We start from the raw sequence: 64,535 nt of genomic DNA, 5'->3' as shown, positions 1-64,535 counted from the left end.
CCGAGATGGGCCAGAGGGAGGCCGGCTGGCCTCCCCTAGGCCGGCCGGCCTACAACTGCGAGCGTTCGGACCACGCAACGAATACTGACCCCAGGAGGAAATCAAGAACGTCCATGCAAAGGCGGTGGCCAGATGGCCGCACCCCCAGGCCGGCCGGCCTAGGGGAGGCCGGCCGGCCTAGGGGAGGCCGGCCGGCCCCACTTTGCAGCCTCTCGTGCCCTGGCTTCGCGTGGAAGACAAGCACACTGACCTTACTTGCTTACAACTGACGCTACGGGATTTATGTGACACCCTAGGTGTCTGCATAGTAGAACTACATTTATTTTATGCATCATGTGCTTAATTTGCTTGAACAAGGTTCTTATTTTAAAAATATAAGGTTAATTGTGTAAATATGATTTGATGCAATGTCCTTTCTATAATTAATTTGAATAGAATGGGTGAATAATGATTTTGTGGAGGGTTTATTTGTAAAATTCAGTGTAATCATTACATGGCATGAAATTTTACTTTTCAGTCTGAAGTTAAGATGAATTTGCTTTGGAAAAGACAAAAGTCCATTAAATTAAAAATCCTTTCTATGTTTTCAAAATAACTCTTTAACCTTTGGTCAAATCAATTTTTGCACAACACCAAAGTTGTAGATCTTGAAAAATTGAACAACTTTCATGTTGGGCATTTTTTCATTTGAGCCCTAGTTTAGGAGTTATTTTTGTTTTACAGCAGGACCCCTAAACTTTTCTGAAATTGCAAATAGATCCAACTGTCATCTTCCTCCTCTCTCCCTCTCTGCTCAGGGAGGTCGCAGGCCACCTCCTGCTGCCCACCGCCACACGCGGCACCCCCGCAACCCCCTGGCCCCACTCCCACCCGCGCTGGAGCCCTCCTTCCCTCGCCACGCTGCCCTGGCCATCTCCGCGGCCGCCACCTCGCCGCCGCAGTGGCTAGCTCGGGGAAGAGCCTCGGTTCCCCTTCTAGCGCGTGCACGAGCACGACCTCATCCCTCTCCTTCCATTCCGCCCCTCACACCCCCGGTCTCGCGCTCCAAGCACCCAGAGCACCGCCGCCCCTCCTCCGCAACTCCGGCGAGCTCGACGCCGCCGCGGGTCCGCCCTTCCAGACCTCCTCCGCCCACGCCGACCCTGCCTTTAGCACCGCCCGAGCGTCGCGCAGCTCCCAGACCCCTCCACACCCCCATTCCACCGCCACAGCACGGCCGCCGGCGAGCTGTCCGAGCCGCCGCCGCACCTCGCCGTGGGAAACACCCCAGCCAACCGCCCCAACCCTCACCAAAACCACCAATCGACGCGCCTTGACCTCCTCATGCTCCCTAGCCACCTCTAGCTCGCCACCGGTGAGTCCCCAGGCCGGAACGCCGGCCGATTCCCCACCCTGTCTTCTTCTCAGGCGAGCCAGGGGCCACATTGCAAACCTTCTTTTTCTTCTAGGGACCTATCTGCTAGAATTCAAAAACTTCCAGGGGTTAAACTGAGAAATATACATGAACTCTAGAATTCAAATCAGTGAACTTTGAAAATACCTAGAAATTAATAAAAAAATCAGAAAAATATAAATCCTAATGTTTTGGAATCCTTGTTACAAGACCTACAAGTTTTGTCACACACATTTTCAGTTTTGGTCTGCATGTTAATCCAAGAAAAAGAATAGAATAAATAGGCTTTAATTGTTCTAGGAGTTGTACTTAGTAACTTCATGTGGTTTTTGGCTAGAATGTGTCTTGCAGTGTTACTAGTACCTGGTAAAAATTTGAACCCTTTTTGACATCATTAACTATGTCAAAGTTTCAAGATTCCTAGATTTACTAGTTATGTTAATGTATTTAAGCTGGTAGAAATATTAAAGTTATGAGTGTGAAACTTTTTTCCATGAATGCATGTCACTAAAACCTTGCTGTTGCACAAATTTGAGAAATTTTAGATCTGTTTAGCTATATTTTTGAGTTAATGCTTGTTAAGTAGGCTTTAATTATAATAAATAGTTTACTTGCTTAGAAAAATCTGATAATATTTGTGGAACTCTATTTTAGTCATATGTTCATGTCTGTAAAATTTAGGATCCGGAAACATTACAGAACTTTCTGTACTAATTAGTTTTATCAAATGTGGTTTAATTTTGTCAAAATTATTACTTCTGTTTTATGCCTAGATAAATTCTAAAAAATTTATAGGACGTTCATAAGAATATGAAGCCTGTTTTGAGAAATTTTGAGCTTCATAAGTGTTGTAGTGTGTTCTGTAGAATTCAATCTTGTTCTAGGTGCTGTCTGAGTACATGTTTTATTCTGAATAATTGGCTACATGAAATGGTATGAAATTTACAGGATAGATTGCTCTCTGTACTTCCTGTTTGAAGTAATTTTTCTGAATTTAAATACTGGTTGTGTACTGAGTTACTTAATTCTTAGCAAACCATGATTTACATGCTATGTGAATTAATTAAAACTTACTTTGTGAAGATAATCAAGATGTTTTGTGAGGTTAATCATGTTGTTTTGTGTAGTAAGACATGTTAAATAACTACTCTATAAATGATTGCCCATATGCTAAGTTATGTTTGCTAATTGCTAGGTTGCAACTTAATCGCGAAATGTGTATTTTGTAATACCGTTTCTTGCATCACATATAGATACGACTGTTCTAGCGGACGGGACGTACGAGCTGATCCCGGAGTCCGAAAGAGGTGATCAAGAAGCCCAGGTGAATGCCGCTACACTGACTGAAAACCCGGACCAAAGTCCGGAAGATCCCAAGGCTGATCTAGCTAGTGACTACCGCGAAGGCAAACCCCGGACATAAACCCAGTATTTCAAATTATGCACTTGATATACTATTTACTTGTGCATTTACAGTTCTTAGGATTTGAATTGAAACCCTACATGCATGATCCTAGGAACCTATGTACTGAACACTAGACTTGAGTTCGAGTAACTGCTATGCTTATAGGACCGGTAAAAGTCGAGTGATTGTCTGTCACTCGTGAGTTTAATAGGAGTTGCTTGTTTACTTTCTGCAATCACTATAAGGACGTCGGACGGGGTCATGTTCGATATCATGACCTTGGGTGAGACCCCATTTGTGTTGATGAATTCTGCTAAGGTCGCGGTGTGTGGTAGCGGTGGTTAAGTATTTGAACGTACTAGCCACATGCCGTAAATATGGTACGTGGTAAGCCTAGTAGCTGATCGGACCAGTGAGTGGATATACCTTTCACTCTCTCTTAGAGATAGGTTTTTATGTTTATGTTGCGCAACACCACGGGTGCAGGGAGAAAGTTGGTGCCATGTAGTCGGGGAGAGTGACCCTATCCACAAGCCGGAATGAAAGGTCAACGTTTGTTTGGGAACGACCCGACGGTGTTCCAAACGGGTGAGTTAGGTTTACTTTGCAAGGTTGAAAATCCGATTCGAATCGTCCGTCTCTCGCGGATATTGAGACTACTTGATCCCTTTGCCACACTGAGTAATAAGAGTAATATTATTATGATCAATCTTGATGTTTGACTAAAGTTCTACCATGGTTGATTAGAATTAGTTGCTTAAATAGAATGGTTAATCAACTAGAATATTGAAAGCTAAAATATGAAATTAAGGACCTACTCTTTATTGCTTTTCAGCAAAAAAGAAAACCAGAGCCTTACAGAACCCTGCATTGTCTAGCTAAGTGGACTAAGTATATCCGTTGATGGTTAAGTCTTGCTGAGTATTAGTATACTCGGCCTTGCTGTTGAATCCTATTTTAGGTATGAGTTTTGAGGACCAGACCGCTAGTCTGACTTGGCCCTGCTCTTTGCCCTATGGCTGGTCCGTAGAGTGGGATCCGTCTCCTACCGGCAATGACCCCGACGAGTGATACCTTGCTTGGGCTAGCTTGGTATCCTTTTGCGACGTGTTGTAGCCGTCGTGTTTTCTTTCCGCTGCTTAAACTCTAAACTTTAAACTCATGTCTTGTATAACGTTTTATTGAGTTTGGACCTGTAATAATATTTTGAACTTGTTGTAATAACTGTTATGCCTGTGTTGTAAAATATATGGTTGTAATATCTCTGGACTCGCCTTCGTGCGGGGTATGCTTGTTTGATCCGAGATCCGGTGGTTGTATCGGGACGTTACCCGATAGACCAAGAATTGTTCCGTTTGAAGTGCGTTCGAGTCGGTGTTGCCTTTATGGTGATGGACAGCGTACTTGAGCCGGGATAATTCAGGTGGTTCTGCCACAATTTAACTGCCAAGAACCGACCCTGGAAGGCTATAAATAGAGGCACCATCCATCACTTGAAACACACACCATTGGGGCTCTTCTCTCTTCACTTGTACTTTCTAGAGTAGGTTAGTAGCTTGGAAGTTAGAGTCGAGTCGAGCTTGCTCGGGATTCCGGAGTCGTTGGAAGTCTGGTATAGATCTTGTATCTTTCTTTTGACATTATTAATATAAGTTATCTTCTTTACTTCTCTGAGTCAGCATTACTTTCCGCTGTCTTTTATCTCCTCGAGTCTGAGTGTCCAGCTCGAGCGCGGAAGTTTTCCTTTAGTTTAGGCTAAGTTTTCTTTCTAGTAATCGGGATCTTATCTTACGGGTTTTCTCGCCCGGACTAGAGTATCTCAAGTTAGTGCTCTAGGTTGAGGGGGATTTCTCTCGAAGGCCTCGAGAGAAATCCTAACACTGAGTGCAGACGTGGTGTCTGACCTTAGTGTTAGCTAGAAAGTGTGTTCCACCCCACAGAACCGTTGTGGTAGTCGGTAGGTGGTGACAGCCCTATCCGTCCTTTGTAGTCCACCACGTTCGGGTGTTTTCATAGCAGTAATGCTGGTTGCCGTTGGACTCCCCTCTCATCCCTTTCTGAAGTCCTTCCTCTTCCAGCAGCCGAAGTAAGCTCTATTTTCCCGAGAACTAGTTATGTGTTTAGTCTGATCTAGAGAGGCTAGCTCGATAGTTCAGAAGTGTATCAGGTGTCTTATCTCGCTCGTTGTCCTTCCAGCTACTACCTCTCTAATGAGTTGAACCTCCGTGTGTCACTCGGTCATTGACTGGCCATTTATCTTACTTATCTATCTGGCTTACCCCCATTTAGTTAGTCAGTCGATTAAGCTAGTACAGTTATCATTCAATTTACGATACTCTTTACCGTAGTGCTTCCCTGAGGAAAAATATGATACCCTAGAATACTCCAAGGTGAAGTGCTACAGTGGTGATTCTGTGCGCTTGTAGAATATCTATTCTATTGGGCATAAGAAATGCCAACAGAGGCGAATCTTCTTCTTCTTCAATCAGATATGCATGACAATGTGCATGAGGTAGTGCAGTTTACGGATTGTTTTGGTGTTTAATTATGTAGTTAGGGGCGATGTATAGACAAGTTGAACCATACTTAATTGCAGACGACGTGCTTCATGTCCACCTCCTTGTCTAGAAGTCCCCGCACCCTAGTCACCTTGGGGTTGCGGGTACAATGTGTATCGGAGTGGAAAGTTGCTCGATGCTGCAGGAAGAGTGACAATTGTTAGAGGGAACACTATAATATTAATGGATCAATAGTCTTTTTGTCATTGGAGTTACCGTTCGAATTCGCGCCGGCCTGGATTGCCTGTGGGTCACCCGATGGAAGAACATCAGCACGAATCCAAAGTGGCCACATGCTCAAGTAGGAACCCCTTGCACCCGTGCATGAACTCTGCGGACGGCTATATGTACAACACTAGGTATAGCGTCCCTTGGAGCAAATGTGGACGCCCTGTCGGGTGCCACAATTAGGGACACCCTAATTGGAGTACTAAGACCGCTTTTTAAAACACAAACACCTGATAAGACGGCTAAGCCCACGAAGGCCCACAGCCTGCTTCTCATTCAGAGGAAAGGGAAGGACTCGAAGAAGCCCAGCATGCGGCCCATTTGCATCCCCCTCGAACCCGTGGAACGATCTCCGCCTCACTCGAGGGTACCTCTCAGGCCCGCTGGGCAATCTCCGCCTCGCTCGAGGGTAGCGGATTTACCCTCGAGCAGGTAACCAATCTCCGCCTCGCTCTAGGGTAGCGGATCTTCCCTCGAGCAGGCGACCGATCTCCGCCTCGCTCGAGGCCACCCCTCGGCACAAAAGACAAACAACCCCGCCGCCCAACCGCTCGCCGTACGAAGGCATTAAAAGCCAGTCGCTCCACCACGGCTCAAAGGACAGGCGGCATCAGGTCGCCACTCCCACAGTAGATGTGACCGGGGTCCCATCCGCTGACTCTGGTCACCACTCCGCCATCCTGAACGCTGTAGCAGCGCCTTGGGACCTGCGACGCGGGACAAGACAGGCTCGGTACTGCTCCCGCCGACCTTCCGGACCCGCCTCCCACTGAGGAAGGGGTCCGGCGATGTCACGTGTCCCCCGGACCTTCTAGTATGCCCACCCGCACTCCGACCAGGGGGTCCGGGGCCGACTCGCGCCATTACTACCGCCGGGGCACTGCAGGACGACCGGCGCCATCCCCGCGGGACCAAGGACGAAATCCAGGACAACAGCAACGCGCGCCGCCTTCCCACAGTGTACTTCCTACAGTGTCCGACCACTGTACCCCCGCGATTTAGGGGAGAACGACGACTTCCATGCCCCCACTCATGTGCGCCGCCCTTCCTTATGACTATAAAAGGAGGAGGTGGGCTGGCCGAACAGGGGATCTCGGTTCTTTGGGCTGGCTGGGCTCTCTGGTGGCTTTCTCGCTCTCTAGCTTCTCTCTTCAAAGAGGACGTTCAGGGACTACTGAGCACTGATCTCAACCGACTCCACTCCTAGCTGAGACTTGGGAGCTTTCCTCCTTCTCTCACCTCGCTTGTAACCCCTACTACAAGCACTTCGGGTGCAAGATAATACAGTGCCCTCGCACACCCCCTTTGTTGGACATACGGCCCCGTGGCCGGAACCAGGATAAACCGTGCGTTACTGTGATTGCCTCTTGCATCATCATCTGGGACAAGGAAACACGCAGCGTTTACTAGTTGGGATCTAGGCCCCCAGGTCGGGACACCGACAGTTGGTGCGCCAGGTAGGGGCAGCTGCGTGACATTTTCTCTCTCGTTCCCATTTTGATCTTTAGGGATGATGAGCAGATCCAACCCGCACCCTATGGGTGTTTCGGATCCGCTCCCAGCGGGACGCGTGATCTCGTTCGGGAGTCTCGAGTTCAGAGCAACCGGCAACGGTTACCTCATGCAGCTCCTCTCCCCCGGACACGACCCCGTCACTCCTACTTCACCAGCCCGACGCAACAGGCGCTCGGGCCAACGTTCGCGACAAGCGCGCGCGGAGCGGCGTCGCGCGGCACGCCACAACTCCCCCATGTGGGTCAAGGCTGGCATATCGCAACTCAGCATCACGGCCAACGAGGCCACCGCATCGTCATCACGTGCTCCGGCGTCGCATGCGTCGCCGCCGTCTTCTGCGGCGGCACCAGTGCTCCCTAGGGGGGGTTCGACCTCGCCATCACCCTTCCCTTTCGGGATGCGCAACACTGCCGCCCACGCCTCGTCAACCATCACTAACTTCATCGAGCATGAGGATCTGCCGGGTCATCATCTCCTGTCGGTCCACAGCCTCATCTCGTCGCCTCCTGACAAATCCTACCCCGATATGGCGAACTCGATCGCCGACGACGTCAACTCCTTCATGAACAACTTCGCGGCTGACGAGGCCGAGGACTACTCCAGGGTCTGCGACCCCGACGCTCTTCGCTCATTCCAACTGGCGACGGGTTACTGCCTCACCTGCTCCGAAGGCTCCAGCGAGGGGGATTTCGATCCTTCCCGGGAGTGCTTCATGGTGGACCTGGCGGACGAGCAGAATGACAACGCCCCAAGCAACGACGGGGACGGCGGGGCGGACGCGCGGGCAAAGCAACCGGTGGTCCCGCCTGCAGCCCCTTCCTCGTCAAGTTCAGCGGTGCGACAAGCTCAACTGGCGCAGCTCAACGAGCTTCAAGCCAAGCTCGACGAGCAGCGTCAACAAACTCAGGAGCTGAGCAGCGTCAACAAACTCAGGAGCTACGCGCCGCACTCGAGCAGCAGCGTACCACGCGTGGTACACACGCTCAGGCAGCAGGACGTGTTGCGCGGGAGCGCATCCTAGCCGACGACAACGTCGACAAAACTCTGGAACTGCAAATGGCCGGCGAGAAACTCGTCGCTGCGGCCTATCTACTTCAAGCTATGCCCGAGCCATCGACGCCTTCGGGCCGCAACCTGCGCCGTGAGGCACAGGAGCTCATCGAGCAAGCTGCCGTGCAGCAGGCCGAGAGTTCTGTGTCTCGTATGCGCTCGAAGGCCCCGGATCCGCCTGGCGGGACTGCGCATCAGGACCGCGAGGCTTCTGTGCACACGCCACCAGCATGGAGAGGCAAGGCAGCCGTAATACCCGGTGCGAGGGCACCATCGGTGCACGAGCGCATTGGAAGAGTTCCCATGAGGGAGCGAATCCGTGACACTCGCGGGCACGCTGGCGACGGCGACGCCCGCAACGTCATTGACGGCAGGAGGTACACCCCTCGATGGGGTGGACGCTTCGACCCCGAGCACGACAGGGGTGAGTCACCGGAGCCTCCGGGCACCCGGGTGTTCAGCCGGGAGATTCGAACCGCGCCTTTTCCCCCGCGCTTCCGACAACCCAACACCCTCGTCAAATACTCGGGCGAGACTGATCCTGCAGTCTGGCTCAATGACTACCGCCTAGCGTGCCAGCTAGGCGGCGCGACGGAGGACGCGGTCATCATCCGCAACCTTCCTCTTCATCTTGCTGACGCCACACGAACGTGGCTCGAGCACCTGCCTGCGGATCAGATCCACAACTGGGCCGACTTGGTCCACATCTTCGTGGGCAACTTCCAGGGCACGTACGTGCGCCCTGGGAATTCCTGGGACCTCAAGGGGTGTCGCCAAAAGCCCCGCGAGTCCCTGTGTGACTACGTGCGACGCTTCTCCAAGCAGTGCACCGAGCTCCCAAGCGTCACCCACGTCGAGGTCATTAACGCTTTCCTCGAAGGTACGACGTGCAAGAATCTGGTGCATGAGCTCACGAGAAGCCGACCCGTTAACACCAACGAGTTGTTCGACGCTGGCACCAACTTCGCCGCGGGCGAGGAAGCGGTTGGTGCCATCTTCGACGACAAGCCAAGCAAGCGCAAGGACGATGCGCCCGCGGAGGGCAGCAACATCAAGCCCAATGCCCCCGCCAAGAAACAGAAGCGGGGGAGGAAGGGAAAGAAACCAGTCCCACCGAACCAGCCCGGGTCGGGGCAGGCAGAGGACTCCGAAGAGGCCTTCGCAGCCACCCCGGACCGCAAGGGACCTCGAGGCCCCCCTCGAGGCGGTGGGGGCCAGTTCGACGACATGCTTAAGAAGCCGTGCCCTTACCACAAGGGCCCGGTCAATCATACCCTCGAGCAGTGCGAGATGCTCAAGAAATACTACAACCGCGTCGTGCATCGCGACGAAGACAAGAAGAAGGATGCGGGCGACAAAGGTGGAGATGACGAGTTCCCCCCCAGTGGAGAACGCCTTCTTCATCTTTGGAGGAGCGACGACGAATATGACTTCTCGGCAGCGCAAGCGTGAGCGCCGCAAAGTCTTTTCCGTCACCAAGGCCACGCCATCCTACCTCGACTGGTCGAAGGATACCATCGCCTTTGGCCGCGAGGACCACCCCGACTACGTCACACATCCGGGACGGTATCCGCTCGTTGTCGACCCCATCATCGGCAACACCCGCTTCTCCAAGGTGCTCATGGACGGAGGCAGCAGCCTCAACATCATGTACGCCCCCACCTTGGAGCTCATGGGGATCGGACTGGACAAGCTTCACCCCAGCAAGTCGCCATTCCATGGCGTCGCGCCGGGGAAGCGAGTCCAACCCCTCGGCCAGATCGATCTGCCTGTCTGCTTCGGCACAGCAGCTAACTTCCGCAAGGAGGTACTCACTTTTGAGGTGGTGGGGTTTCGATGATCCTACCATGCCGTCCTTGGTCGTCCTTGCTACGACAAGTTCATGGCCGTCCCCAACTACACCTACCTCAAGCTCAAGATGCCAGGTCCGAAAGGTGTCATTACCATCGGCTCTTCGTTCGAGCACGCCTACGAGTGCGACGTCGAGTGCGTTGAGCGCGCGGAAGCTCAAGCGGAAGATGAGGCCCTCGCAGCCACCCTCGACAAAATGGCAAGCGAGGCCTTGGATTCCATGCACCGACATGCTGGGAGCTTCGAACCCGCCGAGGGTATCAAGAAGGTGCCCCTCGACCCGAGCCGCTCCGACGATAAGGCGTTGCAGATCAGCGCCACCCTCGACGACAAATAAGAAGTGGTGCTCGTCGATTTCCTCCGCGCCAATGCAGATATCTTTGCGTGGAGCCCCTCGAACATGCCTAGCATACCGAGGGAGGTCGCCGAGCACTCTCTTGATGTCCGACCCAACTCCAAGCCGGTGAAGCAGCGCCTAAGACGCTTCGACGAACTCAAGCGCCGAGCGATCGGCGAGGAGTTGCAGAAACTTCTGGCGGCCGGATGCATCAAAGAGGTATTCCATCCCGAGTGGCTAGCTAATCCAGTATTAGTGAAGAAAAAGAGTGGAAGCTGGAGGATGTGTGTAGATTACACTAGTTTAAATAAGATATGTCTGAAGGTTCCCTTTCCTTTGCCATGAATCGATCAGATTGTAGACACTACCGCGGGATGCGAACTCTTATCCTTTCTTGATGCTTATTCTAGTTACCACCAAATCAAGATGAAAGAGTCCGACCAGCTCGCGACTTCTTTTATCACACCCTTCGGCATGTACTGCTACGTCACGATGCCCTTTGGCCTCAGAAACGCCGGAGCCACATACCAGAGATGTATGCTCCACGTTTTCGGAGACCATCTAGGGCGCAGCGTAGAGGCATACGTCGATGACATCGTTGTGAAATCCAGGAAGGCGGACGACCTGGTTGCTGATCTCAGGATCGCATTCGATTGCCTACGAACCAAAGGGGTAAAACTTAACCCCGAGAAGTGCGTGTTCGGGGTGCCTCGAGGCATGCTCTTGGGCTTCATTGTCTCCCAGCGGGGCATCGAACCCAACCCTGACAAAGTCTCGGCCATCACTCAGATGGGACCGATCCAAGACCTAAAGGGGGTACAGAGGGTCATGGGATGCCTAGCGTCCCTTAGCCGTTTCATTTTGCGTCTCGGCGAAAAGGGCCTACCCCTGTATCGACTCTTGAGGAAAACCGAGTGCTTCACGTGGACCCCCGAAGCTCAAGAAGCCCTCGAAAGGCTAAAGGCATCGCTCACCCGTGCTCCCATTCTTACACCACCTACGGACGGCGAGCCCCTCTATCTGTACATGGCTGCGACGACCCAAGTGGTCAGTGCGGTGATCGTGGTTGAAAGACAAGAGGAGGGTCAGGCTCTGCCCGTCCAGCGGCCGGTGTACTACATCAGCGAAGTGTTGTCTGAAACTAAGACACGCTATCCGCAGATTCAGAAGCTGCTTTACGCGGTGGTTCTGGCTCGGCGCAAGCTGCGCCACTACTTCGAAGCCCACCCCGTCACCGTGGTCTCGTCTTTCCCTTTGGGAGAGATAGCGCGCAACCGGGAAGCCGAGGGTAGAATTGCCAAATAGTCTGTGGAGCTGATGGGAGAGACTCTCACCTACGCCCCCCGCAGAGCGATCAAGTCCCAAATCTTGGCTGACTTCGTGGCTGAGTGGACGGACACTCAGCTACCCCCATCACAAATCCAGGGCGAATGCTGGACTATGTACTTCGACGGGTCGGTGATGAAAACTGGTGCCGGTGCCGGCCTCCTCTTCATCTCACCCCTCGGAGAACACATGCGGTACGTGATCCGCTTGCATTTCCCTGGTTCGAACAATATGGCGGAGTATGAGGCCCTCCTCGGTGGCCTCCGCATCACCATCGAGCTCGGCGTCAAATGCCTCGACGCGCGCGGTGACTCTCAGCTCGTCGTCGACCAAGTAATGAAGGAGTCTAGCTGTCACGATCCGAAGATGGAGGCATACTGCAACGCGGTACGCCGCCTCGAAGACAAATTCGACGGCCTCGAGCTCAATCATGTCCCGCACAAGTACAACGAGGACGCCGACGAACTGGCCAAAATAGCCTCGGGGCGGGCCACCGTCCCCCCGAATATCTTCGCCCGCGACATCACCAAGCCCTCCGCCGAATTCAAGGACCCATCGGAGCCGGGCCTCTCATCCACCGGGTCCCTCGACGGGAACCCCCCGGCGGACGGGGTCGAGCCCATGGACATTGACTTCGGGACCACCTCCGTGGACGAGGCCGAAGCAATGGAAGTCGACGAGGCCCCCACTTCGCGAGACTGGCGCATCCAGTACATTGACTGGATGATTCGAGGGATCTTACCCTCGAACCGTGCTCAGGCGCGGCGCCTCGCCAGGAGGGCCAAGTCCTTCGTTCTAATCGACAATGAGCTACACAAGCGTGCCCCTCGGGTGTCCTGCAACGATGCATCCCCATCCCCGAGGGCAAGGAGCAGATCCGCGACATCCATGCTGGCGTCTGCGGCCACCACGCCGCGCCACGCACCCTCGTGGGTAACGCGTTTCGGCAAGGCTTTTACTGGCCCACCGCGGTCGCCGACGCCACTGACGTCGTGCGGACTTGCGAGGGATGCCAGTTCTACGCTCGAAAAACACACCTCCCGGCCCATGCCCTGCAGACGATCCCCATCACGTGGCCGTTTGCCGTGTGGGGACTAGACCTCGTCGGTCCGCTGAAGAAGGCGCCCGGGGGCTTCACCCACTTGCTGGTGGCGGTCGAAAAATTCTCCAAGTGGATCGAGGATCGACCCATCGGCAAGATCAAATCCGAGCAAGCAGCTCTATTCTTCAATGACATCGTCTTCAGGTTCGGGGTCCCGAACTCGATCATCACCGACAACGGCACCCAGTTCACAGGCAAGAAGTTCTTGGCGTTCTGCGACAGCTTCCACATACGTGTGGACTGGTCAGCTGTGGCACACTCACAAACGAACGGGCAAGTGGAGCGTGCCAATGGCATGATCCTCCAAGGACTAAAGCCGAGGATCTTCAACAAGCTGAACAAGTTCGGCCGCTGGTGGCTCACAGAGCTACCCTCGGTCATCTGGAGCCTGAGGACGACCCCGAGCAGAGCCACGGGCTTTTCTCCGTTCTTCCTCGTCTACGGTGCCGAGGCTATCCTCCCCACTGACTTGGAGTACGGATCGCCAAGGCTTAAGGCATATCAAGAACAACGAAACCAGCGAGCTCGCGAAGACTCGCTGGACCAAGTGGACGAGGCTCGAGACATGGCGCTCCTCCACTCTGCGCGCTACCAGCAGTCCTTGCGAAGGTATCAAGCACAGAGGTCCGGCGCCGAGACCTCAACGAAGGGGGCTTGGTGCTAAGGCTTCGACAGGACAACAGGGGCTGCCACAAGCTCTCACCTCCATGGGAAGGACTGTACATAATCGCCGAGGTGCTCAAGCCCGGCACGTACAAGCTGGCCAACGAAAAAGGCGAAGTCCTCACGAACGCTTGGAATATACAACAGCTACGTCGTTTCTATCCTTAGAATTTCAAGTTTTTTGTGCATTTGCTCGTACTCGCATCTTCAATTTCCCGAAATAATAAAGTACGCTTTACTGATTTATTTTTGGGAACCATCTGGGCTCTCGAAGGCTAGGATGCGCGCTAACACTGAGGTACGCCCAGCTTTACCCTCGGCAAAGTCGAGCCTCCCTCGGGTGCTACTACGGGGGGAACCCCCGAACGTCCCCAAAAAGTCGCCAATGTTTTTCGAAATATTTCCGTCTCGACCTTAAGCTTCTCGTATCCTTGGAAAAAACGGACGCGAGGCGTAAGCAACTACGGTACGGGGCCAGCCGAGTCGTGGGGCCGCCTACGCCTCCGGGATACGGCACCCCCCTCACCACCCTACGCCTACGTTGCTTATGAACGCGAACCCCCTCGCAGACGTTCGTCCAAGTCGCATACAAGAACACAGAAATAAAGTAAAGAAACACAGGCTCGAGCACACAAGGCCTCGACAGGCCACACATTCAAATTGCGAAATAAGATCTTTTATATTCATAGGATGTGATTACAAAGCGCGACTATGATATAAACACTAATCTATTACATGGGCTTCGAGGCCCAACTTTCCTACCGGCTACCATCCCCCATTGCGGGTCTTCAGGGGCGTCGAATTCGGCGATGGAAGGGATGCCTGCCTCGAGCTTTTCGGCGAGGACGGTGGCGAACTCCTCCGCGGCTGCGTCGGCTTCATCCATGATGACCGATGCGGCGTCCGCGTCAGCATCATCGGGAACAACGTACCCCGACGACACCCTCTGGAGATCCATGAGGTAATGCGTCGAGGCCACGGCGAGAGCCCGCAGGACGCCAAGGCGGAAGGTGCTCCTGGCATGTTCGGCAATCCAACCGCCTAGCGCGCGCAGGCGGCTGATCACCGAACTGCCCGAGACGGCACCCTTCCCCTCGAGCTCTTGACACACGCTCACGGCGGTCTGCTCCAGCTCGGCAACCTCCATCTGTGCCGCCGTGAGCGCGGTGTGGACCGCTTCCTTCGCCGCGGTCTCGTCCGCCACCTTTTGCCTCAGCTCTGAGCAAGGGAAATCGACATTAGCCACAAAAGAAAACAAATCGACGAAAAACCAAAGGTACTCACCCGTGATGTTCTTCTGCGCTTCCTCCCTCTGGGTCCGGGCAGCCTCTTCGAGCGAGGACAGGGAGGCTTCCTTCTCTCTAAGGGCGGCCCCCATGTTCTGGAGGGCCACCTCCTTCCCCTCAAGGGCCTCGCCCTTTTCCCGGAGGGTCCCGGTGAGCGCAACCACGGCCACCTCTTTATGGAGGAGCTCGGCCTTCTGTTGCTCGAACGTCGCGCTGAGGCGCTGCAGCTCAGCGCTCTGCACCTTCGCCTCGCGAGCTCTATCCTCGAGCGCTGTCCGAAGGCGCTGCAGCTCGATAGCTTGTGCCTCGGTCTCCCGGGCCTTCTGCTCCGCTGCCGCCCTCTGGGCGTCCCGCTCGCCAGCAACCCGCGCCAGCTCCTCCTCCAGCGCCTGCTGACGCGCCCCCAGATCGGCCATTTTTGTGTTGGTGTCGATATTTTTGAGTACCAGCTCGGCGTTGTGTTGCCCGAGCTGGCTCATCTGGGAGTACAGCCGGTTCATCTCGGCGCTCTTTTCGCGTGAGATTTCCCTCAGCTGCTGCGAAAGGGGAGGACGTGGGTGAAGACACGTAAAAAACTAAAACCGAATCTGAGCAATTTTTTGGGGGGGTAGTATTTACCTGGCTGACCTGGTAATCCGCATTTTGGTGGAGCTGGAAGGCGCGGTCGAGGGCTTGCAAAATTTCCCGACCCACGCCCATCTGCTTGTTCCAGGCCTCCTCTTCCTCTTGCTCCTTGCGGAGGAACTCCGAGGGGACCCCAAACGGAACGATCGCCCCGAGATGGCCCCCCTCGGACGTCCCTGCCTCAAGCATGCCCGCGCCGGCCGACGCGAACTCGGCGATGTGCGTGGCGGCACTTGCCGCAGCAGCGGGGTCGATGTCCATCGAGTCCCCATACTCCTCGCTGCTGTCTGGCAGCTCCACCACCGCCGTCGCGCCCTCCTGCGCCGTTGGCACGGGTACTACCACAACGGTACCCCCGTCCCGGGCCTCGGCGGTCTCTGAGGTGGGAGCTCCTCCCACCCCTGGCGCCTCTTGCGCCGTCTCTTCCTCTGCGACACCCTCGCCCTCGGCCCTCGGGGGCTAGTGGACGAGGGTATCCTCCTCTGCTTGGCTGGCAGGGCGCTCCTGCGCGCCCCCGCCAACCTCTCCTTCCATATCCGGTCGGGCGGCGCTAGCCGCGTCGCCCTGACCGGCCTCAACTTCAATAGCCACCTGGGCGGCGTCACCGGCCCCGCCCCGGCCGGTCTCCTCGGCGCCGTCAGCTTGAGCGGCCGCTTCGGCACCGCTCTGGCCTGCGTCGCCCTCCTGTGCCCGAGCCTACTGCGCTGCCCGGGCCCCTCGTGCCAGGGCCTCCCGTAGCCTCGCGGCCGCCGCCTCAAGATCCACGGCAGGCTGGGGCTGCGGCGCTGTGTGCGGCGTGCTGCGTGCCCCGGTCTTGAGAGCCTTGGCCGGGGCAAGATGCACCACGTCTTTGGGAACAGCCCCGGGACTGGAAATCAAGAGACACGAGTTGAGGACAACGGGATCGAGATACCCACCAAACACGTAACAAAAACGAAATCCAAATTACTTACCCAGATCGAGCACTCATGCTCCGCTTCCTCGAGGCACTTCTTCGAGCCCGAGCCACCGTGCCGCCCCTCGAAGACTGCCCCGAGGGCGCGCCCCCCCCCCCCCCCCCGTGTCGGCCTGGCGGCTCGAAGCTGCCAGCACGGACGACTCCTCGCCCGCCGCAGCCTCGTCGCCGCAAATCAGCACCTGGGGCGTGGGCGTCTCCTCGCCGGCCGCAGGCGGGGATGACTCCCGCTCCGCCCCCTCGAGGGTCGGGCGCGCCAAGGCCGCGGCCCTCATCTCTTCCGCCACCGCCGGCTCCCCCTCATCCTCGTCCCACAGGTAGAACGGTGGGGGGCTCGCGCGCACACCTTCCCCGTCGCTCCTCAGAGCATGGTCCCCGGCATCCGAGCCTCCTCCTTGTCCTCCTCCGAGGACTCAGGTGTGGCGGGCTGCGGCTTCCCCTCCGCGCGAGCGAGCTTGCACGCCTTGTCGTGCCTCGCCTTCCTCTTCCTTTTCCTCTCGACTTTCGCCTCCGCCGCGTCCTTCCGCCTCTTCATCTTCTCCGCGTGGAGGCGATTGATCAGGCGCTGTTCCGGGGCCGGGGGCCTCGAGGTGCCGCACCTCAACCCCTATAAAACACACCCGAGATAGGGTCAGGAGAAGGGAACTACACGACGCATGACGAGTTCGAAGCCAAAACTTACCAGGGAAATATACCTCGGCTCGGGGCGCATCTTGATCCTCCAAAGATCCTCGGGATCTTGGGGAAACCCCGCCACCGCGTACTTCGCCCTCCGAGCGGCGTTGGTGTGGGAGAGAAGCTTGCTTGACGTCCTCGAGCCTTCAACCTTGCTCCCGGGGGTGAGCTCGAAAATTGGCAGGGCCCTTTCCACGAGAGGGATAAACCTCTGCCGATGGAAGTTCGCGATAACAGCCGCTGCCGTCAGCCCCTTCCTCGCCAAACGCGCCAGCGCGTCGGTGAGGCCCTCGAGCCTGGCTTGTTGCGCTGGGGGCAACACCCCCCAGTCCCACTTCGGCGGGCGCTCCCGAAGGACTTTGTTAGTAAACGCCCGGAGCGCGCCACTGAAGTTTCGAAGGTAAAACCACCCTTTGCTCCACCCGGAGTTGTTGGTCGTCATCTTGCTTGTGATGTAAAAATTCCTCCGGGTCGGGCGGACGTGGAGCGTCAGGCCACCGGCGCGCACATACCGCCTCGGCTGGTTCCGCGCGTTCTCGATGAAGAGTTCGCCGCGGAACAGATGGATCCAGAGGTCCCAGTGGGCCTCAATGCCGAGGTACCCCTCACAGACGACGACGAAGACCGCCGCCTGCGAGATGGAGTTGGGGCTGAAATTGTGCAGCTCCACCCCGTAGTACTCGCATAAGGCCATCATGAACCTGCTGACGGGGACGATGAAGCCTCGCTCGTGGAGGCGAACGAAGCTGACGACGTAGCCTTGCGGGGGCTTCGGCTCGGTCTCGTCTGGGTGCGGGGAAATCCACGCCGGCGCCCCCGAGTCGGGGTTCCGCGGTAGCAGCCGGTCTCTGACCAGCTGCTCCAGGACCGCCATGGTGGCGGAGGACTTCCCCCATGGCACGGGCTCCTGGATGTCCGTCATCTCTGCAAGTCGAGGGAGGATGCGGGAAAGGAGGCACCAAAACGGCTAAGTCTCTCTCTCTCTCTCTTTCTCTCCTCCTTCCTCCTTCTCGCTCTTGGCTACGGGTTCAGAAGGCGACGAAGGCGGAGAAGGCAAGGCAGGATGGAGGCAAATGGCCAGGTGAACCCAAAACATCCCCTTTCTCTTCGTATTTATTCACCATGACGGGCGCATCCGTAGCCATGGCCCAAATCTACCGCATTGAATGCGGTAGATTCTGCTGTCACCGACGGATGGGCCCCACGACCGCGGAGTCTCCCACGCGCGCACGTAGCGATAAATGTGGCACGGTAACCGGCGTGCGCGATGCGACTGTTGTGTTATCCCATCCGTCAGCCGCCGCCCACGCCGCTTCGTCTGCCCGAGGCTGTCGCCTGAAAAGGCGCGCCCACACCACACCGCACGAACCGGGCCAGGTCGCCCACCACCAGCGCAAGACCCGCGCGCATGACTCGCGACTCCGCGTCGTTTCAAACCAAAACAGAATATTCCTTCAGGGGTCCCTTTACCCTCGAAGGAATCGCACTCCGAGGCCTTACTGATTAGGGGTTCGAAGCCAGGCCCTTCAGGGGGTTCGACAGACGCCTCAGATCGCCAGAGTCAGGAACTACAGGGACGTGACGTACAAGCTACCCTCGAATGCGAAGTTCGAGACATCCTACACAGTGTTCAAGGCCGGTCGAGGGTGCCTAGAAGGGGGATCCCATCGAGGGAGAGCATCGAGCCCTCGAACCCTACCGAATGGGTTCGAGCCCCGCCTAGCGAACCCTCACAAGCACTTTATGAGACGTGTCTATGGACCACAAGCCGACCCCTATCGAATGGGGCATGGATGTCCGCTTGAACAATCCGCTAAATAGCTCACTGAAGCAGCCATAGCTCGCGGCCCAGGCATGGGTAGCATGGTGCGCTTCACCCCTCCTCCCTGCGGAAGGGCGACGAGGGTCGTAATCGAAGTCGAGGGTTCCCCGGAACGCCTTCACACGGGCCTGGGCTCGGGGGCTCCCCTCACACCACGGTTTAAACCACACCCTTGAATAAGTCGACAACCGTCCATTGTGAAGCTCCACGTGTCTAATCAAACCCTCTGCTGTCGACGTGCGCTCTCCTGAAGGTTAAGCTGAACGCTGGGCCACTGTACCAGCACTAAAAAATGCCGAGGCCGGCTGAAAGAGTGCCGATGCCGGCTGAAAAAGGTGCAGGGCAGCCGCCCCAGCAAAGCTACCCAGTGAGACAACGTTTATAGCCCTTGGACGAGCACAAACTCTCCTCCAAGGCCTCGGGGGCTACACCCGCGGGTGCGCTGACGCGCCCCCGCGGAGGAGACTTCACACATATTCGAGGGTCATAACTCTCTGTTCTCCCCTATACCCTCGATCAGCCTCCCCATAGAGGGGAAAGGGGACTTTATTACTCAAATACAAATAAAGATTACAAACGGTTACCGGCGCGAAACCATCGAAAGATACAAACACATTGCCACCTACGTGGCAATTTTCCCTATCTTGGGGAGGAGCTAGCGGCGAAGAAAGGCACCAAGCCCCTAGCTGACGCAACAGCGAGGCTGCTAGGGATGCGAGGAGCAGCCCCCAGACCACACGGGTCCCGCGGGACGTTTTCCTCGCAAGCCTTCTTCTAGCGTCTTCTCCACCAAAGACCATGCGGGGGGTCGAGCTGGCGGACAGCGCCCTCCGCACCGTCTCCCCGAGAGCAACCTCGTCGCCTGGGGGGACAATGCAAAGAACAGCCGCCCAACCTGGCACTAACGCCATGGTCAGGCGCCTCCATCCCCCTTCAGGCTAGGGGACATCGCAGAAGCATGACCCCACGGGCCCAATGCTCTTCTGCTGATCCCACTGAACCTAAGGGATGGAGCGCACGCCCACTCCGGTCTTCCCCTACCGCTCGCAAGCATTCTTCTAGCGCCAAAAGCCTAAGAAAGCCAGGCCACCCCATCTGGGGGCTGGTCACACAAAGGCAAAGGAAACATTACAAGATTTAGGCAAGGCTGGAAGAAAGAGTTGGGAGATTGGAGAAGAAAGGGAACCCCACGACCCCTATTTATAGCTGCGCCGGGCATAAAGCTTCAAGCTTGTCGAAGAGCGGAGGCTTGTATCGCCCGTGACGACGCGGCACTCCACGAGTAAAGGATGTCCTCGGTCACCGCGCCGAGACACGACCGAACGAAATAAAGCGGAGCTGAGCCCCTGGACGCTAAGCGGTGCAGCATCGGCTCTGGCCGGCTGCCCTCGAACGGCGCGCCGTAATGCAACCAGGAATGCCGGGGCCAAGGCCCTACGCACGGGACAGCTCGATGAAAGCACCAGCTGCCAAGCAGCGGGTGCCACCGTCGCCCTAGCCCCCCTCAGTGCGCGGACACGTCTTGTCCTTCAAACAAACAAACAAAGAGGCGCGCGCCTCGAAGTACACCCCCCACGGGCATACTATCCCGACCGGCGTGTTGTCACACCCGCCGGGCCCGCGCTCAGGCGCGCCCAGCAGGTGCACGACTTTGACTAAACACGTCAAGGAAGAAATCGCCGAATTACCCTTTGGCCGAATCCCATGACTCAACCAAAGCCTCGGGGGCTACTGTCGGGTGCCACAATTAGGGACACCCAAATTGGGGTACTAAGACCGCTTTTTAAAACACAAACACCTGATAAGACGGCTAAGCCCATGAAGGCCCACGGCCTGCTTCTCATTCAGAGGAAAGGGAAGGACTCGAAGAAGCCCAGCATGCGGCCCATTCGCATCCCCCTCGAACCCGTGGAACGATCTCCGCCTCGCTCGAGGGTACCTCTCAGGCCCGCTGGGCAATCTCCGCCTCGCTCGAGGGTAGCGGATTTACCCTCGAGCAGGTAACCAATCTCCGCCTCGCTCGAGGGTAGCGGATCTTCCCTCGAGCAGGCGACCGATCTCCGCCTCGCTCGAGGCCACCCCTCGGCACAAAAGACAAACAGCCCCGCCGCCCAACCGCTCGTTGTACGAAGGCATTAAAAGCCAGCCGCTCCACCACGGCTCAAAGGACGGGCGGCGTCAGGCCGCCACTCCCACAGTAGATGTGACCGGGGTCCCATCAGCTGACTCTGGTCACCACTCCCACAGTAGATGTGACCGGGGTCCCATCCGCTGACTCTGGTCACCACGGCCGCAGGGTGAACGCGAACTGGAACAGCGGCATGTGACTGAAGAGCAGGTGCGTCACATCCGCAATCAGCTTACAACTTCTAATCGGCTTCTGTAAAAGTACCAGTACCAGTACAACCTCCGCCGCCGGTACGAATCGGAAGAGGATGAGTACGAGCACCGCACAGGAAGGACACTGGGGAGACGCCAGGCTATACGCAACCACTGGCATTGCCCGTTCTTCAGGTATTGCTGGAACTCCGGCATGAGCCGATTGCCTACTATAGATGATTGCTTGGAGTGCAGGCCTCGAGGACACCAGCAAGACCAGACATCGGTGTTCCAGCGCTTAGGGCCCAGAACACGTCAAGATAACCATGTGAGGCGCCCATCCGGGGGTGATTCTGAGCCAGAAGAAGAAGACAGGTACCATCGCCCACGGTGGTGTCCTGACGGGCTTAATCGCTCACAGAAGCGCAGAGTGCAGCGCTTGCGCAATCTAGAAGAAGCGGAAGCAAAGTACCTCGACATGCTGAGGAAGGCGCGTCCGGATCTCGCGGAGCAAGTCAGGTGACCGCGAAGGAAGGAGAGGCGCCCTCCAAGAAAGGAGTGGCGACCCAAGCAGACAAAAGCCGATGAGAAGCCATCAGCTGATGTGAACATGGTGTTCGTGCTCCCATCGGAGTTTCGAGCACCCCAACCGGAGGACTTGCCTGTCGCACAGCTGGATCTCGGCCCACAGCCAATCATCTTCGAGAAGCCCAAGAAGAAGAGCTACAAGCACCTGAAGGGATTGTATCTCAAGGGCTTCATCAACGGCAAGCCTGTGAATAGGATGTTGGTCGACACTGGCGCCGCGGTCAACCTGATGCCATACTCTGTGCTGCGCCGATTGGGTCATTCTTCTGCGGATCTGATCAAGACCAATGTGATGCTTAATGACTTCAATGGACAACCATCAGAGGAGATGGGGGTTCTTAATGTGGAGCTGACAGTAGGCCACAAGACTGTACCAACATCGTTCTTCATCGTTAACAGCAAAAGTACATACACAGTGCTGCTTGGGAGGGACTGGATTCATGCCAACTGTTGTATCCCTTCCACAATGCATCAATACCTCGTCCAATGGGATGGCGATGAAGTAGAAGTGGTCCCTGCAGACGATTCCAGCGAGGTCTCGCTCGCGGATATGCATGCTTGGGATGCAGAAGGACAAGAGCCGATCTCTAGGATTGCCCTGGAAGACTGTGATCGGATCGAGGCGACAAAAAACGGACTGAGGCTGGTCTTATCCACTGGCCTCACAGAGTAGACGCATCCTGGGATGCCACGATATGTAATAGAGATAGAGAGGCCGGTCCCGGCGACCGGCCCCAAAAAATAGAAAAATCCTGTGTGAGTTCGGAATTGTTACATCATGTAAACACGATGGCCTGCTCTGGCAGTTGGCCACTCATCAACTATTTGGTTCCGAGTGATAATGGAAGTATAGAAGCGGCCAGCCCGTGCGGTTGGCCAAAAAATTTTTCTTGTCATCTTCCTGTGTTTGCCGCTGATCTTTTGGATAACGAAGATTCGCCTGCGTTCGCAGCTGGTTTTTCAGACGACGGCAAACTAGGATACGGGTTCACGTCAGCTGACGATTTGGAAGAGATTGACATCGGTCCTGGGGATAAGCCACGACCGACATTTATCAGCAAGAAGTTGGATCCGGTCTTGCGTGAGGAGATGATTGCATTACTAAACGAGTACCGGGATTGTTTTGCATGGGTCTATACTGAGATGCCCGGTCTGGATAGAAGCATCATCGAGCATCGGCTCCGCTCAAGAAGGGGTTTCGGCCATTTCAGCAACGAGCACGTCAGATGAAGGCCGAAGTCCTAGAAGAAGTCAAGAAAGAAGTGGAGAAGATGTTAGATGTTGGGTTCATCAGGCCATGCCGGTATGCAGAATGGATCTCCAGTGTGGTACCAGTGCAAAAGAAGGATGGACGATGGCGTGTCTGCGTTGATTTTAGAGATCTCAACAGAGCGACGCCAAAGGATGAGTACCCGATGCCTGTTGCGGAGACATTGATCAACGCAGTTGCCGGCCACAAAGATGATGAGTTTCATGGACGGTAATGCCGGCTACAACCAGATCTTCATGGCTCCGGAAGATGTGAACAAGACCGCGTTCAGAGTACCAGGCGCAGTCGGCTTGTTTGAGTACTTGGTTATGACCTTTGGACTGAAAAATGCCGGTGCAACGTACCAATGTGCCATGAATTACATTTTTCATGATCTCATCGGCAAATTGGTAGAAATCTACATTGATGATGTTGTGGTCAAGTCTAAATCAGCTGGGGGGGCATCTAGAAGATCTGCGCCAAGTTCTGGAATGGACTCGAAGGTTTGGGCTCAAAATGAACCCAAAGAAGTGCGCGTTTGGCGTGTCGGCCGGTCAATTTCTGGGATTCCTGGTGCATGAACGGGGAATCGATATCGGCCTAAAGAGTCAAGAAGCCGTGAAGACGATGAAGCCACCTACTACAAAGAAAGAATTGCAGAAGCTCATCGGTAAAATTAACTTCGTCAAACGATTTATCTCTAATATGTCTGGACGCATTGAGCCGTTCATGGGTTTGGTGAAGATCAAATCCGATGATGAGTTTCGCTGGGGGACAGAACAGCTACAAGCTTTCGATGAAATTAAAGAATATTTGTTCAAACCTCCAGTGTTGGTTCCTCCTCAGCATGATAGGCCGTTTTACGTGTACCTATCCGTGGGTGACACTTCCATCGCTTCAGTATTGGTTCAGAAGCATGACGGCCAGGAGAGGGTGGTTTTCTACCTCAGCAGATGCATGTTAGACGCCGAGACCAGGTACCCTGAAATCGAGAAGCTTTGCCTTTGTTTATACTTTACATGTACGAAGCTTCGTCATATTTTGCTCTCGGCGGAAACAATTGTCATATGCAAATCGGATGTCATAAAGCACATGCTGTCGGCTCATGTCCTGAAAGGCCGACTTGGAAAATGGATGTTTGCATTGTCAGAGTTCGATATCCGGTACCAGCCTGCAAAAGCAGTCAAAGGACAAGCACTGGCGGATCTTGTTGCAGACAGGATCAGCACTGATATTGCTGCGGTATTTATTCGTGCTTGGGCTATGTTCTTTGATGGATCGTCTTGTGATGATGGGTGCGGTGTGGGGATTCTGTTGGTATTGCCTCGTGGGGCAACTTACTCCTTTTCTATCAGAATGACCGCCCCATGCACTAATAATTTGGTGGAATATGAAGCCGTTCGCAAAGGGATGGAACTACTCCTCGAAGCTGGTGCAGAAGCGGTGGAAATTTTTGGAGATTCAAAGTTGGTGATTTCTCAGCTCACAGAAGAATATAGATGTGAGAGCGAGGCTCTATTTCTGATATGGATGCAGTGCCGTCAGTTGATGTCACAATTCAGGTATATCAATTTCCACTGGATACGCAGGACTCTGAACAATGAAGCCAATGATTTGGCACAGATGGCTTCTGGCTACAAGGAGACAGCCGATGGAGTCAACGTAGAGGTTCAGTTTCTGGAACCTGGAGACTGGAGAGCCGATATCTTCAATTACTTGAAGGATTCGGCTCGGGGGGGCACCCAGAAGGATAAGACTCAAGGCCATGAAGTATGTTCTGATAGGGGATGACATGTTCTACAGGACCTTGGAAGGACTACTGCTCAAATGTCTGGGACCTTCAGAGTCAAATCGGCTCTTGCATGAGGTTCATGAAGGAGCCTGCGGTACTCACCAATCGGCTCATAAGATGAAGTGGCTGATTAGGCGATCGGGTTATTACTGGCCCACTATGTTTGAAGATTGTTTCAAATATTATAAGGGATGTCAAGCATGCCAGAGATTCGGCAAGATTCAGATAGTGCCAGCATCAGTAATGAATCCTATCATCAAACCGTGGCCATTTAGAGGTTGGGCCATGGACATGATTGGTCAGATCAACCCGTCATCTAGCAAGGGTCACCAATGGGTCTTAGCTGCCACAGTTTATTTCACAAAGTTGGTAGAGACAGTGCCCATGAGATCAGTAGCGTCAAGAGATGTGATCAGCTTTGTCAAAGAGCACATCATCCACAGGTTTGCGATCCCTCAGACCATTAGGACTGATGGAGGATCGGTCTTTATATCGGAGGAGTTCAGAAAGTTTGCCGATGACATGGGGATTAAGCTGATCAGATCATCTCCGTATTATGCCCAAGCTAATGGACAGGCTGAAGCATCCAATCAGAGCCTCATCAAGCTCATAAAGAGAAAGATCGATAAATATCCTAGGCGCTGGCATGAGGTGTTATCAGAAGCTTTGTGGGCATATCGTATTTCATGTCATGGGTCCACCAAGACGTTGCCGTACCATCTAGTCTACGGCCAGGATGCTGTGTTACCATGGGAAATCACGGCTGGATCAAGCCGTGTTGAATTTCAGAATGATTTATCTGCTGAACAGTATGCAGCCTTGATGAGTGACAACGTGGAGGACCTGACAGAGCTAAGACTTTGGTCATTGGAAAAGATCAAGGAAAATAAGGCTAAAGTTGCCCGTGCATACAACAAGAAGGTCAAGCCTAAGGATTTCCAAGTCGGAGATTTGGTCTGGGAGGCAGTATTGCCATTGAGAACTAAACATAAAAGGTTTGGTAAATAGTCTCCAACTTGGCATGGGTCATACAAGGTTGATCAGGTCTTGCCTGGGAATGCATACATGCTCGAGGAATTGGACGGCGTCAAGTTTCCTGTTGCTGTCAATGGTCAACATCTCAAGAAATACTTCCCGAGCATGTGGGAAGGCGAGTAACGAGAACCGATGAGATCCATCTGGCTGTAATCATGACAGGCTAACACGTTGAGTTGGCCAGTAATAAAAATCATGATGATGATAGGCCAACACGTTGAGTTGGCCAGTAAAAAAAAAGAGAAGATAGGCCAACACGTTGAGTTGGCCGACAAAAAAAATGATGATGATGATGATAGGCCAACACGTTGAGTTGGCCAGTAAAAAAAAGAGAAGATAGGCCAACACGTTGAGTTGGCCGACAAAAAAATGCATATGAAGCGAACAGCCGATGTGTAACCATCGACTTAAGATGTTTTTAAACAAGTACAAGTTTCAGGTTAACAGGCAGTACTAATTGTCTCTTGAGCCTATCTACTGGTTCAGGAATTCTTCTATGGAGTGGATGGCTTCTGTGCGGACGGTGTCTGCTCGTGCTATGATTGCTTCGTCATCCTTGTTATCACCTGTAACTATCTGCCGACTCAAGGTGCTGATCTCTGCAAACTCTGCTTGTATCTGCTCGGCTATTTTCTGGGTTTCTTGTTTGGAGTTTGCAATGGAAGCTTCCTCGGCCTGGATGAGTTTCATGTTGGGAGACACTTCAGCTTTGATATCTAGAGTTGCCTTCTTCTGGTTGAGGGCCTTACACTTTTGGGTAATGTCAGCTTTCAGAGAAGCTTGAGAGCGACGCGCTTCCATCCTTTGTTGTGCTTTACTCACTTCTATCCGAAAGAATGGAAGGTTGCTGGCTGGCCAGAGCTTGATTTGCAATGGTTCCGGGAGTTAGGATTCTATTTGCTCGAAAATGTTCTTTATCTTGCTGGAATCATCAACCAGAGAAGTGATTGGAGCAGATAGTAGATCCTTGATGAGTTGAAGCTGATGTGCCAAGTTAGCCGATTGCTGCAGAGATGATGTCTCTACTCCAGGGACAGTCAGACCCATTGATGCAGGGTCAAAGGAAAGCAAACCTGAAATTTCAAAGCTCTATAGGCATATCTGGAGTTAGAACAAGATGCATTTATGAAGCTATCGGCTAGTTTAGAATTGGCTTTGAAATGTTACCTGTTCTGAAGAAGAGGTGTTGGACGGTTCAAGAGCAACTGTCCTGTTATAGCTGGTGTTGACGTCAATGACATCTACTGCATCGGCTTGTTCCTCGTTTGCATCCATTAGTGCATCAGGAGTTGCAGCCATCTCATGTTGTTCCAGGATTTCTGCATTGGGGATGTCTTCAGCTGCGTCCTGGGAATAAAATTACAGTCAACCAGGGTACATGTGTATAAAACGGAAGTTCTTGAATGATGAGTTACCTGGTTGGTGTTGGACTCTGATGGAGTCGAAGAAGATGGTACTAGTTTCTTGATGACACGCCTCGTGATCATCTTCCTTTTCTTGGTCAAGACTCGGGGGGCAACACTTGCAGAAGTTTGTCTTCGCTTGGAAGCCGACTGGAGTAAGTCTGGCTGAATAGTCATTATCACTTTCTTCATTGGTGGTGACCCTTTGCAGAAGAGTACGTCAGGAGCAGTTAGAAGAAAGTGGAATGGCTCCCCAGTGCTGGTCGTAGGTTCTGGACCGTCTTGTTGCTGCTGACAGAATGAGCAAGATTAGTCATGTAAAGGATGGAGGACTTATAAGGATGAATGCATAAATTCAGTACCTCTTCCTCGGGGATTACATATTCAAGATCGATTTGCTGCAGTCGAGGACCTAGAGCTTTTCCGAAGACATGAGTTTTCCACATGTTCCACCAAGTATCAAAGCCGATTGATGAGGAGATGAAGGACAAATTGGCTGGTATTGGAATGTGGAGATTGTCAAACATGCTGTAGCATCTTGAGCTGGTGAGACCATCAGGCAGATTGGCTCTGCTCTCCACCAAGTGGTGAATATGGAAGTGGGGAGGAACCTGTCCTAGGCCAAATTGCCGAGCTGCTATGACTTGCTGGTAAGATTCATAACCTGGCTTGATAATTCTATTAGAGGTGCTGATGCCAATGGGGAGGAAGCCAGGTCGAATCATCAAAGAATACAGATGCTGAGTGCTGTCGTCATCGGCAAAGTTATCTAATCTGAAGGCAGTTGGGTTTTCAAAGGATTCAGATTCAGTAAATGGGAAATAAAGGGGATTATCTAGTCCTTTGTAGAAGATTCTGAACCAATTTGCTGCATCTGTTGAGTTCAATTTACTGCCAGGAAGACTGAATAAAGCTTGGCCATAACTAGTACATCTAATTGGTTTGACATTCTCATTAGGAAAGGAGTTCTTGGTTAGGCCTTGGAAGTTGGGAATATAGTGCTGGAAGTACAGTTGTGCCCACAACTGAATAAACCACCAAGGGCCTCCAGTTCTCAGTTTCTTTTTGTTAAGCAAATTAGATGTCATCAAATGGAGATATCTGTAGGTTTCTCCAAGGAAGAGTTTGCCTAGGCCGGTGTGATTAACATGGGCCAGGTGATAGGCCAAGGGGAGATAGTTCTTAGTTGGAGCTAAAGAAGGACAACAGAAGATGAAGTGCTCTAGCCAAAGATTTAAGAAGGTTGTGTGTTCCTTCTCAGTCACTGGACCTTTTATTTTAATGTGCTGACTCATGTAAGTGCCCCAGTTTGTGCAGTTAACCTTGGAAGAAAGTTTGAAGGGGACTTCTGCCATTTTGTGAGCAGCAGGATTAGGAGAATTAATGTCTAGTCCAGTGATCATGGTGACATCCAGCAGAGTAGGGGTCATGGCTCCATGACCAAAGATGAAACAATTCAGAGCATCAGACCAGAAATAGCCGATGGTTTTCAGAAGATTTTCATCTTTGTCAAGGGGTGACAGTGATAAGCTAAGTGCATCGGCTATGTTCAAATCCTGCCATAAGGGCATGTGAGCTTTTGCTACTCTGTTGTACCATGTAATCCAGCTTTCAGGTGGATTAGGCCAGGCTCTTAAGCAGTCGGCCCAAAGGTTCAGATCGATGTTTTGACTCACAAAAGGAATCCTATTTGCTTCACAAGAGATCAAATCTATGGGATTTTCATGGGTTCGTGGGCCAAGACAGAAAGATTTTGGGTTAGAGGGATGCGATAGAAGGATGTCTGACACCTGAAGTTCAGAAATTCAGAAGTATATGTATGGTGTCATGTTTCAGAGTTTTAGTTTCAGAAGCTTGGAAAGCTGAAGAAAACTAAAGGATTAGGCCGAATATTACCTTCAGGCCGCAGATTGCCGTATCATCGATTGCGGAGCTTGTCGTCTGAGTTGTAGAATCTGCCATGGTTCAGATCTGTTGACTTAGGGTTTGATTGCTGTAGGCTCTGATTCGAATTCCGGCTGCTTGAGAGAGTTCTTGCTCGAATTTGTGGAGCTTGGTTTTCGAATTATGCTCGGATTTAAGAGTTCGGTTCAAGTTGGAAGTGTTACTCTATTCCTTTGCGGGTTGCTTCTAGTTTGAATTTCGTCGGCTCTTGGATATTTATAGGGGCCTGATGCGTTGCCATCGGCTTTTTGGAAAGTAAACGAAGACGCACAAAATTGAAGAAACTCGATTTCATTAAAGGAAAGTTTATTTCAAGGAAAGCCGATTTTACAAAGGAATCAATCCTTCGGCTTTGTGATTCTACCCCTACGATACTACTACTGTTCGTAGGTACCTAGTACCTACGACGCTTGGGGCTTCGGGCCGGCACATCCCCGCTGCCGTCGTCGTCGCTGCCGTCATCGTCGTCGTCGTCGTCGTCGCTGCTGAAGGCGCTGCTGCCGCCTTCGGACCCGAGGTCGCTCCAGCCATCACCGCCGCCGCTCTTCTCCTCCTCGCTGTCCTCCTCAGAGGACCCGAGGAACTGAAAGGGTTTGCCGCCCATCGGTTCGTCGTCATCGGTGGGGGAGTCGATCTCCTCTTCCGAGGAAGAGTCGACTCTGTCCGAAGAGGGGTCTTCTTCCTCGTCCTTCTCCGACTCCTCTTGGAACAGGAGCAGGAGGTCTTCTCCTTCAGTTTCGGGCTCGTCTTCCTCGGAGGCGACCCCGAAGTTGAACTCCTCTGCATCCCAGTGCAGAGGAGCCAGCGCTTCGTGCGCTGTGGTTGGGTCCCACTCTGGCGTCGGCTCCCGACTCTCCGGGATGGAGTCGACGGAAGAAGCAGGAAGGGGGAAGAAGAAGAAGGGGAAGAGGAAGAAGAAGAAGAGTCTCCGAAGGAGTTGGAGTCGGAGGAAGAAGAGATCGCCATTGTTGCTGGAGGATTGTGGTTTCTGCGCTATTGGCTTTCGGAGGAAGAAGGAGTTCGCTGTGAAGAAAAGCCGATTCGGGGTGAGATTAAATAGTAAAAGATGGGAGACGGATCGGCAGTTTCACATTCTACGAGGAGCCAGTTGCAGAGACGTTGCGTCTTCCTTGGTGGTTACAGTGTGTTTAATGAGCATTAACGGGAAGATGAAGCGACAGATTGGTTTTGGAACTATCATTGCCAAAACCAGGGGGGCATGTGTTATCGCCATAAATTAACAGGGTTAATTTATGGGCCGGAAGCAAGATGGGCTTAAAGCAGAAGATCAAGAAGACTTGTAAATCGGCTCCTGCGTGAGCATCTGGGCCACATAGGCCATGTATCCTTAGATTTAGTTTAAGATTAGAGATAGAGTCCAATCGGGACAAGATTAGTTTAGATTGTTTCCCAAGTCTCCGGACTATAAATATGTACCCTTTGTTATTCGTAAAGAGGGAGCATCATCACGTCTCGCAAACAACAACTCTCGGCGCATCGCCACCCCTAATCCTAGGGTTTCATCCAAGTAAGCGCCATGCTGCCCTGATCGTTTCTCGCGATCAGGGCAGTGTTGTTCTTGCTTTTACCTTGGTATTACTCGTACTGAAGCGTTTTTGATGGCGAGTAATGCTAGTTATCTTGATGTTCGTAGCATGGCTTTTAGTAGATCTTTTGTGCTTCGTTGCTTATCATCTACGAATATCATGTTGTCTCTGTGCAGTCACGTTTCAACCTCATGCTAGTTCATGTCGCATAGAATTAGTTGCACAGAGGCAACACCCTGCTTCTTTTAAGTTTGATAGATCCGATCTGTTATGCTTTGCTCTTACTATTAAGAGTTGGCGTAATATCTGCTAGGTTAGGCCTTGCAAACGGATTGGATGATCCGGTGGTGTAATAGATGATTTATCTTAGCCTTGATAGGGATTGTTCCGGGAATCGGCTTTTGCTAGTTCTTAGGCCTCTGTTTTAGGTTATGGTTTAGTTGTCTGTTATGTTCGCTAGGCCTAATCACGTGTAGGATGTTCCGATCTAGCAGTGAAGCTGTTACCATCGTAGATCAGATTAATTAGATTTAATTGAAGCAGATTCATAGTTATTTGCTTTATTCATCAATATATGGATAAATATAGATCTACTCTGACACCAGGACTCGATCGGCTCTTTAAAGCCGATGCAAGAGTCGTCCCGGGGAGCCGACCACGGCTCGGACTTACGTTTACACGTGTCTTTGTACGCAGGAAACTGTTTGGAGCACGTCTGCACACTCCTGATCGGGTATAGGTCAGGTGACACGCCCGGCTTTCCACACATTCTCCGGGCGCATGACGGAATTGAGGGGCCGTCGATGAGGGAGCAGTGCCTGCCAGCGCCCCAGCAACCTTCCGGCTCTTCGTGTTGCCCGTCGCTGCTCGCCGGTGGGTTTCGACCGACAACAGTACGCTATTTCCTTGTGGTTGTTGTCGTCTACCTTGTATCTGGTGCTCTAGTGGAATAGACTCATCCAAAAATAAAGTAGTGGAACCATAATCGGGCGTCCATCCTACGATCGTAAGGATATGGTTCTCAACTTGGATGTATGGAAAACTCAAGAGGTGACTGGCTTCGTCGTATGATCGTGTTAGCAGCACATAATCGCCAAACAAACGTAAGACATTCTCTAGCGGAAGCTCTATCCCAGTGTTGTTCAATATCACTTGTTGTAGCTCGCTGCGACTGACAGAACGGGGGACTTCTACTGGAGTATGCGGACAAGGAGGAAACTTGCTAATTATTAAGAGGCCGGCAAAAACTTGGGCATGCAAGTTGAACTCTTCTTCCTAAAAGAGTGTCAAGTGTTGATAGTTGAAATGTGCCATCGGTTGGTCACCTGAGGGTGGGTGGCAGCGCAGCTTGGGGTGGTGGCGTTGGTCGCCATGAGCGGTGAGTAGCGGGGCAAGGGGCCGGGGGAGCCGGCGCGGAGGTCGCGGGCGGGGGGACCACCGCGCGGGAGGAGACGGCCGGGCGCAGCGGAGAGGAGGCGGGCACGGTGGCGGGGGTGCACCAAAAATTTTGGCAGCCTTACGACGTCTTCTCGCGCGCGCTAGGGGAGTCTGAAAATTTTTCTAAATCCTTAGATATTTATAGAAGCTCGATTTGTAGTGGCGGGTGGGGGCATCACCAGTCCCTAAAAATCTATTTCTAGGGGCATGCCATGGCGCCGACCGCCCCTAGAAATGATTTGTAGGGGCGGGTGGGGTCCACACCCGCCTCTAGAAATACTTTACCCTCTACTAAGTCACACTACTCTCTCATACAACTTAAGAACAACTTTGTCCTTTACACACATTCAAACAATAAAAACCCTGAATTGTATTTTTGGTATTTTTCACCAGATCCACAAGTTGTTATACGCTAATGGTGAAAATTTCACGTTGTTTGCTTTTTTTTAGGATTAAATAATTTTTCAGATAAAATTGGGAAACTATTTGTTGGGGCGGGTGGGGTCGTCACCCGCCCCTACAAATTGATTTCTAGGGGCGGTCCGTGGCTACGCCCGCCCCTAGAAATAGATTTGTAGGGGCGGGTGATGGCCCCGCCCGCCCCTATAAATAGTTTTCCACATTTATTCCAAAAATTCTTTTAAATCAGAAAATATAGTAAAAGTTATCAAAAAATGCTGAAATTTTTACCATACGCGTATTTTGATGTGTAAAACACAGCAAAACTAATAAAACTACATTGCAGTATATGTCATAAGAAAATATGTTCAAATTTTAACCTCTACTAAGTCACATTACTCTCTCATACAACATAAGAGCAACTTTGCCCTTTGCACACATTCAAACAATAAAAAACTAGAATTTTATTTTTAGTATTTTTCACTAGATCCACAGGTTGTTATACGCTTATGGTGAAAATTTCACATTTTTTATATATCGTTTGCTATTGTTTTAGGATTAAATAATTTTCCAAACAAAATTGGAAAACTATTTGTAGGGGCGGCAAATTGATTTTTAGGGGCGGTCCGCGGCCTGGACCGCCCCCAAAAATAGATTTGTAGGGGCGGGTGATGCCCCCGCCCGGCCCTATAAATTATTGTCCATATAAATATGGGACTTGGTTTTCTTCATTTCTAGAGAGCTAGAGGACAAGCCTTTCCTGCCGCCGCCGCCGCCCGACCCGTCCGCCCCCACCTCCAGCGCCGTCGCCCTCCACGCCCGACGCCACTTCCGCCCACGCGCCCCATCCCGCGCCTGACCCGCGTCGTTCCTTTGCCCTCCACGCCCGCGGCCACTTCCGCCCGCGCGCCTCCTCCCCCCGCCCTGCCGAACCTGCGCCTTCTCCGCCGGTCGTGGTCGTCCTCCTCCGCCGCCCATAGTCGTGCTCCTCCGGCGCCCACAATTCGGATCTTCCGCTCCAGATCTGAGCTAAGGTGAGATTCTTGATTTATTTTTATTGTTTTTCTGTATAACATTAGCTAGTTAGTGAAATTAGATAATTAATTTGAGAATAAGAAATGTAGTTAGTGAAAGTAGCTAATTAGTTTGAGAATAAAAAATGTAGTTAGAGAAATTAGCTAATTAGTTTGACAATAAGAAATTTAGTTAGTGAAATTAGATAATTAGTTTGAGAATAGGAAATGTAGTTAGTGAAATTAGCTAATTAGTTTGAGAATAAGAAATGTAGTTATTCAAATTAGCTAATTAGTTTAAAAATAAGAAATGTAGTTATTGAAATTAGCTAATTAGTTTGAGAATAAGAAATATAGTTAGTGAAATTATCTAATTAGTTTAAGAATAGAAAATTTAATTATGTAAATTAGCTAGTAAATTTGAGAATTGAATACATATTATTTTATGTATGAAATATGCATAATTTTTCTATGAAGGCATATGGCAAGTGGTGGTTTTGGTGGTGGTGTGCCGCATCAGGATTACCCTTTGCCCCTTGCTCGGCCTCCTGGAATATCTTTCAGCAGAGTCAACAGGGCTAGACTGGGACGATGTTCTCATCAGAACATTACAGCTCCAAGCATAGTAAGACCCATCTTTTGTCTAGGATCTTTTTTTGGCCTTTAATAAGAATGGTTGATACTTATTAATGTTATGTTACCTCTAATATAATGTAGGTGATCGCTTATTTTAAATGGCTTACTGAGGTACTGCAATGCTTAGGTGGTACACCTCTTCAGGTGGTAACCATAGAATGCCAACAATTCAAGAAAATGACAATCTCTTTCGAGATACCGTTAAGACAAGATCCAGGTACCATGATGCCAATAGTGGCTAGTGGGAAAAAATCACCAGTCCAGATGACTTATGAAAGAACTGCTGTAAAAGCATGCTTTTTGGAACTTCAGAGCTATGGTTATCTGATTCCAGATTTGTCATGGTTCAAAATCCAAGCACTTCGACGGAATCAATATGATATTGTTAGTCTCTGTGAGAGCTTTTCACGCGAAAATCTACATAACATAGTATGTGAATTTTGTTAATTTAAAGAATTATGATAGTTTCTACATGACATAGTATGTGAATTTTGTTAATCAAAACATTTTGTAATATTTATATTCCATCTCCATTGCAGATATATTTGGTAACACCTTTGCTGCGATGAGTTTAGAAGAAATTTTATGTCAAACCGTGGAGCAGTTGGGTTATTATTCGACTGAGGAGGGATCGGTACATACAAGGGAAGGTCTCTACTAGGGTTCTTTTCAATTTCGAACCACGCCAGATCCTACTGCAGAACCAATGTTCACCATCTACGGCAAAGCACTTCCTCGCAGAAGTGAAGCAAAGGACAACGCACTTATCCGTGCATTGATTTTCATTGACATGCCTTGGGGGTACAAGATTGGCGATGTTAATTATGTTGACTGCCTCTTGCTTTGGTATAATATTCATTAGACGATGTAATGTAGAGATGCAATTGAACTTTTGTTAAATCTTCTATTTCTAAGTGGATTTTGTGAGTTGTGACTATGTATTGCACACTATTCGTGTAGCTGTGAACTTATGTTAAATCTTTGGATGATGAGCCAACGCGTCTCCCAAAACCAATTGTTGGTTTTAATTTGTCGAACGGGTTAAGGTCAGTGAACAACAGATTGCTACCTGGACCGGCTATTGAGCCACCATACTTCTATTATGAGAATGTGGCACTTGCCGCAAAAGGTGTTTGGGGGGTAAAATATCAAGATTCCTCTTTGATATTGATCCATAATTTGTAGACTCAAAGTACTCCTGTGCCGCTGCAAGAAAGAGAGGCTAAATACATAACCTGCCACTCGTGAATGGGTCACCTCTACTTTCTATACCTCCAAAGGCAATTTTTGATGCCTTTCCTCTTACCAAGAAGTGGTGGCCCTCGTGGGATCCAATAAGATAATTTAACTGTCTTCAGACTTGTGTGGCTAGTGCTAAGTTGTTAGAGAGGATTCGCCTAGCCCTAACAAATTGTGAAGATCCGCCTCCTGTAAAATTTCAAAAGTATGTGCTTGAAGAATGCAAAAAATGGAATTTGGTATGGGTCGAACGAGATGGAGTTCCAACTCGGCTTCCCGAAGAATCGTACCAGAAGAATCAGCAGGACAAAGAGATACCGTTCCCTGGACAACTCGTTCCAAGTGGACTGTTGCGTACCACCTATCAGTACTCAAGGACATGTTTCCACACGACTGTTGCGTACCACCTATCAGTACTCTGGCATTGGAGGGGCAGAGGCGGCTCTCCACATGCTTGGTATTCGCATGAACTATGGCTAATCCACACTATTGACATCTAAATCAAACGAGAGGCAAAGAGAGCTCCATTTGAGCCAAAAAACAATAAAACCTTGCATATATTTGTAGGGACGGGTCGGCGTGTCAACCACCCTTAAAAATTCATTTATAAGGGCGGCTCACCCCCGGCCACTCTTACAAATGGAGCCATTTGTAGGGGCGGTTTGGCGGGGGGTGAGCCGCCCCTAGAAACACAATTTGTAGGGGCGGGCTGGGGAGTGAGCCGCCCCTACAAAAAGTGTTTCTAGGGACGGATTTGTTGCTACAGTGCTTAGGTTTATTTATAGAAGGGGTCAAATTTAGGTCCGTCTCTAAAAAGAATTCGGGATATTTCTACAAATCGTTTTTTAGTAGTGTCGTGTTCGCATCCGCCACCGGCACGGAAACATGCCACGTCATCGTCAAAGAGGCAAAAGAGGCATTGTTTGGTTTTTTCTAGAATAGGCTAGAACACACTTTGACTGCTAATTACGGTGTCAAACAAAGTAAGTTTACAAAACCAACTTCAGAACCCCCGCGCTAGGAATCCTGAAGATTCTAATGAGGCCTTTGACCGCGTGATTTGAGGATGTTACTATAGCATCACTGTAGCTAATCATCGATTAATTACCGTCATTAGATTCGTCGCGAAAAGTTACACCCATCCCTGAAGAGATTTTACAAATAGACTTCATTTAGTACTCCATACATACGAGATTCTTCACTCGGAAAACGTGCACGAGAGACTCTAGAATGGAGTGGCCGAACCAAAGTTACTGTAGCACGTTTCAGTTTTATTTGACAATTATTGTCCAACTATGAAGTAATTAGTTTTAAAAGATTCGTCTCGTCATTTACAATTAAACTGTGCAATTAGTTATATTTTTTAATTATATTTAATACTCTATACATTTATCGTAAAATTTAATATGATGTGAGTCAATCAATGAGAACTTTTTCACTAGCTAAACACAACCTCGAACGCGAACGCGACGAAACCGACCGACCGGGCAGCCACCAAGTCCGACCCGACCGGCCGGCTCGCAGCTTCGGCTTCCCCGGCAGCGTCGCATCACAGTTCGCACCCCTCGCCACGCGCGCTCACGTCACCCGCAACCGCAACAGACGAACCGAGGCCAAATTCCCCAATCCCCAATCCCCCGCCTCCTCCTCCTGCCCCCGCGAACCCTAACCCTACCACGCCCGCCATGGACGAGGACGCCGGCGACGCCTCGCCGCCGCCAGCGCCCCCTCCCCCGGCGCACGCGCACGCGCACCCTCCCGCCCCGCAGCCCCCGACCGCCGCGGCCCCCTCGCAGCGGGACGTGTCGGCGTCCCCGACCAGCTCGCGCTCCGTGACGGAGACCGTCAACGGCTCCCACCGGTTCGTGATCCAGGGCTACTCGCTGGCCAAGGGCATGGGCGTGGGGAAGCACATCGCCAGCGAGACCTTCTCCGTGGGCGGGTTCCAGTGGGCGGTCTACTTCTACCCCGACGGGAAGAACCCCGAGGACAACTCCGCCTACGTCTCCGTCTTCATCGCCCTCGCCTCCGAGGGCACCGACGTCCGCGCGCTCTTCGAGCTCACGCTCCTCGACCAGAGCGGCAAGGGCAAGCACAAGGTCCACTCCCACTTCGACCGCTCCCTCGAGTCGGGCCCGTACACCCTCAAATACCGCGGATCCATGTGGTAAGCCCCGCGCTGATCCCTCCCCGTCCATTTTTTTCGTGCTCGTCCCATCCCATATTCAGTCGTGTTGGGTTCGTTACTAGTATGATACTACTGTGCTTGTGACGAGTTAGCGTTTCAGAGGTTTAATTCGGCAGTAGAATTGTAATCCAATAGTCAATTTTCAATCAGGCTTCATGTGGTCGTGTTAGGTTGTTACTGGCATGAAACTGCTTCCATAGTGACGAATTAGCATCCACAGTGGTTTGTTCTGCAATTTGGATATGAGTTGTTTGTATGCTTCATTCACTGATAAATTGGCATGTGCAATGATGGATATTCCACTGTTGAAATTGGATCACACAGATAACATGGGAGTTATCAAGTCATGCTTGAAATGGGCAACTTTGTCGAATTGTGATTTGCGTGGTTCCAGCAAGTTAATGATGCTGTTGAACATATGCTTTCAGAGTTTCAGTTGCTGTATTTTGTTTTTAGTTGTTGTAGACTGTAGTGTAATAGTGTACCGATGTTATAGTATTTTTTTTTTGCTTCCTTTGTTCTAAAACTTATTGGCAAATGTTCTTGTTTATGTTTGAACAAGTTTTGGTTTCCCTTGAAGTAATGAAGTGGCATTAACTTTATACAATATACATTTGATCACCCTTTCAGTAAGCCTACAGCTAATCTTTCCTGTGCACTTCTATTCATGAATTAGATTGTCAGGAGTGTTGGAATTACACAGTTGATGTTTGTTTTCATTAGTTTTCTAGTATATATATTGAGTCAATGGACATGATTTTTATGGGTATGACGGGGCTGCCAGTCCCTGGTCAATTGAATTGGTGGTCCTTCTCTTTCAATGGAAGTAACCTTGAATCTTGCCTGGAATCTACTTTGGTTTGATACATTTATACTCGTGTTTTTTAGGACCCTGATATGATATTTTTGTTTGGCTCATTTCTTTTTTCATACTGGTATGTTTGTTAGTAGTGCAAAGCTGTAAGTAGCAGCAGTTATTCTACGGTAATGTGTATAGTTCAAGTTTTTTTTATTGTTTATTTATTAGATGTTCACCTCAATACAAGTTCATCGAATGATTTGATTTATTGTAAACAGCAGCTAGTTACTTTAATTTGCTTAGTTATTTTGATTGCATACTGTCAGCACAAGAAATATTCTCTTGTGATGCATTGATAATGTAAATTGAGAGATGGATAAAGCTTGCTAAATGTTTCTTTACATGTGGGAACTGTATTGTCTGAAATTGTTGTTGCTCTTGCAACATTGTCCCGTTCCATCAAGTGAGGACAGCTAATCAGCCTCTGAGAATTTAATTTAATTCATCCTTCGTTGTTTCAGGGGTTACAAACGGTTCTTTCGGCGAACTGCCCTCGAGACTTCAGACTTTCTTAAAGACGATTGCCTGAAGATAAATTGCACTGTTGGTGTTGTTGTGTCAACGATTGATTACTCCAGACCACACTCTATACAGGTTCCAGACTCAGACATCGGCTATCATTTTGGTTCACTGTTGGACAATCAGGAGGGTGTTGATGTCATTCTTAATGTGGGAGGAGAGAGGTTTCATGCCCATATGTTGGTGTTGGCTGCACGGTCTCATGTATTCAGATCTCAATTTTTTGATGACGAATCTGAGGGAGAGAAGAACGAGGTTGATGAAAGTGATGAACTGAGAGAGTTTTCTATTGATAATATGGAGCCAAAGGTTTTCAAGGTATGTTGTTGTTCCCATGTTGAGCTTATCCTTGCAGTATAACAGTGCCAGCAAGTAATTACTCTATGTAAATATTTGTTGCAGGCGATGCTTCATTTCATCTATAGAGATACTCTTGTTGATGAGAACGAGTTGGCTGCATCAAGCTCTGATAGTTCTGTCTTTGATACACTGGCAGCAAAATTGTTGGCTGCAGCAGACAAGTATGACTTAGGAAGACTAAGATTGCTATGCGAGTCTTACCTGTGCAAGGGTATATCAGTGGCCTCAGTTGCGAGTACACTAGCATTGGCTGATCGTCACCATGCTATGGAGCTTAAAGCTGTTTGCCTAAAATTTGCTGCCGAAAATCTTTCAGGTACTAAAACTTTTCACATTGAATCTTGTTTCTGATTATGACACCAAGTGTCCCAGTATTTGCTTGTTGTGTTGTCATCAATGTTTTTAAATCGCCTAATCGTCTGATCGAACAATGGGTGGACCAGACGACTAATCGTGATTAGTCGTCGACTAGGGTCGATTAGTCGGGTCTGATCGACCCTAGTCGTCCACTAGTCGTCCAGGACATTTAGGATATATATATGTGTGTATATATATATAGGAGTTAAGTCCTGAAGTACTAGTATATATTTTCATATATATTTCAGACCAAAAAAGTGTCTAGTTTTCTATGTCTAGTAAATATAGAGCAAATGGTGACTGCCTGGCTGGGAGCCTCTCCAGTCTTGCCTCTTAAGTTCTAACCCTAGTGGGCTTTGGGCCTCTCATTTTCTCACCAGCCCACAAGCAATCCAGCCCAGTTACACAAACCTGATCGAGAACACCCCTAGTCGGACGATTAATCGCCTCTAATCGCCGATTAGTCGGTCGATCGGTCGATCAGGCTTCCTGATCGAGTCGTGGACCCTAATCGAGCACGCTGGACCGATAAGGTCGATTAATCGCGATTAATCGCTATTAGTCGCTCGATTTGAAAACATTGGTTGTCATAAACATGAAAAATCGTCAAAAAAAAAACTTTGGTTTCCCCTTGTTTCTGATACGAGGTTCAATCCCACTTTCATTATCAGAAATAATGGAAATACATTGTTTTGACCGTTTGAGAAGAAGCAGCTCTTTTTCACCTAGGCCACATAGCATGATTCAAGCAAATAATACAAGCTTCAATCTGCAGTTTAAACCAACATTCAAACAACGAGTATTACAGTATTACACAAACACAAGTGATAATAGAGTGACTCCAAGTGTTAAAAAACTTTGTTTTGTTTCTATATTTGAGTGTATGTCCCTTTGTGTGTTCATTTTTATGGTTATTATTGTGGCATGAACAAGTTTATTGCTTTTGCCAGTTAAAAACTTTGTTGCTATACTTCTTGTGGAAGTATGCATTTGACCATTATAGATGCTTCCATATAATCAGCTCTGTACATCACTCTCTGTACATCACTGGAGTGCCATTTTGGTACAGTTGTTTTTTTAACAACCTAGACTATGTTAACATTATTAACTGAATGAGAAAGATTTTAAGGTACTTTCAATTCAGTAAGAGGTAGCATGCAGATGCAGTATACATTAATTTCTTGTTTTCTGATAGCTCGTGGGTGTTGTACTTATTCTACACGTACTACATTGGCAACCTCAATTGTGAATTGAAGGTAAACTAACTGAAGTAGACTGGGGACTGTGACTTGTTGTCCCTAGCAGCTTTCAGATGTGACTTACATGGCATGCTATATTATAATACCTATGTATGTTTGCTAACGGACACCAGCCATGTGAATAAGTATATAGTTTTTCAGTGCCTGGATACTACCAGGAAAATTATTGCCCCACATACCAATGTTTAACCTTTGTTATTCGGGATAGGGTCGGGGTGGCACCAATTGAGGAGAAACTTATCCAGCATCGGCTGAGATGGTTTGGACATGTCCAACGAAGGCCTCCTGAGGTGCCGGTGCGTAATGGGGTTCTTGAGCGGGTCGATAATGTAAAGAGGGGTAGAGGTAGACCTAAACTGCGTGGGATGAGTCGGTTAAGAGAGACCTTAAGGATTGGAATATCTCTAAAGAGATAGCTTTGGATAGGAGCGCTTGGAGACTAGCTATCAATGTGCCTGAACTTTGAATTTATTTCTTTCGGGTTTCATCTCTAGCCTACCCCAACTTGCTTGGGAAAAAAGGCTATGTTGTTGTTGTTGTTGTATACCAATGTTTAACCTTTCAATTGCTTTATTTGTGCAATTAAGTTTGTACAGATATTGGTGCGATTAAGTTTATATAGCTCCATAACACATTCCAGATACCCTTATGTCTCTGCAGCTGTAATCCGGACTGAGGGATTCCTTTACCTCAGGGACAACTGCCCATCTCTGCAGTCAGAGATACTGAAAACTGTTGCAGGGTGCGAGGAGCAGTGCAGCAGTGGTGGGAAGAGCCAGAGTGTTTGTGCGCAGCTTTCAGACGGTGGCGAAACCAGTGGACGCAGGGTTAGGCCAAGAATCTGAGACCAACCCACAACTCGGACATGGTTTGCCAGCTCTCGCTCTGTAAATGACGATGTCAATTCGTCCTGTATGTGAAGAAAAACAATTTTAAATAGCTGTGACTAGCTGTATCTCAACATGCTTCTTACATCTTAACTGGCATTTTGTTTGTAATTAGTTGATTTGTTTGGTCCCAGAACAGTACTGGATCGATGTGTAGACAGCTAGACCCTGCAAAAGCTCACCAGGTCATGATAAAATGGTGCTCTTGTGTATTGGCAACGGGGGTTTGTTGCAGCTGCCTGCTACTAACCCATTCATTTAGCTCTGTTTTAAACTGGACTGAAAAAGCAATCAGATAGGAGAGACTGGAGAGACAGATTGGAGGTGACACATTTTTTAGCCTGTTGTCAAATGTTACATGGATTTTTGACATTTCTGTTGGCAAGTAACCATAATTGTCAATGATGAGAGGTGGTGAATATGTACACCATCTGCAAGAGACAGAAAGTAGCAAAACAATGCTCATTCACATTCTTCCTTTTCCCAGCATGGCGATGAATCTTCACTGATGGCACACACACTCACCATGGTGTCGTCATACTCATCTCCGATGGCGCGCACATGGGCATTCGTTGGGTTGATTTCTAGAAAGTGGGCATTGGCATGACTCGAATTGGCAACATTCACATGGCCCGCATTTTAGCTGTCTCTGCGAATTCTCTCTTCTGGTATTTGTATTTTGACATCAAACCAATCGATCGTCAAAATTTTGGCCATACCATTTTGGCATCCAACCAATTGCTATTCATACCCACATTTTGGAAAATAAATATGACATACCCATAATTTGATAGGGCAAATTTTGGAACCCACTATATCTATATGTCGTCATATTTTGTAATCGAACATGACCTAAGATGGATATGATCTCATCGTCAGACACCTTGGCGTCTTGCTGTTGTTTTAGCAAGGCAACGTTTGCTACTTACCATAGTTAACCTACCAGATTTTTTTAATCCTATAAATTTAATGAAGGCCCTGTTTACTTATCAAATAATTTCTTACGGTACCTATCACATCGAATTTTCAGATACATGCATGAAGCATTATACAAGACGAATTTTTTAAGACTAATTGGTTCATGATTGAACATTAATTATCAAATAATAATAAAATATACTACAATACTAAAATCCAAACCTTTTCCACGAATTAAACGCAGCCGAAAGTTAAATTGGTTTGATACGTCAAATCCAGCGGAAAGTGGTGGAATCAACCTATGGCGGCAATCGATTTTCTGTGGCCAACGAAAGATTACGGGCAAGCCGGCAGCTTTGCTCACGTACGCGCTGCCGCCCCTCTCCACGGATGCCGCCAGCCAGGCCGGCCCCACCCGCCTGCACGAGATACGATGCCCACCCCTGGCCCCACTTAGTCCCACCTTTCGGCCGCTGCTCACAAAAAAATTCGCCATCGCAATTCACTGACCAGTGGGTCCTGCACATCTCTTCCCACGCCGGTCCCATGCGTCAGCGGTCTCCATCGCACACGAAAACAAGCAAGTTGTGGCGCCAGCTGACTGACATACGGCCCCTGGTCCGGCACCTGTCAGTGACCTGGACTCCCGCGAGTACGTCGGCTGGTGGGGTCATCGAGGCGGATGGACCCACGGGTCAGTAGCTGCGAGCCGAGCCCTGCGTGGAAACGAAGCGACGTCGCGGGGAGGTGATGGCCCACCGCCCCGCGTGGGCGTCGCGGCCTCCACTCTTTCCACCCGTGAAACTTTTCTCACGCGCACCCATTCCACCACCCACCGTCTCCTCTTTCCTTCCCTTCCTCTCTCTCTGTCTCTCGTGCCCCGAAGCTTCTCTGATTCCAGACGCAACCAGAGAGAGCGGGCTGAGCAGCGGCCCGCCGGAGATCGATCAAACCCTAGCTAGGGTTTGAGGCGCCGGGCGGCGGCGGGGGAGATGTCGACGCCGGCGAGGAAGCGGTTGATGCGGGACTTCAAGCGCCTGCAGCAGGACCCGCCCGCCGGGATCAGCGGCGCGCCGCACGACAACAACATCATGCTCTGGAACGCCGTCATATTCGGGTGGGTGATCCCTCGGAGTTCGTTTGTTCCCCGCCCCCTCGCCCCGGAGTTCGTTAGCCCCGTCCCTGTTCTAGGGTTTGGGGCTTTGGATCTCGGGGGGAGGGAGACGGTGCCTAATCTATTTTTGTTTTACCCGTGTTTGCGGTGTTGATGAAAGGGTTCCTGTGGTTTTGCAGGCCGGATGATACGCCGTGGGACGGAGGTGAGATTCGCAGCTTTGATTCCCCCTCTGATCTGTAGCCGATTTAGTGCTTCTTGTGTCGCTGCTAGTTGCTTTAACGTGGTTTGATTCGGAATCATGCATGCGTAACTGCAGATAGGTCGTGTGATATTACGGATTTGGTTTGCCCTGGAACTGGGACTGTCTAGGAAGCTCAGGGCAGTTTTTATCTTGTTCCTATTGATTAATCTGTGGGTGTCGGATTTGCTTGGAAAATTTTGTTGTGTGTTTTTTGTTCTGTAGTTGTCCGTTCAGAGTTGTCCCTGGGGCTTACTACCGCAAGGTGATGGTGAATTGTAGGTTAGAGCTGCAGATTCTGTAACGGCTTTGGTCTCTATTAAATAAGAAGCGACAAGTTTGCATGGTGATACCCGTAGCACCCAATAGGCTAGATTGTCCGTTACACTTTTGGTTTCTGTTAATCGGAAACGACAAATTTTGCATGGTTTACTAAAAATGCCTACTGTTTAAGCAGTTTCATGAGTGATACATGGGAACGGTGCGTAGACGACATTGACGGTTTGTACTTTGGGTTTTAAAAGGGTAGCATGAATGGTTCAGTAATGTATGTTTGCTATGTCAACAAATCTTTCCATATCTACCTCACCCTGAAAATCATGCTGCATAATTGGTTCAGTAATGGTGTTCAGTGTTCTGCTTGGAAGATTTTTTTCTTTTATCATGTATTATTCGGAAAGAGATGACTACGACACCAGAGCTAGGGGGGTTATCCAGCAGGGGCCATGCCCTTGCTACTGCACTGCATATATTGTCAGATAGATTTTTCATGTGACGCATAGGCCTTGCCAAAGTGATGGGATTCTATCTTGTTGCATTCCTGTTTGTGAATTATGGATTATTAACAGTACTCTATGATACTTGCGAACATAGTGCTTCATGATTCCCTTTCCCTCTTCATTAGTTCATTCCTTGATTTTTTAACCCCACAAAAGCCAAATTGTGCGAGTGATAATTCTTCACCTAGCTAGGATGAGGATGTCTGGATGTGCCTTGTACATTGTACTGCTTAGGCAGTGGTTCGTTCTCTCAATTTCTTTCAGTTTCTAATGCATTCATGAGTAATTTGGTTCCCATGGCTTACATTAACTTGTATATTTTGTTAGTATTTGAAGGATAATCATAGCTAAACCTAAGTAAATTCAAGCCATGCATAAATGGTGAAAGATGTGGCAACATATATCCTACTTCAGCCCACCCATGTAACTCCTGGCTCCACAATTGGATGACTCTGTTGATTACTTGATTTAATTAGTAATGCAATCTGTTATGTAGACTTTAACATCAAGATGCTGTTTTGTTTTCCTTCTTCTGGTTTCCATTTATGGCTATGGAAACATTATTAATATGCAAGTTAGGGTGCGTGATGCTAATACCCCTGTCACTTCTATATCCTTTTTGTTTTCTGGCCCTTGTCGCTTACGCTAACTTGTTTGAGAGCCTTTGTTGCTGCTGCTACTGCCATGCTTATGATATGTTGGTGATATGATTTCCTGTATTCCAAAGTGATCCTTGTTACTAATTTTGGATTTGGATTATATAGCTGCTTGGTGGCATGCAATTTGAACATTGTAATGAAAGCGCGTGTTAGGATGTGATTCCATCAAACAATACGATATCATGTTAATTGATTGTGACTATCACTTAATAGGTAATTGAAACTAGGATGATAAGCTTGTAAGGCTGGCCCTTCAAACATGAATGCTATTAGATATCTGCTAGCCTAGCCTATTGAGCAAAAATGCTGTGGTCCATTTACACTCGTGCATGCATGGTGCCCCCATCACTGGACGGCTGGACCTGGTGTTACCGTATCCTGCACAGGCATTGGGCCTGGACCATAGCCGTTTAAGTAGTCTTAAACACTTACATGGGATGCTTGCATCAATTGTCTACTGCTATATCTTGTTTGCCTTGATGGTATTCATTTTTATTGCTTACTCTTTGTTTTAAAAAGCACTAGGGGCTATTCAGGTGCTGTGCTGGCACCTTCTCACCTAGTGCCTTGTGGTGTTAGTTAGGCTAGGTGTCTGGCTGTCTGCTTAGCCTGCCTGGGGCATTCTCTTATAGCATGGCAACTGCAGTGGCAGTTGCAGTACTGCTGGTTTAGATCAGTAGTACTATTGTAACACTGATGATTCAATGGCAAACATAGTTCTTAAGGCGTCGCCTAGGCGACGCCAAGGCGTCAAGGCGCTCAGGGAGGCCAAGGCGTCGCCGACGCCCAGCAAGAAGAGAGGAAGAGCAAGGGGAAGGAGCGACCGGGAGATGAAAGGAGGAGCAAGAAGGTTACCAGAACTAGCAGGCGACGACCTCCGCCTTCCTCATCCTCGACGGCACCAGCGCCGGCGATATCTGGCCCCCAAGAGAGAGGGTGTAGGCCGCCAGCACCTGGAATCCTCGGCGGCGGTGCTCTGTTCCGTCTCTGCCTACCTGCCGGCGCCCCTTCCTGGAGCGGCGGCGCTGGTGCTCCATCTGGGGGTGGCTGCGGCAAGGAGGAGGACCGGCGGCGCTGGTGCTCTGTCTGGGACGAGCGGGCGAGCGGCGGCGCACGACGATAGGGTGGAGAGGGTGGGCTCACGGGAGGACTGATGAGTAGTTTATGGGCTGGTAGTGACTTGGTGGGCTGGGCCTTGCATTCTTCTCGGGCCTTTTCTCTTTTCTTTCTTCTTTTCTCATTTCTTTTCCCCTTTATACTGCTAATATGCTGCTTTTACATTGGTGTATGGCGTCGCCTCGCCTCGCCTAGGCGTCGCCTAGGCGTCCAGAGGAGGTAGGGCGCCACACCTCGCCTCAACGCCTTAAGAACAATGATGGCAAACTGAAATGGACCTTTCAGATGTTATCATTGCACTTCATATGGAATTGATTAATTTCTTTTTTCCAACATCAGCAAACAAACATAACAAGTATAGTTGTATGATAAGATTTCTCTGGGTTCTAGCTGGATGTAGGCATTATTTGTATATGAGAAATATTGTAGTCTTCAATTATTACTTGAGGACTAGAAGATAAAATTGGGGGACATGTATGGTTGGGTTCCATTTGTGTGCTTAGTGGAATTTGGCATATCTTAACCAAGCCCTTTGCATGGGCTCGCCGTGCGTTTGTATGGTCTGGTGAAGCTTGTCTTATAGTTTAGGTGCTTTATCTGTTTTCGATTTTATCGCTTTTTGTTTTGTCTGGTTCAGTAATACCGCTTATCCAAGTGAGTTTTACGGACCCACTGGACCAGAAGCTTCTCAAGCTCAAGCTCAAGCTCAAGCATTTTCTTTTCTAGGTGGATGTAGGCATTATTTGTTTATGAGAAATATTGTAGTCTTCAATTATTTCTTGAGAACTAGAAGTAGAAATGTGTTTTGCATATTTAGTCAGTTTCTGATCCTATACAGGCCAAAACTATAGTTACTTTAGCAGATCAGGTTTGCTACTGGCTTCTAGTTCAAGGGATATTTTTCCTGGTTGAGTAGCATGATTAACCCCAAGCTGGAATTTCTAACAGATTTTTACCATCTATTTTAGTCATTTCATGGATGCACACCTGTAAGGCGTTGCTGGTCTATAAGTCCTTGTTTGTAGAAGTAGTCTAACATATTTTGTCTTCTCAATCGACTTACAGCAATGAGGGGCTGTTATGTATAGCATATGTTATCTCAGAATACATGCCGCTTTATTGCAGTATCATATGGTTAATAACCACTCAAAAAGTGCAATGAGGCATACTTGATTAAATTGCAATGTGAATTCAATGAATTAACATCTATGGAAGCTGTGCTCAGATATCCTCTTATTTGTTTTCATTTGGTTCTTACTAACTTTTTCCCATTTTATAATTGTGAATTGATGTTTCACTACTTCTACATAGCCTTGAAACATGGGGCAAAAAGTCGAGTGTTTGTTGAAAATTAAATCCATATTTTCTTACTATGTTATAAGATTGTGGCTTCCTATTGATCATTGATGTCAATATCTCCCTTGGTTATGTTGCATCTTTAGATGGCTGTGCGGTATTGAGTTGGCATTGGCAAGTTAACTGACTGTTGATTGTTTCACACTTGTAGGAACGTTCAAGCTTTCCTTGCAATTTACAGAAGATTATCCGAACAAGCCACCAACTGTTCGGTTTGTCTCTAGGATGTTTCACCCAAATAGTAATATCTCTTTCCCTTCCTACCCTCCATCTCCCTCTCTCTGCATGTTAACATCAATATCTAACTTGAAGTTGTGAGAATGTGGTTTGACATCCTACTTTTTATGCAGTATATGCAGATGGAAGCATCTGCTTGGATATCCTACAGAACCAGTGGAGTCCTATATATGACGTAGCTGCCATATTGACTTCTATTCAGGTATCTTTTTTTCTCTCTTTGGCGCAAAAATATGAATATAGTGCTAAGATTTTAAAGTAGAGTCCTGCTATACATACAACCAGAATGTACGATCGGATTGTATGAATAGTTCAAAGGAGGGATTTGATTCACACCAGTCCCACAGTTACACTGTTTGTACAGTCAGGCTGTATGTATACATATTCCTAACATTCTAAGCGGACCCTTATTTTGGCAGAAATTCGTGTGTAATGTCCATTAAACTGAATAGGTTCAGTGGTATCTTGCACTGTCAAAGTTAGTACTGTAAATGTGTTGAATTAATTGTTGTGATGGTTCAAATATGGAAAACTATTTAGGTACACTTATTTATAGCTTCCAGGCCATAAAACTTTTTTTTATTTGGTAAATCTGATAGTTACTTGCATTTCTGTGCACATGATTAGTTCTTTCATAGCCATTATAATACTCGTTCTGTGTACTGAACTCTTTCGTAGCCATTATAATACTCGTTCTGTGTACTGAACTCTGAGAGTTATGTTCGTCATCACTATAACATTTAGAAGTAATATCATTTTTGTGAAATAATGCAGTAGGTGAAGTTTTTCTGTCATAACATTATTGACAGAATGCTGGACCTAGTTTTAGAGCTTAATTGTGAAGGGAACTAGTGGACCTAGAAGCATAGGGCTATGATTAGGATTTGAAATTGCATTTGCAGATCACTGGTCTGGGGCTCTTGGCCTTACAGCACTATTTATGAATGGTTAGCAGTGATGTCGTGTCCATCAAACTATGATGGAAGCATGTTAACTAGATCCATTTTCATGATACATGGTTATGTATTTTTTTACAATTTACATGCTACCATCTATTGATGACTTTTGCCTGTAAGTTATATCTGTAATGCACACCTGTTGTATCTGAACTAATCAGCTTGCGCTGAATTTGCTTTGCAGTCCCTGCTCTGTGATCCAAACCCAAACTCTCCAGCAAACTCCGAAGCTGCCAGACTGTTCAGTGAGAACAAGCGGGAGTACAATCGCAAAGTCCGCGAGATCGTGGAGCAGAGCTGGACGGCCGACTAATGCAGGGTGCCAAGGCCGCACCTGGGAAGGGTGCAATAATCAAGAACCAAAAAAGAACCTTGTGTTTCTGGCTTGCCAGACTTGTCAAAACATTGAAGAACTCCCGTGATTGCCTGTAGTCTGTCGTCGTTGTGGTTTTTGTGTCCCAATCCAGAGCGCCCTCGGTTGCTCGTGGTGGTGGCTGTTTTAATGTAGCGGTGCTGTTGACCTATCTTGCTCATGAATTAAAAAGGATCCTGGTTATGTACAGAGTTATAGCGTGGGAATGGTTTGCCCAACTGCTGAAATATCGCTGCCCATGCATTGTGGTTTTGGTTTGACAGCCTCCATCAGTCATCTCCTGTAGGGACCAAGGCGAGGGTAGCTGGCCTTGCCTCTCTGGCCCCTTGTGTCGGCAGCTGGGAGGAGAGAAATTTGTGTTTGTGTTGTTCTGATCGATCTGCACTTGAAACCTTCCTGATAGTGGTTGAGAGATCACGCTGGGTACGCCCGTGACGAGATCCTGCCCTGATTTTATAATGTACGTACGTAATGATGACAAGATGGGCTGCGCGCTGGACCACCTGATCCGGCATGTTGGCAACGCCGTGGCTGTCTGCCATTGCTGCCCAGGATGGCATCTGATAGTCTGTTGGAGGAATAAAGCACCTATTGACCCACAGTGCCTCCATGTCTTCCAGCTCCTCATCATAAAATGCAGAGAGATCCAAAGATGCTAGGACATGTTTGAGATCACTGTATTTCCCTTGTTTTGCCTTCCAGCTCATAGCTACAGTTACAAGACGTCACACTTCCTGAAGACCCCACCGAGGGTCAAACCAAACATAGTGCCAGTTATGGCTGGGCAGAAAACCCGAAACCCGAACCCGAAAAACCCGAGCCCGAACTCGAAAAACCCGAACCCTAATCCGGGTTCCAATCCACGGTACCCGAAATTAATACGGGTAATTCGGGTATTGGGTCACGGTACCCGAAATACCCGAACTACCCGAAATACAACTCAGCCCAACTATTTTGAGTCAGCCCAGCCCAGTAGCCCACCAAACCTTCTTGCCATCCTTCCCAGCACTGATAACCCTAGCGCCCCCCAGTCCCCATGCACCCCGCACCTCGAAGCGCGGCGGCCATCAGCGAGGTACCAGTCGGCGCCGCTGACGCCCCCGTCCCCACCGGTGTCTGCGCCACCGTCGCGGGTGCACACCCCCACGGCGCCCAGCGGCGGGTCGTCGCCGCTGCGGGCCATGGCGACGCCGTTCGCGACTCGCATCCCACCCTCAACCTGCAGCCGCAACTCGCGGGCCCCCGCCAGATCTTGGGAGCCTACACGAGACGCCCACAGGTCCAATCTCCCCCTCTCCACCTCCCTCCTCTCCGCCTCCCTCCTCATTCTCCAGCTCCTCCTCTGCAGACTGCTTAGATCTCTAGCTCCCCTGTTCGTCTTTGCAGGAATGAAAACGGACTGCATGCATTAATTGCTCCAATCCACTTCATATGCCGCATTCATCAGGCAAGGGAGGGAGATCCACGCCAAGTCGCCAAGGAGCCCACAGATGAGTCTGACTTGCAATAAATCGCTCTGCTCCACCAGTGCAAGCCACGGTAGCAGCGCCAGCATCACCGTGCGCCGCCTTCTCGCTGTGATCTACTTGCACAGATAGCAGTCGGGTAGTTCGGGTTACCCGAACCCGAACCCGAATTTTCGGGTACCCGAAATGTCGGGTTTTCTTTATTTCGGACAAAATTCGGGTATCATTTTTCAAAACCCGAAATTCTAAAAACCCGAAAAACCCGACCCGAATTTTTCGGGTTACCCGAACGCCCACCTATAGTGCCAGTGCCACAGTGGTTATTACAAAGTCAACGGATTCATGAAGGGAAAACAGAAACAGAAATGGGAAAAAACAGTAAGCGAAAAAAAAAGGCCAAGAAAGCTCTGTACACATCCTTGATCCTTGGGGGTAGTAGCAATAACTAATACGTAGTATGAGTTTCCAGCTTCAGCTGCAACCCTGCTATACACTTAGCCTGACACCACTCTGTTCAGTTCTCTACCATGCAGCCGTGTTGATCAGACCGACCCTAACATCATCAAACGAAAATTGTTGCTCCATGCTGCTTCGCCTGATCGCGCCAATGCTCCTCGTTCTTCACCGTCCGACCTGCATCGAGCAGCGCCATTTGAGATTTCTAGCACTAGATGCAAAGCATGATCGATCACTGCTCGGAAACTCAGATGGTCACCACACCATCATCACTCATCGAGACGTGCAAGCAAGACTGGCAAGTGCGATGCTGGAGAATCGAGTGGTGGCGCGTACCTAGCTAGGCATAGGCAGCAGCATCCGCCGGCGCCGACGCCCTGGGGATCTGCGACGGCGACAGTGGCGACTCCTCGCTGCTCTGGGAGCGGGAATCGCCGGCGCGCCAGTCGTCCTGCACCTGCGCGGCGAACTGGAGGTTCCAGAGCACGTCCTCCACCGACGGCCGCTGCGCCGCCTCCTTGGCCAGGCACCGCAGGCAGATCTCCATCACCGTCCGCGCCGACTCGTCGGAGCACGCGCGGCCCACCGACGGGTCCACCAGCAGCCGCCGCCGCGCCGGGCTCTCCGACGTCAGCGCCGACTGCAGCTGCTCCCGCATGATCTCCACCTCGTGGATCGACGTGATGGCCCGCCCCGTCACCACCTCCAGCAGGATCACGCCGAAGTCGTAGATGTCCATCTTGTCGCCGTTGGCCACCCTGCGAAACGTAATCTTCAGATAACAAACAGTTCTTGGCAAGATCATTTACACAATCTCACTTGCAGATGTGATAACTACTCAGGTGATTGTTGATGAGTACTCTACCTGTCAGATGGATACTTGCTTCCTCCTCCTCCCTGCATTGATCCCACAAAAAGAACAACACCATTAATTCAGAGCAAACTATTTCTAGTAGTACATTGTTCAGAAAAGTAAGAACAGCATCATTAATCGCTCTGTTTAGCTGGTTAGCTAGCAGTGTTTTTCTCTCACACCAAATCAGCATCAGCTACCGGCCACAACTAGCCGCGTGGGTTTTACCTCTGATTTTGCAGTTTCGGCTAGGATGGGGATGTTGTAGCTGCCGATCTTGGCGACGAGGTTCTGGTCCACGAGGATGTTGGTGATCTTGAGGTTGTTGGCGAACAGCCCCGGCATGATCCCTCCGTGCAGGAACTGGATGCCCTTGGCCACGCCGATGGCGGTCGAGATCCTCTGCACCCAGGGGAGCCTCCTCCCCTCCGTTCCCTCTGAACAAGCGAGCAGACAGCATCCAATCCATTCCATCACTGGTCAGTTACATGTCCGACGAGGGATGAACACACTCCACCATGACAGCAGGGACGGGGACAGACAGACACTCACGCGAGATCCTGCTCCTGAGGTTGCCGTTCTGCACGTACTCGAAGACGAGGTAGAGCTGCGTGACGGTGGAGTCGTCGAGGTTGTACTCGAAGCAGTGGCCCAGCGCGCTGACCAGGTGCCGGTGCCGCAGCTTGGAGATCATCTCGATGTGCCGGTTGAAGCTCTGCGACGTCTGGCTCCGCTTCACCCGCAGCGACCGGATCGTCACCGCCGTCCCGTTGCCCAGCGTCCCCCGGTACATCTGCCACCGTGATCAAGCAATCAGCCGTGCCATCTCACACACAAGAAACTTGCTCGATCGGTTCCAATGGGAGATCCAGCAGCAGCTACCTGGCCGTGAGCATCCTGTCCGAGAAGGCAGGAGACCTCGAAGTTGTTTGTCGCCGCCTCGAGCTCCACCAGGGAGAAGGTTCTGTACGCCGGAATGCCCAGAGCTCCCAGCTTCACCGTCTGCGATATGTAACCTGATCGTCCCGATCAACGATGAAGAACAAGTCAGTGGCACTGAAATTTCAGAGGAATTGAGCAGTACACGCAGTGCGCAGAGAGATGCGAGGATGATCGTACGAGCGTCGGCGAAGAACTGCGAAGGGTAAGCGCTGGAGGCGTGCTCCACCAGCCGTCGGGGCGGCCTGGCCTTGGCGCGCCTCATGGTCACCTTCCTCACGGCGAGGAAGACGGCCACGCCGACGAGCACCACGCCGGCGAGGGCGCCCGCGACGATGCCGGCCACGAGCCCCGCCTTGGCGCCGCTCTTCCTGCTGTGGGCCTGGTCGGGCACGATGCCCACGGCCAGCGCCTGGTTCTGGCAGAACAGGAACGGGTGCTGCCAGCCGACGTCGCCGCCGCCGGTGGCGGACAGGCAGTTGGACGCCGCGACGAGCGTCACCTTGGACTCGTCGGGCTTGCTCGAGGGGGGCCTGGTCAGGCAGGACGGGAGGCTGCCGGTGAGGAGATTGGACGACACGTCGACGAACCGGAGGTTCTCGCCGCAGGACATGTTGGCGGCGAGAAGCCCGGTGAAGTGGTTCCCGGCGATGCTGAGGTACTCGATGGACGGCAGCGCGAGCAGCGTCGGCGGGAACGGGCCGACGAACCGGTTCCTCGACACGTCGAGGTGCTCGAGGAGGTAGAAGGAGCTGAGCTCACCGGGGAGCCCGTCGCTGAACCGGTTGCCGCTGAGCACGACGCTGGCCACCTTCCTCCCCAGCCGCGGGAACGCCGGCCCGAGCGAATTGTTGGCGAGGTCGACCACCTGCAGGTTCTTGAGCGCGCTCAGGTCCGGCACCGCGCCGGAGAGGTTGTTGGAGGCGAGCGTCAGCGACCGCAGCGACCCCATGTCCCTGACGGACTCCGGCAGCGGCCCCTGCAGCGAGTTGTTGCGGAGGCTGAGCACGGCCAGCGACGGCAGCTTGCCGAGCCAGCCGGGGAGCTCGCCGGAGAGCATGTTGTCGTCGGCGATGAAAGTCTGGAGGCTGCCGAGCCGGGACAGGCCCTCCGGGAGCTGCCCGTAGAGGTAATTGCCGCTGATGTTGACGATCTCCAGCGACGCCAGCCGCGACACCTTCCCCGGCAGCGGGCCCCAGAGGCCGAGGCCGGTGAGCGTGAGCACCCGGAGGTCGGGCAGCCTGGACAGCGTCGTGAAGAAGGCGTCGATGCTGAAGGTCTTGGGCAGCGGAGGCGCGCCGGCGCCGCCGGGGCCGATGATGTGGAGCTGCGTGACGCTGTCGCCGTAGCACTCGACGAAGGCGGAGGCTGTCTTGTAGTCGCCACCGTAGCAGAAGTCGGTGTGGTTGGCCCAGGTGCTCAGCACCGGCGGGTAGTTGAGCAGCTGCTGGATCTTGAGCAGCGACCATGTCTGCGACGACTGCAGCTGCGTGGACTCAGGTACCATTGCAAGCAGCAGTGGCAGTAAGATGAGCAGAGAATGCCTGCAACTTCTTCTAGCCATTCTTGGACCTCGCTAGCTTGCCTCAAAGACTTCTTCCTCCTCTTTCTTGAAAATTGCTGGAAATTCCTTCAGCCTTCTGAAGATTCGTCAATGATTGCTAACTTGCTACTGTGCAATCGATGAACGGCAGCTTGATGGAGGACAGCAAGCGCAGAAATGTTGACCAAATGATCGGAAGCAGAGGAACTTTTTCTCCAGCTGTTAATCTTTCTGCCTTCTTAATCAAGAACACTAAAAGAAATATGTGCAGAATCTGTAAGAGGATTTCTGTCTGAGCTCTGGATGCAGGGAGCAAAATGAAGCAGCAACTAACCGAATTCTCACAGCAGCTGAGCTGAGAAGATCTGTAGTTATTGAGATAGCTACCGGTGACCAGAAAAAAAATGTGCTGTGCCACAATGTCCAACCCTGCACAGGGATCTGATTGGTAGACCACCAGTTGTTTTCACCCCCCAGCAAGCAAGCACTGGATGCTAATGCCTCTTCCTCCCCCTGCAGCAAACCTCACCAGATTTGCTCCCTTTCTTCAGGAACTGGCAACACAACTGCAGAACAATAGCATCGTCAGGTTGTTACCCAAGCATCACCTCTGCAGCAAGATTGCTAGCACTGTCACCTACTAACCACTGTCTTTAACTCAAAACACTAACTACTATTAACTCCAGGAAATCAAAAAACAGAACTGCAGGAACTCCAATTACCTCTGAGCAGCAGCTCACTGTCACTGCTGAGAATGCAGAGGCCAGCTTGCAAGGAACTCAGGGAGCATGTGCAGATGAATGCAATGGAGCTAAGCTCTGAACGGGAGCAGCATCAACAGTTCTTATTATTTTTCCTGGGGTTTTGTGGGGGGTCACTGGTGAGGGAATCGTATGCCCAGTGTGTCGGCTACTACTATACTGTCGCTGAGCATCACGGGCTGGCTTGAGGCATGAGGCAAAGGGCCAAAGTTTGAGCTGGACGATGGAGGTTGGCTAAAGGACAATGAGGTGAGGCCTGTGCTACCTTTTGCTCTCCCATCATACAAAAGCTAAGTGTAGGAATCAAGCAGGGAAATTGTTCGTATTTTTAGGGCTATGCCTCTCTTTCTTTGAGTTGTACTTTTTATATTATGTGCTTTCCCTCTTCTTCATTCTGAAGTTTTGGTAAAGCTAGGGTGTAACAACTAACACTATGTTGTTTTCTGGTAGGTTAACATTTTGGATGCAATTTTTTTAGAATTTTGCCTTAAAAATGTTTCCGGTGTCACCTTTTTTCTCATATAAAATGTTTCCAGTGTAATCAGTCAGCATATAAAAGTTGATTCGGTGGCAGAACAACATCAGATCAAACTGTGATCTGGAGTAGGTTTATTGATTAGAGTAGTTTATCTTTGTTCTGAACATACAGAAGCTGATTTCCTTGTCCCAGCTTTCTTCAGGGACGCAGAGAATACTAAGCTGGGCACCGTTTTCCAGTGAGCTTGTGCAAACATTTAAAACAAACTTTTAAATAGAGAATATGGATTCCAGATGCCTGGAGAGTATAATGCCAGGGTGGCCCAATAACTTGAATTTTGCTCTAGCAGTGGACCTTTCATTCCTCTGATTTGACTGGTTTCATCATTTTTGTCCTTCCTTCCATTCCTCTGATTTGCTTTACATAAAGCAGACAAGACGATGTGAGCATCAGTTTCACTTAAGGCAGCAATCATGCACCAACCCCTCACTTCATAGGCAAAAGATGTTAAGAAACACACAGTTAGTTACATAAATAATTTGTGATACTTGGTAAGACACAGGTAGACTATGTATTTGGCCTGTGAAAACATTTCTTTTGGAATCCCTGTGAAAGCTTTGGAATCTGCATGCAGAGCATGTGTGTTGTGTTCCCACAATGACTTGGATGTTTGTGTAGATTTTGGTGCCCACACACACTGTAGGCGTCAGAAATAATTAATTGCTGGATTTCTTTCTCAACCACCGCCCCCCCTAATTGGGCCCTACTGTAGTAGAATCAAAATGTCCTATTGGAAACTCTGAGCTAGCCCACAATTCATGTGACTCTGAGTGAGACAAAAATGACGGCAGTGTGACACTACCATGTAGCATTGGATGCTAACTTGCTAATGAGGATGGTTAGCTACTAGCCTACTAGCTAACCTGGTGATGGTGCCTGCAAAGCTTCCCCAGAGGATTAGCTTAATAGCTAAAAGGCGTGGTTGACAGTAGAGTATCACCCATGTGCATGTCATGTAGGCTGTAGCACGCAACTTCTGTGAACCGGATACCTTGCTACTTTCTCTTGCATATTGTATTGTGCGTGCGCGTGCAGGTGGGGTGGTCTGGGAGCAAATAAAAAGTTTTTCCTTTTTTAAGAAAAATGAAAGGAAGCTGAATCGAGAGCAAATAAATAGGGTGGAATACGCCTTCTCTTTTTTTTTTTGGTTTAACAATGCTGAGATGCGCCAGGAGGTTATCACTTTTGAAAGTTTGAAGGCCTCCTTTGGAACGTGGCAAATTTTACACAACATTTGCTGGATTTTCTTAGGAGTTAGTTGAATTCCGATGTCATCTTTCCTTGCACAAACATGAACAATATCCACAAACGTAGTAGCGGCTAAAATTTGAAGAAAGAAAGAAAAAAGTCGGCCAAATGCATTTTGCCGGTGAAAAGTGGAAGGGAACGGATTGAAGATTTTAGTTGGCTAGCTTTGCATTATTCTTTACTTGTTCTACAAAGATGACTTGAGAAGCCACTAGAACGAACAACAGCTAGCGCGTTTTCGCCAGAAGAAGAAAGTTACTGCATTTTTTAGTTGAAGAAAAAAAAGGGGAAACTGCACATCGAAGAAACATCTTTTCACTGCTCTCTTTCGTTATTTGGGGTGGCGCCATTATCACGTTGCCGCGTCTCTGTTAGGGTGGGTGGGCAGTTCCTTCAATTCGCGCAATCACTTGTTTTGTTTGACTCCCCCATTTGTCCCATCTGTCCCCACAATTGCTTTGCAGTAATTCTTATTTACCCCAAAGGCACTAGTACAGATTTATTTTTATTTAATATTTTACAACATCTTAAATTCTTTTATTTAAATCTTTTATAATTCAAATTTTGATCACAATACGTGCAAAAAACAGAATTTTCACGAAGCAACCCTAAAATCAGCTCGGTGTGATTCCTCAACTAGCTACTTGATCACACCCAACTGCAGTACTTTAGCAATTGGCATGAGGAATTTTGAGTCACGCGGATCCTCTTGTCGATCTTAGCTTGAAAGGATGAAGGCCTGTTGATGCAAATCTCGGTCAACAAACGAGAGCACTCGAACGTGCGAATCGCAAACGGACCTAAGAGCGGCAAGACCACACGGACCGGTTTCTAGGGTTTCGCTGGAATCGGTCGTCTCGAGGGATAAGTATCACACTTACGTGGTGAAGAGCAGCAAGGTTTACGAGCAAACCAGCAAAGGATAACCAACGCGCTTATGTGATGAAGAACGACTAGTTTACGAGCAAACTAGCAAAGGCCGTCAAAGCTCTCGCCCGGGAGGGACCCCGTCAAGGCGTGAACGTCGCCGGACGTGCCCTAGGTCGACCAGCGAGCTTAGGACGCCATCAATGGCCGTGGAGATCACGATGGACAGCAAGAGAGATTGGAAAAGACTAGGGTTTAGAGGTAAAAATAGATGCATAATGTTTTGTTCGATTGGGTGTGTCTCAATCGGCCATAGCCCTTTATATTTATAGGGTGGGAAGGTCTGTACCCCTAGGAGGTCAAAAATATGTTACAAACAGACCTAGAATCAAATTACAACTCTAATTCGGACTAATTTGCTAAAAACCGGTCAGACCGGTCACCAAATCCAGTCAGACCGGACTCCTCGTGCTGCAAAGCAGCCAAAACCGGTCAGACCGGTCCCCAAATCCGATCAGACCGGTTTTGCCCAGATAGGCGAACTTCCTGGCGCCATAACTCCTACACCCGGACTCTGAATTAGGCGATACATATGTCCGTTTCGATCGTCTCGACGAGGGCTTCGTCTTGGTGCATTAAAACCCATGATTTGACCTAATCTTGATGCCTTTTTGTGCCCATATTTATCTCATTGATGAAATCACATCCAGAATATCCCAAAACGATCTCCATATCCTGCACAATGGTCATATATGCCAAACTTGCAAAATAATAAGAGTTAATATTGAATTGGCTATTTTGGCATTTATCTTGCCTACTTCAGGTCATGCCAATTTTGAGTGTCAACAAGGCCCAAGAAGGGTATCGCTCCCAACTGCAGTACTTGATCAGATTTTTTCCCATAGTATCGAGGAGTTAACGCCCCCCTACTAATCCACGTTGGAGCACCCATTAAAGGTATTGCTCCCTTGCATCACCAAGAAGCATGTCTTCACTAGGAATGCTCTTTCTCCATCTCTGGAATGGCGAGCTTCACACCATGTACCATTGTTGGCGCCTACCAACGTCACCTGGCGATGACGCCCGCAGATGCCAAGTTTGGGTGGCAGTATTTCATGAACCACGAATAAATCCGCAAGCGCACGGAATACCACTGTAGCATTTTACCCGGGAGTATACCGGGGTGTCATTTATATTTCCGCAGGGAAGGCGGTGAGTGAGAGAGTATATATATTAGTTAGTGAGCTTTATCTAGATTGGATATTCTCATGCATAAACAGGGGTAAGATAATAACATGGTAGGAGGTAGTGTGACACACACACGACTACTCTCTTGAATAAAAGAATAAAGATTACTCTAGGCCGGGAGCAAGGTAAAAGTCAGAGTTCGAGTCAGCTGTGCTAGACTAGCTATATCTACATTTTCTCATTAGTTAGCTTGTCAGATATTAAACTACACAATAGGGAGATCGCTATCGAAGTAACGGGAGGAGCCCGTACACCCCGGCGACTTTATGTACCTCCTACCCCCCATACCGAACGTGGAGGATTACGAAAAGGCTCGGACAGGGCTGTCACCACCTGCCGGTTACCTCTACAAACAGTGGGTATAGTTGACATCCAGCAACTCTTAGCTAATCTAGACACCATGTCTACACTAGTAAGGGATACTCTAGTGTCCCGCGCGGAGCCCCCACCCTCCGGATGGACAGACATCACACTAGAGCAATCATACGAATACTGGAGCAGTTGATAGAGTTCTAAGAACGAAAGACTAACTATCTCCAGCACAGGGCAATTATGCAATGAGATCATTGAATAATAATGCAACCATGAAAAGAAGCATATAATCGACAACTCAGAATATACTTCAAGTAGATATTAGTAACCATCATCTAATTCTATTACAAACGACCGAATATTACAAGAGAGAGCTAGAGATGAACCCATACCAGACTCTCGAGCAACTACGGCGACTCGAAGACTCCTAGACTTCTCCTAAACTCCACGAAGCCTAAAGACTATGCAAGGAATGCAAGAGAGGTGAGCGAAATGTGATGTGTGTGTTTGTGTGTGTGTGTCCTATTCTCTACCCCCCTTGTATGTATAGGAGGGAGCCACCGGCCGCAGCACCCCAAACCGACCTAGAGGAGCATCCTGGAGGCGACACGTGGCGAAATTAAGGTGGTGGGGCCCACGGGCCTAGGCGGCCGACCTATAGGTCGGCCGGCCTGCCCTGGCCGCCAACCGCCCCCAACTGCTGGGGGCTGGGCTTGTCTGGGCCTCCTTGTCTGATCCATGCTGGGGTTGGCCTGTTTTGACTCATTTTGCTTCGGTTATTGGGCTACTTTGGTCCATTTGAGCCTGAATCGGTGCTCTGATATTTTCTGTGATTTTCTGTCGGGCCAAAGTGTGCTTGTAACATGCATATTAGCTCAAAAACATATCTTGCATATTCTAGAAGGTAAAGTGTGGTTTAGGAACTTTATTGAATATAAGTGCATGCAAGAAATGCAAACTCTCATGATTTTCTAATCAAGTTGACACCTGGAAATGGTCGTTAGTGAGCGTCAACAACAATCTCCTTCTCTTGGGGCTCCCACAATCTCCAAGAGCTCTCCAAGAATCACCCGATCACCAAGATCGTCTAGGTGCCGTCAAACACCAAGAGTAACAAGCTCTCAAGACTTCACTTGACCCTCACTGAGATGGCCCTTAGCACTAGCACACTTGCTACTCAAGGAATGGTTGATTTCTTCAAGTTGGATCACTTGCAATCACTAGATCTTCATTCAATGGCTCCAAACACTTCTCTTCTCTTCTCTAGGGTGGCCTCAGGTTTTCAATGCGTCAAAGGCATCATAAATGAGCCAGGGGGTCGACTTATATAGAGTGGAGAGGCACCCCTAGCCGTTGGAAAGAATCTGTCCAGAAAGTCTTAGGCACCGGATAGACCGAAGGGGAAGCACCGGTGCAACCGGTCACACTAAAACCAAATAGTAGCCATTGACATCCTGATACTATGACAGTCTGATAGTAATGCACCGGTGAATGTTCCTAAGAGGCACCGGTGTAACCGTGAAGAGTTTCTTCAGTTTCCAAGGCAGAGCCTCTGATCATTGCAAGGGTAAGGCCACCGGTGTAACCGGTGAAGTAGAAACTTTCTCACGCCCGAAAACATGGTCTTTGAAGGATGACATGGTGCATATACCGGTGCTTGTCCAAGGGGCACCGGTGTAACCGGTGATGCTGTGTTTTCCATGACCTGATCCCTGCTGCACTATCCGGATGAACCGGAGCTAAGGCACCGGTATAACCGGTTGCCTTCGGATGCGCTGGTGCAGGACCACCGGTGTAACCGGTGCAACTGTTTTTGCCTGAATTCAGCTGAGTTGATTTAGAATTGTTTCTAACTTTGAGCTTTTGTTCTTCCAACTATTTTCTTGAGTTCTTTTGAGTTGTCTTGGACTGAATTGAGCTAGTGTGCATCGTTTCTAAGGCCAAATCGATTCGAGTCAAGCTACTAACTCAAGAACCCCTCTTAATAGTACGATCACAAACTAAAAACTATAAAACTCAAACTAAATCAAGTGTCATTCATCTTCTTGTGACACTTGAATCTAGAATGGTCCTTATTCTTGAGAATTGAGTCCGTGAATCGATTGATCATAAATTTTAAGGGGTCTCCTTCCACATTTCATATGAGACATAACACATAAATAATATTTCCTTCAAAACACACGTTAGTCACATACGGTCGCCATTAATCACCGAAACTTACCAATTTCATCTACGGGCTTAGATACGCTTCAATCTCCCCCTTTTTGGTGATTGATGACAACACAAAGTAGAGATAGAAATAATATGAAATTGAAAGCGCTACAACACATGCAAGATACAAGATAAGCAAGGAAACAAACAAGCATGCAATAACTGAAGCTAAAGCACATGTAGAGACATGTCAACACAAGAGCATACACAATATCCAAACGACATGTCTGATACATCAAAAGCCATGAAGAGTCCAAAACACGCCACAAACCCCCTGCTCCCCCTATCTCTACTCCCCCTATCTATCTCCCCCTGTGGAAACAAAGCACTAAAAAGGAAGGCGAAGCTACTCCTGGGGCGGAGAAGATAGAGTTGACTGGCTGGGTGCGGCGATGAAGCGGTCGGGGTCGTCGTTCGGTTGTCTAAAGAAGCGGTAGCCGTGACTGGAGATGTCGTCGGAGCAGCCGAAGAGGTAGGTGGAGCTGTAGACGTGGCTGCCTCCGTGACGACACTGGTGGCCTCTGTCAAAGGTGCTGACGAGACTAGAACGGAGTCCGCCAAGGAAGGACGAGCAGGAGTCGGACAGATCGGCTCGAACGTGAGTGTAGTGACTGGCAGAGACTGAGCAGACAGGTGCTGAAGGCCGTTAAGGAACTGCTGCTGTGACTGAAAGAGAGCCCGCTGCTCTGCCATCATCCCGAACTACTGTCCTGGAGCTGGAGCTGGAGAAGGCATCGCAAACACCTCGGTCTGAAGAAGTGGTGACATCGGGTACGAGGCCAAGGGTGTCTGCACGAACCCGCTGATCGGAGGAGGAGGGCCAGAGGGGCCATACTAGAGCTGCTAAGTAGTAGGGAACTGGGGCTTCGGCAGACCCTGGTGGCGGTAAAGTGTCCCGAAATAGCCTGAGAAAAATGTGAACATCTGCTGCTGCTGCTGGGATTGAACAAGGTCCTACTGCCTTATGGCCTCCTGCTGCTGCCTCAACTCCTGGAAGAGGAGTGTCTGAGCCTCCACCTGGCACGCCTGCTCTGCTAGTAGCCTGTTTTGTATCTCCCTCTGAGAGCGCTGCTCCTCTGCAAGTGTCTGGATAAGCGCTGCAAGCGAGTCTGGCTGAGACACCTGAGCGGCTGTAACTGGTGGTGGAACTGGTGCCGGACCACGTGAAGTGCCTGCCTCGTCGTCGTGAGCAGCTCGGGGGACGGAAATAGTCGGAGTGTAGTCCTCGTCGTCCTCCGAGTCGTCTGTGTCCACAGACAAGAACCCGGGCAACTGAGCCTCTGCCTCGTCCAAAGCGGCGTCCTCTACAGCCCTCTCCTCGTCTCGGACTCTGCCCTCGGCCAACACATGCTCGTCAAGAGTCCTCTGTGCTAGGCACTGGCCCTTCGGGCCACATTTGCCGTCTCGAGGTGCAGGTGGTGAGTACTCCTTCAAGCTCGACCTTGAGTGCTGCAGCTCGTCCATGTGGGCGTTCTGCCCGAGCTGTGCTAGGATCCAGCTGATCCAGTATGCGAATGGCTGCTGACGGTGGGCTGTCATCCCGTCAAAGATCACCTCCTCTAACTCACAGATAAAAAGATCTACAATATCGAACGGTCTGCCTGTCAAGATGTGGATAAGAAGCCACTGCTGCAGAGCCGTGATCCCCTCATTGTCCCCAGCCTATAGAGCAGACTCCGCCGAAGAGCTAGGTGAATCGTCTTGGCGAGCGGTGTGAGCCTGTCTGGTACCCTCAGTGTCCCTGGCAGAAATAGCTGAATGAAGAGAATGCTGGCCTCCTTATCTGGAGGTGGGTACGGCTGGTGAGGGCGACGGGGAGGCTCGGCGTCACCGTAAGTCAGGTGGTGTAGAGAGTGGGGCTCATCGGTGTGTGGCACTCCAAGTAAAGTAGCCAGTCTCTCTCGTGTAAGTCTGCAGTGCCTCCCCTGGAACATGAACTCAATAAACTAGCGGTCCACGTCAACAAACAAAGTGGCGTAGAAGATCCGGACCCACTCACGGACATATCTGTCCCTGGCGCTGAGTAGTGCTCGCAGTCCAGGGTATACCTTAAAGAACGGGACCCTACTGCCACTCTGAGAGATCCCCAGTGGAGTCTCCTGTGCTCGCTGAACCGGACGCCCAACTGACAGTAGGCGTAGTAGAACGCCATCTGTATCCATGTGTAGAACCGGCAGTCAACGTTCTGCTCTCGCTGCTCCAAAAACCAGACCTGAGATGTGACAAGTCGAAAGCGCTGGATCTTGTGCGACGGCATCCCTCTGAGATCAATGATATCAACCCTATAACTGTCAGAGGAACTGTCACCTTCGGGCTGATTCTCGGTCTGTGTGTCACCCTCTGACTGCTGCTCTGTCTGCTGCTGTGGCTGCGAGCGAGTCCCTCTCCTCTGAGCTGCACCCCCTCGGGTCCGTGGACCACCACGAGGAGGCGGTGTGGGCTAAGCTGTCTCTGTGACGCGGGTATGCGCTAAGCGGTGTAGCTGTGGTGTGTCTTGTGGCTCCCCCTGCCTCTCTGCCTCTGC

At 50.1% G+C, this 64,535-nt stretch overlaps 3 protein-coding genes and 1 pseudogene across 7 annotated transcripts; 3 read left to right on the top strand and 1 right to left on the bottom strand.

Annotated features, from left to right (window-relative positions):
- The first annotated feature begins 34,858 nt into the window (after positions 1–34,858).
- LOC120662290 lies at positions 34,859–35,871 on the top strand (annotated as a pseudogene).
- Positions 35,872–36,992: 1,121 nt separating this feature from the next.
- On the top strand, positions 36,993–42,209 carry LOC120659422 (BTB/POZ and MATH domain-containing protein 5-like). Of its 3 annotated transcripts, none has more exons than XM_039937564.1 (4): positions 36,993–37,558; positions 38,900–39,275; positions 39,360–39,633; positions 41,594–42,209. In XM_039937564.1, the coding sequence occupies exons 1-4, from the start codon at positions 37,077–37,079 to the stop codon at positions 41,776–41,778; spliced, it is 1,317 nt and encodes a 438-aa protein (XP_039793498.1). In that variant the 5' UTR covers positions 36,993–37,076; the 3' UTR covers positions 41,779–42,209. The 3 variants fall into 3 exon arrangements, with proteins under 3 accessions (XP_039793498.1, XP_039793501.1, XP_039793499.1); XM_039937567.1 differs by having other exon boundaries at positions 41,574–41,743; XM_039937565.1 differs by lacking the exon at positions 41,594–42,209 and adding an exon at positions 40,258–40,281 and having other exon boundaries at positions 39,360–39,703.
- Positions 42,210–43,540: 1,331 nt separating this feature from the next.
- Positions 43,541–49,796, top strand: LOC120659421 (ubiquitin-conjugating enzyme E2 2-like). The gene is made up of 5 exons (XM_039937563.1): positions 43,541–43,855; positions 44,032–44,057; positions 48,155–48,244; positions 48,354–48,442; positions 49,381–49,796. The coding sequence occupies exons 1-5, from the start codon at positions 43,731–43,733 to the stop codon at positions 49,507–49,509; spliced, it is 459 nt and encodes a 152-aa protein (XP_039793497.1). The 5' UTR covers positions 43,541–43,730; the 3' UTR covers positions 49,510–49,796.
- Positions 49,797–50,229: 433 nt separating this feature from the next.
- LOC120659419 (probable inactive leucine-rich repeat receptor-like protein kinase At3g03770) lies at positions 50,230–55,835 on the bottom strand. 3 transcript variants are annotated; one of them, XM_039937561.1, is made up of 10 exons: positions 55,549–55,827; positions 55,161–55,392; positions 53,464–55,078; positions 53,227–53,360; positions 52,897–53,137; positions 52,573–52,781; positions 52,357–52,388; positions 51,828–52,249; positions 51,346–51,668; positions 50,230–50,344 (listed from the first exon to the last, which is right to left on the bottom strand). In XM_039937561.1, exons 3-8 carry the CDS (start codon positions 54,845–54,847, stop codon positions 51,832–51,834), a joined length of 2,418 nt encoding a protein of 805 aa, XP_039793495.1. In that variant the 5' UTR covers positions 54,848–55,078; positions 55,161–55,392; positions 55,549–55,827; the 3' UTR covers positions 50,230–50,344; positions 51,346–51,668; positions 51,828–51,831. The 3 variants fall into 3 exon arrangements, with proteins under 3 accessions (XP_039793495.1, XP_039793496.1, XP_039793494.1); XM_039937562.1 differs by having other exon boundaries at positions 52,357–52,385; positions 53,464–55,392; positions 55,549–55,835; XM_039937560.1 differs by having other exon boundaries at positions 53,464–55,392.
- Positions 55,836–64,535: the final 8,700 nt, after the last annotated feature.

This window comes from Panicum virgatum, chromosome 2N (assembly GCF_016808335.1).
Source record: "Panicum virgatum strain AP13 chromosome 2N, P.virgatum_v5, whole genome shotgun sequence".
Classification (NCBI taxonomy): Eukaryota; Viridiplantae; Streptophyta; class Magnoliopsida; order Poales; family Poaceae; genus Panicum; species Panicum virgatum.
Note: the sequence above shows the minus strand (reverse complement) of the source record. Positions and strands in the feature narration are given on the sequence as shown.

Excerpts from the sequence above, each read along its gene's own strand:
- LOC120659419 (XM_039937560.1), bottom strand. The coding sequence starts at position 54,847 with ATGGCTAGAAGAAGTTGCAGGCATTCTCTGCTCATCTTACTGCCACTG. Across the intron at positions 53,138-53,226 it reads GACAGGATGCTCACGGCCAG|ATGTACCGGGGGACGCTGGG; the intron begins GTAGCTGCTGCT and ends TCACGGTGGCAG. Across the intron at positions 52,389-52,572 it reads CCGAAACTGCAAAATCAGAG|GGAGGAGGAGGAAGCAAGTA; the intron begins GTAAAACCCACG and ends GGATCAATGCAG.
- LOC120659421 (XM_039937563.1), top strand. The coding sequence starts at position 43,731 with ATGTCGACGCCGGCGAGGAAGCGGTTGATGCGGGACTTCAAGCGCCTG. Across the intron at positions 48,245-48,353 it reads TAGGATGTTTCACCCAAATA|TATATGCAGATGGAAGCATC; the intron begins GTAATATCTCTT and ends CTTTTTATGCAG. Across the intron at positions 48,443-49,380 it reads CCATATTGACTTCTATTCAG|TCCCTGCTCTGTGATCCAAA; the intron begins GTATCTTTTTTT and ends TTTGCTTTGCAG.
- LOC120659422 (XM_039937564.1), top strand. The coding sequence starts at position 37,077 with ATGGACGAGGACGCCGGCGACGCCTCGCCGCCGCCAGCGCCCCCTCCC. Across the intron at positions 39,276-39,359 it reads TGGAGCCAAAGGTTTTCAAG|GCGATGCTTCATTTCATCTA; the intron begins GTATGTTGTTGT and ends TATTTGTTGCAG. Across the intron at positions 39,634-41,593 it reads TGCTGCCGAAAATCTTTCAG|CTGTAATCCGGACTGAGGGA; the intron begins GTACTAAAACTT and ends ATGTCTCTGCAG.